The 72,089-nt window shown below is 37.1% G+C and overlaps 3 protein-coding genes across 16 annotated transcripts in view; 1 reads left to right on the top strand and 2 right to left on the bottom strand.

The window, feature by feature from the left end:
• Positions 1-11,361, bottom strand: part of bptf (bromodomain PHD finger transcription factor) — a 30,724-nt gene extending 19,363 nt beyond the window's left edge. For 7 of the 12 annotated variants that reach the window (XM_084122636.1, XM_084122629.1, XM_084122639.1 and 4 more), the window contains exons 1-12: positions 10,574-11,361; positions 7,950-8,775; positions 6,178-6,398; positions 4,118-4,327; positions 3,465-3,647; positions 2,819-3,004; positions 2,530-2,678; positions 1,989-2,320; positions 1,742-1,873; positions 630-759; positions 408-543; positions 21-308 (exon numbers count right to left, since the gene is read on the bottom strand). In XM_084122636.1, the coding sequence (XP_083978762.1) occupies positions 21-308; positions 408-543; positions 630-759; positions 1,742-1,873; positions 1,989-2,320; positions 2,530-2,678; positions 2,819-3,004; positions 3,465-3,647; positions 4,118-4,327; positions 6,178-6,398; positions 7,950-8,775; positions 10,574-11,057 (3,277 nt within the window). In that variant the 5' untranslated portion in view covers positions 11,058-11,361. The remainder of the gene's footprint in view (positions 1-20; positions 309-407; positions 544-629; positions 760-1,741; positions 1,874-1,988; positions 2,321-2,529; positions 2,679-2,818; positions 3,005-3,464; positions 3,648-4,117; positions 4,328-6,177; positions 6,399-7,949; positions 8,776-10,573) is intronic. The other 5 variants (XM_084122633.1, XM_084122631.1, XM_084122632.1 and 2 more) reach the window with 3 other exon arrangements.
• Positions 11,362-21,783: 10,422 nt separating this feature from the next.
• On the bottom strand, positions 21,784-63,117 carry grb2b (growth factor receptor-bound protein 2b). 2 transcript variants are annotated; one of them, XM_084116503.1, is made up of 7 exons: positions 62,943-63,088; positions 61,748-61,829; positions 61,516-61,662; positions 35,099-35,196; positions 29,277-29,399; positions 27,538-27,706; positions 21,784-23,535 (listed from the first exon to the last, which is right to left on the bottom strand). In XM_084116503.1, the coding sequence occupies exons 3-7, from the start codon at positions 61,591-61,593 to the stop codon at positions 23,350-23,352; spliced, it is 654 nt and encodes a 217-aa protein (XP_083972629.1). In that variant the 5' UTR covers positions 61,594-61,662; positions 61,748-61,829; positions 62,943-63,088; the 3' UTR covers positions 21,784-23,349. The 2 variants fall into 2 exon arrangements, with proteins under 2 accessions (XP_083972629.1, XP_083972628.1); XM_084116502.1 differs by having other exon boundaries at positions 61,516-61,829; positions 62,943-63,117.
• A 1,805-nt stretch (positions 63,118-64,922) lies between these two features.
• On the top strand, positions 64,923-71,415 carry mchr1b (melanin-concentrating hormone receptor 1b). 2 transcript variants are annotated; one of them, XM_084108375.1, is made up of 4 exons: positions 64,923-65,115; positions 65,797-65,857; positions 65,968-66,037; positions 68,271-71,415. In XM_084108375.1, the coding sequence occupies exons 3-4, from the start codon at positions 65,974-65,976 to the stop codon at positions 69,284-69,286; spliced, it is 1,080 nt and encodes a 359-aa protein (XP_083964501.1). In that variant the 5' UTR covers positions 64,923-65,115; positions 65,797-65,857; positions 65,968-65,973; the 3' UTR covers positions 69,287-71,415. The 2 variants fall into 2 exon arrangements, with proteins under 2 accessions (XP_083964501.1, XP_083964500.1); XM_084108374.1 differs by lacking the exon at positions 65,797-65,857.
• The last annotated feature ends 674 nt before the right edge of the window (positions 71,416-72,089 follow it).

Below are 72,089 nucleotides of genomic sequence, written 5' to 3'. Positions count from 1 at the left end.
GAGTAAAACTTTACAAATACCTTTTTCATCATTTACAGAGTCTGGAGTGCTGGTGTCCATTTCTTCCACCGATTCATTTTTCTCATCACACTTCTCTTTATCCGTTTCATTCTCTTTTTCTTCATCTTGTTCTTCATCTTTTAACACATGATCTTTCTCCAAAGATAGCTTTTCTTTAGAATAATCCAGGGATGTGTCCTGGACGTTATCCTTTTCAGGCACACTTTCAGAGGAAATTTCATCCGTTTTAACCAAAGTTCTTGGTGTTTCTGAAATAGATGCCTGATTGTCCATTCCAGTTTTAGCTGCTGAAAAAAAAAAGTGTTTTATCAGACAAATACAACTTTTTTTGTTTCCCAGATAGTTCAATTACATTTTGTAGTATTCTGTACTAGCAAACAGCATACCCTCAATTGCTTTCCGGTAATTGACGTTGGTGTTTCCAGGTAGCTTTGGGAAAAAGCGATGGACGTGCGTCTTACTCACCCAGCTCCAACCTCCATACCCAGTTACTCTGTACTCCTCACCTTTCTGCTTCCACACCTACAGAATATGTTTGAACAGTTACCGAATGCCTTCAGCTCAAATGTTGAAGCTGATGTAATTTCCTAAAATGTTCAAAGATCTACCTGGTGTTTGATGGGGAAAGTGTACTTCACCCATGTGGCCTGCTGCATAGTCTCTTCATCCTCTAGTTTTTTCTCTCTCTTTTTCACCTTCTCCTTCTCTTCCCGTTCAACAGAGGTCATGCGATGAAACCTGCGGAAAGATGAAGCACAAAAAAAAAAGGAAAAAGAGAGATCACCAAAACTGGGACATAAAGGTGACTCGTTGTACATTTTTGGAAAGCCTCCAGCACAGAATTTGCTGAAGTAAAAAAATGTATAAATATATTACTGCATTAAGGTATTATTATCCACACATGCAAAAAAGCATTTAATTTCCCTGGCAATAAACTGCACATGACAATTGTGCTAGTTTAAAGCCAACACACTGATATTGTGAAAACTTGGCCGGTTTTATTTCTTCTTCTTTTTTCTTTTTTTTTTAAATACAAAATCCCTAAGCCCTTTCTGACTGCAAATCCTTCCAAAGCTTTCAAGCTAAACACAGCCCAGACATGAATTGGGTTATTATGACTTTCCTTATTAATTTGACTTTTTTTTTTCCTAAGCAGAATATCAAACAAGCCCAAAATACTTCCTCATCCACAAAACTCAGCACAATCCTTTAGCTTATTCTGATTTATTAATCTTCTTTTATTTTATCTAAATGCATATCTCTGAACAATGTCGACAATGATTTCAAACTCAAATTTGATCACAAACACTTTAAACTGTTCATCTATGCATCTATCTGTCTGGCCTGTATGACTTTCAAACGACAACGTTTGAGCTTTTTTGATGTTTATATAATACTTTTACATGTATACTTTATTTATTTTATACTTTTAGAGGATTTGTAATGGCTGCTATTATAGGAAGACTTTCAAAACAGCTATAGCATTAGATGCCATAACTAAAGCAGCGTTCAAAATGAATAGCAATGAAATTGAAGGAGTTTCTAAAACTGTTAGTTGCTAGATATATTTTTTTTATATTTTCTACCCTACCCAGCTCTAACGGGCAACAGATCGTGTGAACTTCACTGTCTGCACTCGCATTGAAGGTCACCATATTGCATTCGTAGTATAATTCTGTATAAATTAGCATCAAAAGATTGTAGGTTCATTTAAACTGACCTTGTGTGACCCAGAGAATCCTTCCACATAGGGAGCATGACCACTGGTTTGATTGCACACTCTAGAATGGCCAAAGCTAAAGCAAACTCTCTCGCCTTGCTGCACATTTGGACAGCCTTTATCCAGTTTGACCTACAGCAATGGAAAAGGTCACAGGATGACATGGTTAAATGCTTCTTCTAGGAAACTTTAGCACATTTTTAAAAAAAACCCCAAGTCCTACTGGTAGTACTTGTAAGACTTTCACCTGTGTGACGCCCAGTTGGGATGTAAGAATGGAGCAGGGACATTGTTCTCCAGCTGGATGATGGTTAATCTCAGAGTGGACACAGTTAGGGCTTTGGAGCCGTACAGCGATCCGTTCCACTTGAACTCACCAGCAGGGGTCATGCAAAACTTGTGGGAAAGATGTCTGCGTTTGTCATGGTCCTCACGGTGTTGGTGCTTGTTCAGGGCAAGTGTGTTAGTGCTATACTGGTTGTGGTAGACGCGAAACTTGCCCTCATGGCCCAGTTTGAAAAAGCCACTGCTCTTGTTTGAATCTCTCTTAAAGGAGCCAAATGACGACAGTGGGGGAGTCTGAAATATCAATGACATGATTTAAAGATTTACAGATTTAGCAACTATGTGACTTTTTTGTTGAAGACCTATGGTACCTTTATACTAATACAAATTCATGCCTTAGCAAATACCACTAATGACCAAAAATCTATTTTGTCATCAAAACATCAACAACCTGCAAGATGCAAGATGTAATCTGTCACCATTAATAAAGACAACAGCCTTACCTCTTTAAGTGCCCTGCTACCATCCTGAGAGCTGCCATCTTTGTCCTGCATGACCTTGCGTTGGCTTAGCTTGCTATCAGGGTTCCGGAGTCGTGTAATCATGCGTGAAGATCCTGTCTTTGCACTATCTCCATTAGCTTTACCCTCACCTAAAAAAAAAAAATTATATAAATGTATATAAATGTATAACCCCAAACTTTTGAACAGTTGTGTATGGTTATTTATAACAAATTTTAAACATATATAAGAAATTTAAAAGTATATTCTGTGCATGAAGGTGCATAGAAACCTGTATCATCTTGGCTGTTGAGAGAAGATTGTGAAGATCGGTCCACCAGGTCAGGCTCTTCTGGACCTCGCAGGCATTCAGTGATGGAGAAATGACTGCTGCAGCTGTTCTCATCCACTGTCTGTGCAGGTTCAGTCTCTAGTACAGAATCCCCATCACCATGAGCAGCAGACTCTGAAATCTTATCTGAAGGAGAATCAGTGACAGAGGATACATGAGATACATTAGTAATGGCCATGTTGAGAGTAGAATACTCCCATAATACACATAAAATTATTGCAAAAATAAATGACTAGCATTTCACTCTAGCCACAGCCAAAATAATATTGTAGTAAATCATCAACACTGCAGTATAAATCAGTGCACCATTGTAAACTTTGTTAAATCCAATTCAAACAGGCTCTATACTCTCAGTAAACACGATATAACAAAGACGATGGCAAAGATCCAGTGCTGCTTTATAGACGGCACTGTTGAGCAAAGGTTGCTGGGCAAAGTAGATGGTCTCTTGTGCCAGGAGGGTCTTTGTTTTAGAACAAAAAAATGGAAGATCTGTTTCTAGCTTCAATCAATTGCAGCTAACTAGTCAGGACTGTCTTAGTGTAGCAGCATGTGACTTGAACATTAAGAAAAGAACTTGCTGTACCTGCCAACTCTTTCACCCCATCAGTCCCTTCCCCTGCCTCCTCACCACTGGAAGACGATGTCACTGCATTCCCTATGGGATTCTGGGAGTCAGTTTTAGTCGGAATGGTTGAGCTGGATGCCGCTAGCTCAGGAACGTTGGTGGTGCTGCCCAGCTCGCCAACTGGGACAGCTGAGACTGAAGCTGAAATTTGACAAAAGAGACCGTGTTTAGCAAGTATAAAATATCACTACACAAGGGTAATAATATCTTAATTATTAATAATAAAACAAAATTAACAGAAGAGTAAAACTAGAAAAAAAGGAAATTCATAATAGAAATTCCAATAACTTTTTTAAGGCCCAAAAAACATTTAAAAATTTCCTGATATTTCCAGGTTTTTAACAACAGTGGGACTCCTGTAAATTAGAAATGTCATTCTAACATTTTATCAATAAACTGAAGATGATGTATGTGTGATATGATAAATAGCCCTTCACAAACAAAAAAAGTACTAAAAAAAGTACAAGATGTAATTACTACTAAACAGACCCCAAATCACAAGTGTGCCTGAATTACTTCTATTAGAAAGATGCACTTGCAATTAAAACCGACATCAAAAACACACAAAATCATGTTAACACAGCTAATAGAGCCATAAAAAGATCTCTAACCGTCTGCAGAAGTTTGCTCATTCGTCGCATTCCCATTACTGGAGTCTTGTTGCGGACACGATCCGTTCGAGTTCGTCTGATCGGTCACAGCTGGTTCACCAGATCCTGATTTCGATTCCTGTCTGGCCCTCTCAGCCTCCTCCGCTGCCCGTCGCTTCACCTCCTCAAGCTCCGCTTCCTGCTTGGTCTTCAGGCGGTCCAAGATCACATCTGGAGGAAATGCATAGAAGAATATTATCAAGATCTCGCCCATTTAACAGCACTAAACACCACAACAGCTGTCCAATGTGTATCCCTAAACAAATCCGTTCCTAATTCCTATTAACATCAAATGAGATCATGAACATTTCATAAGCCTAAAGATGTCAACGAGTTAAGCTGGTTAATCACTGACATACAATGGCCTACAAGTTATTTGTAAGTTTTGAAAAATGTAACTACTTTCAACTTACCAGTCCCAACTAAGCATTCAAGTAACCACATGAAAACAAAGTTTGCATGCAGGAAGCAAAAGATGCATGAAACATCTGCAGCAAGTGAAATACTTTACAAGATAAATCTCACTTCAGTGCAGGTGGAGCTGCTTTTGCACTGCTATAAATAGCTGGGCGGAAAGACACCGTACAGTCATTTGAATTGCATCCCAATTCATCATTTTGAATTCCTTCACATTAACTATTATTGATTCAGACAGTCACTGACTGTAGTTCATTAAATTAACTCAATTCTTTCCACATTTTCTTTTTGACACTGCTAATGTACACTGCAGGCAATCACAATAAATTTGTGAAATGGAAGTCCTTATTTGCAATGGGACACGTGAAAAAGTATGTTTTACCATAACCGGGTGTATGAAAATCCACATGATTTATTCATTTAGATTTCATCATCCATTCATGTTGTTAATTTAATTTAGTACTCTGATTTAAATATGTCTGGTACTTGTTGTATGCCAGGAAAATATTATAATAATGATAAATAATAAAATAAAAATGTAAACATTTGCAAAGAAATGTGTAATGGTATTATCCAGTAATGAAATGCAGTTATATTTTTATCATATTTGTACATACCATTACAATAAAACAAGTATTGAAAGTAATTTAAAAAACAAGAAAAAAAAATACTTTAAAAGTGCATATATTCTGATTAAATCTAGTAGGTTTTACTAAATGGATACAAGTTTGTTCAACATAACTAAAACAAGTCAATTGAAATAAATTATATTTGTTGAAAAGGCTTAATTTATGGTGTAATAGTCACGCATAATTTAATTACTGGTAAATTCACTGAGCATTTATTAAAGTTAGGTCTTAGCATTGGATTCATAAGCTGCATTATATATAAATACTTAATAAAAATAAAATAAAAAAAACCCCACATACTTAAGGAAAATAACTACTGTCATTTCCATACAAGAAAGCTGAAGGCTTAACTTAAAGAAATTAAATAAGTCCCACTTCCACAGAGCAGACAAGAGACCAGCAGAGTCATGAACTATTTAGAAAAGGGGAAAAATGAGTGTGGGTTGCTAAAATGACCAGTTTCCGAAAAGAAATCATGTTGATTCAGACAACATGCATGTCCATAAATAAGTCAATCAGTTAGTCAGACATCCAGGAATGATCTGGCATCTGCTTAAAAACTTAGCTCATAACGTTCAGTGGTTGTGTATGCTGTATTAAAACGATAACTAATATGCATGATTCCCAAAGGAAATACATATAATAAACAAACAATATTAGCATCTTTTTTACATTAAAAAAAAAAAAGAAAATGGAAGAAACAAAATTGATTTCATCCTTGCAAATAATCGAAAAAATCTCTGACAAAAAAAACCTTTGATTTATTTTATTGTGAGTAAATCTTACAAAACTAAAATTATTATTTGGAGAATTTTTTTTGGCTGTCCAAAAAATAAAATACAACACACCATCTAATTAAATAAAAAACCTAGCAACAGTTTGTGGTGGTCTCACTTTGCACATCCCAACAAATGTGTATTTCCAAGACGGTAATAAAAATGGTGTGTATGAGCTTTGATTCATGTATTTTCTTACCATTGGCAACGGTGAGGTATGCCTTGTTATTCCCACGGGCCTTGTTAGTGAGCTCCTCGGTAATGTCCATGTGAGAGTGGATCTCCTCTCTCATCTCCTCCAGCACGGAGCAGAGGTCATTCTCCCAGAAACCTTTATCCATAACTTCCAATAACTCCCCCAGCTGGACTTTAGTGCTATAGTACCAAGTCTGCTTATTTTCATCCTCGCCATCTTCCTCTCTGAAAAGGACCAGGTTACATACATTAAACACAAGCACTTTATGAACTTTAACCATATTTTGGTTACACTTTATTTTAAGGTGTCCTTTTCACGGTGTAATTGTACTGAGTACAGGGCTAGGATTAGGGTTTGGTTTAGGGTGAGTTGGATTTAATTATGCATAATTTACAGTAATTACTACAGTAATTACATGTAAAAAATGTAACAACGACACTGTAAAATAAAGTGTTACCCCATGTTTTTTTCACTTTTTCAGAAAAGCTAGGTTGAAATGTTAGTAATGTACTGAAATTTTCATTGTCGACACTGTACTGTGATTTATCAATAAAATAGCTTAGAAACTGAACTAGAAATAGAAATAGATAGCATAGATTTTTCTACTTTTGAAGTAACTACAACCCACAGCTTCACAATTAATAGAGAGACGGTAGGAATAATTCACACACACAATCGCTCTCTTATTAATGCATTGAAATAAATCTTATTTTACTTGTGCTCATTTATCTGTATCTGATTTAGAACAAGCAGAAAGAAATGTTACGACCCATAGACAAAATAACTGCTGTAAGTTAGCTATTACATCAAAGCAAAATCACTGTGGATATGGAATTCCAAAGCTGCCAAAATAATATATTTGCCGCAGCTGTACACAAAGCGACCTGAGTTCGAGTCCCGCTTTCAAGGTTCAAGCTTTCTCAATCCAACATCAAAGTTTATTCACAAACTTTAGCCTATAGTTATAACAATAATGTTCACAAATATGTCAATGCATGAACGAAAGAATCATTCTTTAGAAAATATCATGTTCAGTGATAATTTTATGGTAACACTTTACAATAAGGTTTCCTTAGTTAACATTATATAAAAGTGACCAATACTTTGCATTTATTAAAGGATTAGTTCACTTCAAAAAGAAAATTCTGTCGTCATTTACTCGCCCTCAAGTTGCTTCAAACCTGTATGAGTTTCTTCTGCTGAACACAAAAGAAGATATTTTTTAAAGAATGTCGGTAGCCAGACAGTTGATGGACCCCAATGACTTCCTGAGTAGGAAAATAAATACCATGGAAGTCCATCAACTGTTTAATTAACAACTTTCTTCATAATATCTTCTTTTGTGTTCAGTAGAAGAAAGAAATTCATACAGGTTTGAAACAACTTGAGGGTGAGTAAATTATGACAGAATTTTTATTTTGAAGTGAACTATTCCTTTAATCTTAATGTTAATCTCAACATTTATTAATACATTTTGCATAATGCTGTATCTTAACATTAATGCACTGTGAACTAGTAACATGAACATGTTTATTAACTAACATTAACAAAATGTTAATAAATGCTGTAAAACTATATTGCCCATTGTTAGTTTATCATAGTTAATGCATTAACGATGGTTAACAAATGAGACCTTATTGCATAGCTTGTTTATTATTACACGGGTCAATAATTAAACTCTTTGTAAGTGAGCACTTAAGAACTGCTTTATAAATGGCTTCTTTTTTTTTTTTTTACACAGCAGTTTGTATCCATAATATATTGCAAATACTCACACAACGATCCTCCTGTTGAGAAACCAGTATTTTCTTTGATGTCGGTCGTAACCAATGGGCTCTTGCCGGATGTACGGCCGGCTCTTCTGGAACTCTGTCAGACAGTCTGTTACGCCGGGCACTTTGTGCGCCACACAAATCTCACACTGCCATTCGTCCTCGGGCACCTCTTCCAGTGGAGGCTTCACGCACTCAAGGTGATACACGGCTGAGCAGGTCTCGCAGCACAGGAGGTCGCCGAGCCTGTGGCAAACCCGGCAATGGTCGTCGTACTGAACGACCCCCTCGGACATGAGCTCTTCGCGGGCGAGGTTGGTGGTGAGGAATTGGTCCACCAGGAACTGTAAGACCTTGACTTTGCTCTCCAAAGGACTGAACGGGTAGTCTTCGCCCTCCAGGTCAGGGAGCACGTGGTGATACTCGGGGTCGCTTTCGCAGTATGAACGCACCACTTCTGGCCAGGTCATACCGTCAATGAAGTAGAGCGTGGAGTTGATGCTGTCTTTGAGGTCCGTGGGTCCGAAAGTGGTGTTGGAGGTGTCCTCCTCCCGTAAGATGGCCTTCAGCAGACAGATGTGCGTCTCCGCCATCAGCGTGCACTGCTCCTGTCCGACCAAAGCAGCGCAGAAGTCCTCGAAACGGAACGGAGAGAGACGCAAGACTGTACTGAAACTGCGAAGAACCTCATAAACAGCTGATGCGTTGAGTAGCTGCTCGTTGGGAATGAGAAGGTCCTCGGAGGAACTGGGCAGCTCCAGAGAAGGAATCTCCTTCTGCTCCAGAATAGGAGAAGGTGGTCGCCTTGGTCTTGGTCTTTTACGACCTACTGAAACAGAGAGAATCAGTATCAGTTTTGATTGCTGGATGTGAGTGCTCTAATTAGGAACAAATTGAAGACAACATGAATTTTTCAAGGAGGAAAACAAGTCCCAACGCAATTTTATGATCATGTAATGTAGAAACTTTGTCTCATTTTATATGTTAATAAGAGAGACGGTCATGTTAGAGTCCATTTGGAATAACTTGCATGAAATGATCAGTTTCCCCCAAAAATTCATGTTGATTCAGACGACAATTAATAAGTCAATCAGTTAGTCAGACATCAGGAATGATCAGGCATCTGCTTAAAAACTTAACTCAAAAAATGAGACAATAAGGAACATAACATTGTGCATGCTCTATTAAACCAACAGTTAATTTTTATGATTCCCAAAGGAAAAAGATGATAACATTGGCAATTTGCATGCACATAACAGTTTAAAATAAAAAGCAACAACACAGAAATCTGCATAAGGCATACTTAAATTCTATACAAATATATTTTAATCTTTGAAAAAAACTTAATATGCACAGCATTTTTCAAAAGTTTGGGGTTAGAAATTAATAATTGTATTCAGCAAGGTCACATTAAATTGATCAAAAGTGGCAGTAAAGATATTTATGATGACACAAAAAGATTTGTAACTTCATAAATCTCTTTCTTTTTAACGGTTTTATCCATTAAAGAATCCTGAAAAAAATGCATCACGTTTCCACAAAAATATTAATCAGCACAACTATTTTAAACATTGATAATTATCAGAAATGTTTCCTGAGCATCAAATAATCACATAAGAATGATTTCTGAAGGATCAAGTGACACTAAAGACTGGAGAAATGATGCTTTACCATCACAGGAATACATTACATTTTAAAACCTTCAAATAGACAACATGAGGTTCAATACCTCATCCATCACTCTAAAAGTACTTCAACCCTAATTATCTCTCATAAGGCGGGTAAATCATCCTAACTGCAGCAAAACCGTCATAAGCTACATCATAAATGGAATCATGACGTCATGTGCGAGAGTGACACAGTAGCGGGTCGAGTTTAAACGTCCTCCCCGCGTCAGGTGCGACGGCACTGGCGCTGGATTTCAAAACAATCGGCCGCATGCTGCCCTGTCATTAGCTGCACTTCAGCTTTGGCTACGTGCTCCAAAACACCAGTCAGACAACCATAGCCTCATGCAAATGAGGGTGGATAGTAAGTAAAACACCTAAATACAACACTCGACCGTACTTTTAGCAAAGTTTATGGAATATGCAGATGGTTTTATTAACAAATTATCTTATCAGCGCGAAATCAATTAGCAAGATAACGGGCTAACTAACTTTTGGTGTGCTCATATGCAAGATTAAAAAGTGATCCCGTTACAGCCTAAACCCATTGAAACATATAATCATATAACAAGAGAGAGTGATTTAAAAGTATTTAAAACACAATGCAGAGGGTGTCTGGATTTAATAAGCTAACACGCTAACCGTTAGCAAATACATAATTGACGAGTGAAGCTAACTTTTTGTCGATATTAAAAACTGCTTTACTTTTGTACAATGGGATTTTTAAGTTTAATATTTAATTCTAAGGCTTTTTGCATCTTGATAGCGTCCTGCAATTGCAATTTCATCGCAACAAATGACTACCGCGCTAATGCTACTTGCTAAACCCGCGGCCTTTGCCAAGCATAGAAAAGCACCAGGATCCATTTTGAGTGTTTTGGTCAACAAAAGAGCGGTGTTTTCGGTCTCATTGCTGCACACGGATCAGTCGCCGGTGAGATCGATGAAGATCGCTCGTACCTGCGTTGCTGCCGTGGCTGCTCTCCGTGCAGTAACTCGCATCATCTTCTTCCAATTCGTCCAGTTCCTCCAGGTAGTCGGACTCGTCGTTGATGGCCTCCTCCTCTTCTTCTTCTTCCTCCTCTTCATCCGTCAGAGGCTCCTCAATGATTTCTTCCTCTTCTGATCTCAAACTAACCGCATCCTCATCATCTTCATCGCTCTCGTGGTCGTCGTAAACCACCCCGCTCGCGGTGTTCCGCCGCCCCCTGCCTCTGGCCGTTCCCCTGCCTCTTCCTCTGCCCCTCGATACCGCGGATCGCGCTTTTCTCCGGCCTCGTGTTGAATGATGATGAATCCCTCGTTTAGGGGTAACATAATCGTCATCGGAGGTAACTTTCACCTTCGCCCGCAAGCCCCGGCGTGGTCTCAGACCGCGCACCGGTCCCGTTGAGGGCTCCTGCATCAGCTGCGCTTTGGGCGGCCTGCCTCGTCTCCCCCTCATTATGGATAAAAATCTATTCTCTTCAGTTTCGCGTTTAGCCTGCACTTTACACGCACCAAACCCGGAATTTCGGGCACCACCGCAAAGTTGATCCCGTGCAGGTGAGAATGCACTAGTCCCGCGGAGCCCCGGTCTCGGTTAACGCGAGAAAGCTCAAAACGAACGCCCGGCGCCCCGCTTCAGGTCGCTCGTAGCCGCCATGTTCTTTCCTCCCTCTCCGTCCCGCTGACAACAGACAGCAGGCCTGTGCTAGAGTCACGTGACCCGCGCTCCGACTCAACGCTTTCAGCACGCCACGATGTTTGTTGCGTTTCGCGACTGTCAACACGCTTCCTGAGCGCCTGTTACTATCATTAGGCTCTTAAGCACGTGAAAGAGTGCCTCTGTGTGTAGATTTGATGGTTTTAGTGTTGTTCTGAGGCAGGGGCTCTTGTCATCTGTTCTCCATTTTCTTCTACGTGTTAACTTCATTCGGTTCATTGAGATGGAGGGTTGACAGAAACAGATTGGGCTAAGAAGCTACTGAATAAAATAAGTTGGTGTTGATATTACAGAACATGTATTAGGCTATCATGTAGCCATTTTTCTCCATGTGTACACATTAGGAAAATAGCCTCGAACTTTTCTTCCTTTCGACCAAGTAAAAAGTTTTTTTTTATTTTTTTATTTCCTGATGTCATTACATTGTTTAGAGCATACAAATATATATTTTATTCATATGTGATGCTATGTCTACTGTGGTGGACACCAGAACTCTTTTTTTTTTTTTTAAAGAAGCCGTGAATTGGCAATTTTTTTTAATTAAATTTAATACTAAACGAGTGTGATTATGATTGTTAAAACTAAAGAGGACCTTAAGCAAAACTTTCCCTCTTTTTATTTTGGTGACCAAGTATTAAATGTGGTAAATAAAATAAAATACTTGGGTCACATTATTAGAAATTATCTAAATGATGATGATGTGCAGCGCCAGTGCTGTAAGTTATATGGATGGGGAAATATGTTGGCACATACATTTTATATGTGCACAGGTGATGTTAAAATATCACTTTTTAGAGCTTACTGTATACTTCATTTTATATGGTGTAGATATAGTAAAACTAAAATGAAAAAAGTTTCAGGTGGCATTTAATGATGCATTAAGAATTTAGCTTAAGCTCCCAAGGTGGAAATGCAAGCCAAATGTTTGTATCTAATGATGTTCCTACATACATTGCATGCTGTGTTAAGGAATTATATGTATAATAGTAATAATAATAATAATCAAATATGTAAATGTTGATTAGGTGATTCAAAAAATACAATCAGAATGGTCTTAATGATCCTACATTACGTGATACATGGTATTCCTCCTGGTTCTGGAAGCACTGGAATTCAAGTTTGTATGTTTTTAATATAATGATTGTTGTATGTAAATCTTTGTATGTTATTCTTTTCTTTCTTTTACTTTGTGATATGGACCTAAGGGTCTGAAATAATGAATGAATGAATGAATGGGATTTTTTAAAAAAAAATTTTATTCACCAATCAATTTTTAGGTTTCAGGATTTTTTGTATAAAGATGATTATACTTTCATAACTATGTTATTAAAGATTAAACGGAATGAATTTATATACCATTTTACTTTATGCAGTATGTGGGTAAAATGGCCATAAATGGGTAGTCCTATTCAATACAATGTATCTATATACTGTATACAATTTGCATATTAATGTGTTCTTGGGGCAACATGTAATGAAAAAAGAAGTGTATAATAATGGGAGTAAAAATTGGCAACATTTTCATAATAATGTCTAATATATCATAGGAATATTGATAAATAATTTTTTCCATATTCACTTGTCATAATGACAAAAATAGTATTATATTTCCATAAGAGTGCTTAATTTGATCACTAAGTTAATGTCAGTCATATTAAAATACCAAGCAGAAGTTGTATTATAGTTGTACTATAGTGGACAAAAGTGTATTCCTGGGTCCCAGGAGGAGATACAGTGGGGAGAACAAGTATTTGATACACTGCTGATTTTGCAGGTTTTCCTACTTACAAAGCATGTAGAAGTCTGTAATTTACTCTTCAACTGTGAGAGACGGAATCCAGAAAATCACATTGTATGATTTTTAAATAATTAATTTGCATTTTATTGCATGACATAAGTATTTGATCACCTACCAACCAGTAAGAATTTCGGCTCTCACAGACCTGTTAGTTTTTCTTTAAGAAGCCCTCCTGTTCTCCACTCATTACCTGTATTAACTGCACCTGTTTGAACTCTCTTACCTGTATAAAAGACACCTGTCCACACACTCAATCAAACAGACTCCAACCTCTCCACAATGGCAAGACCAGAGAGCTGTGTAAGGACATCAGGGATAAAACTGTAGACCTGCACAAGGCTGGGATGGGCTACAGGACAATAGGCAAGCAGCTTGGTAAGAAGGCAACAACTGTTGGCGCAATTATTAGAAAATGGAAGTTCAAGATGACGGTCAATCTCCCTCGGTTTGGGGCACCATGCAAGATCTCAACTCGTGGGGCATCAATGATCATGAGGAAGGTGAGGGATCAGCCCAGAACTACACAGCAGGACCTGGTCAATGACCTGAAGAGAGCTGGGACCACAGTCTCAAAGAAAACCATTAGTAACACACTATGCCGTCATGGATTAAAATCCTGCAGCGCACGCAAGGTCCCCCTGCTCAAGCCAGCGCATGTCCAGGCCCGTCTGAAGTTTGCCAGTGACCATCTGGGTGATCCAGAGGAGGAATGGGAGAAGGTCATGTGGTCTGATGAGACAAAAATAGAGCTTTTTGGTCTAAACTCCACTCGCCATGTTTGGAGGAAGAAGAAGGATGAGTACAACCCCAAGAACACCATCCCAACCGTGAAGCATGGAGGTGGAAACATCATTCTTTGGGGATGCTTTTCTGCAAAGGGGACAGGACGACTGCACCGTATTGAGGGGAGGATGGATTGGGCCATGTATCGTGAGATCTTGGCCAACAACCTCCTTCCCTCACTAAGAGCATTGAAGATGGGTCATGGCTGGGTCTTCCAGCATGACAACGACCTGAAACACACAGCCAGGATAACCAAGGAGTGGCTCTGTAAGAAGCATATCAAGGTCCTGGAGTGGCCTAGCCAGTCTCCAGACCTGAACCCAATAGAAAATCTTTGGAGAGAGCTGAAAGTCCGTATTGCCCAGCGACAGCCCCGAAACCTGAAGGATCTGGAGAAGGTCTGTATGGAGAAGTGGGCCAAAATCCCTGCTGCAGTGTGTGCAAACCTGGTCAAGAACTACAGGAAACGTATGATCTCTGTAATTGCAAACAAAGGTTTCTGTACCAAATATCTGCTTTTCTGATGTATCAAATACTTATGTCATGCAATAAAATGCAAATTAATTACTTAATAATCATACAATGTGATTTTCTGGATTTTTGTTTTAGATTCTGTCACTCACAGTTGAAGAGTAGCCTACCTATGATAAAAATTACAGACTTCTACATGCTTTGTAAGTGGGGAAACCTGCAAAATCGGCAGTGTATCAAATACTTGTTCTCCCCACTGTATGTTATGCAAATAAAATTAAAGGACCTTAAAGGACCTTTCACTTAACCTAAATGAATTAATAATTGCATAAATTATTCCTGAACTAACCAAAATATTTAAAGGGAGAATGTTACATTAAAAACATACATTAAATATTGATGTTACATCCACTATTGTTTTATATTGTTCTATAGTTGATACAGTATTTAATGCAATCACATCAGAAGTAACCAATTAAATTACAGACAAATTAAGAGGAATAGCCTAGCTTACTTTACTTTTTCAAGGGAATCTTACTCTAATTAAATTACAGTAATAAATTACTTAGTAATGAATTACACCCAACACTGAAAAAAGTTACTTATTTTTCTGGTAAAATAATAAAGTAGTGTATGCTATATGTTTTTTTTAAGTAACTAATGAATGTCTTGTCATATGGAAACAGAATGGCTTCCTTCTTGTTGGTTGCAACACTTACTTTGATTTAGCAGAACTGCAACATTGTGGGAATCAACACTTCCACTGTCTTTGAGTGATTTTGATGCTCTTGCCCCTTAGAGATATAATTTTGCCCATCATAAAAGCCTAGAAATGGCATGAAACCTCATATGCACTTATTTACTTTAAATCATTTTGGATGAAAATTTAGCTTTTTTTGTTTGTATATACATTATCTAACCATTTTGCATTGCTGAGCCTTTGATGGTCTGGTCCATCTCCATCTATATAAAAGTGATAGAATGTGGCAGATAGACTATGCCAGGACTAGGCCTTAGTTAAATTAGGACATTTACCCCCAGCTAAAGCACACTTTCTAAAGCACATTTTAAGCTACTTAAATGTACTAATTGAACTATAAAGCCAAATCCTGGCTTAATCTATAAGCTTTTATAAAAATGCCTTAGAAAAAATAAACATTACTGGTGTGCATCTTGAGACAAATCAAGTTGCTATCAGTTAAGACATCTCAAACGTGCATTCTAGTCTGGACTTCAGCCGTGTGTGTGAAACCAGGCACATAAATACCAAACCGATTAAATCCAACAAACAGACCCACTCAACATAATCCAAAACGCACAGGTCTGGAACAAGAAGCACTAAAGACATGAAGCTATTCGCAACAGTCTAAACAAGAAATCAGGGTATTTATATAGGTGCCAATCATACAATGCAGATTGAGATAAGATTAAGATCAATACTGGAGTGACAGTGACCTCTGATGGTTAGGTTGGGATTGTCAGGTGTGATAGTATTTGTGAGATCTAGCGCGTGAGCGTTTTACCCTTCTAGTGTGTAACACTTTGTACAATGCAAACAGTCAATCAATCAATCAATCAATCAATCCAGTTACAGCTGTAAGATATGCGATATTCGCTCTGTGTAGTTACAAACCAGGTGTGTATTCGCTGAAAACATTCTCATTCTCAGTTATGACCTAACACGCACACTGCGCTCGAGCTTCTTTGTGTGTCGCTCGTGAGACGTTCTTCTGAATAGTCGTAAATAAACTCGTTATTACAATAAAAACAATCATTAATTCGTTGTCAAATTCAAAATTGTAGCGGTAACAGATTACATCTCATGTAGTCGTGGCCGAGTGGTTAAGGCGATGGACTAGAAATCCATTGGGGTCTCCCCGCGCAGGTTCGAATCCTGCCGACTACGAGTTACATTTTTAATTTGCTTTTGCACAAACATCGTTTTACTATAGTAAATGTAAAGTTTTTATTTTTATTTTTAGAGTAGTAAAATCCCGAAGATTTCTCATTGCTTCGTGTATTTTAGAATGACTTTCGTAAATAAAGAGAAGTTGTCAGTAGGGGGAGCCTTTGTGTCAATTTACTGTATTAAAACTGGGACTCATTGAAAATCATTGTTCATATTCTCACCTTGCGTGTCAATATTAAAATATATTCTGTACTCTCAATATTAGTGCCAATTCACCCAATGAATAAATATGTTGTCATTATTTACTCACTCTCATGTTTTTCCAAACCTGTTTTTCCAGATCATAAAAAGATATTAGTGAGGATGACACTTTCATAGAATCTATTTTTCCATATAATGAAAAATAGCATTTTTATTATTATTTTTTTTAAACATGAGGGCAACTAAATGAAGAGTCAACTATCATAGTCAAGTAGGCTATAGTATCCTTTTAAGATAAAGCAGTTCTATGGAAGTTGAATTCAATAAATTGGCATTTAAACTGATTTAGTTAACCCCAAAGATATAATCAGTTTACCATTTCCAATGGGAAGAGCTGAATGTGGCAAAAAGGAAACAGCAAGTTGACGTAAGATAGGCCTAAATGTGTATGATAGGGAAAGTCAATGTTCCAGAGATCAGTGTTTGCATTTTGGAACACATTTGCATAGGGTGCAGCCGAAGAGTTTAAAGCCAACAGGGTTTTCTTTGTCTCGCCCCATGCCATCACACGATTTGGAAACTGCACTTAAACACTTTGCCTTTCCAAGATACTGTACTGATCACCTGCTGCGACCCGAACATATTTGTCCTCCGTCCAAACAGAGCGATACAATCAAGAGGAAAAAGAAAGCTGACTTCATCAAGGACTGGCTTCTGTCTCTTCCTTATGTAATATCTCCACAGGTTCAGGCTGAGGTTGGCAGAAACTTTATACTACACCGTTCATAAGTTAGTGGTCATTAAAAAAATGTTTTATCGATACATTAAACTGATCAAAAGTGATAGTATAGACATTTATAATGTTACACAAGATCTCTGTTTCAAATAATTGCTTTTTTTGATTTTTGAAGGTGATTTTTTTGATTTTTTACCTTTCTAATCTCAAAATGTATCACTTTTCCACACAAAAAAACTGATCATAAAAATGTATCTTAAGGACCAATATTAGAATGATTTCTGAAGGATCATGTGTGATATGATCGATAAGTTATGACAAAATATGTTACATTGCTTTAACTCATCAAAATAAGTTAAGCAATTTCCAACTTTTTTTAAATGACAAGAGTCAACTAATTTTTTTAAAGTAAGTTTAATGCAATTTAAGTTGAAATGACTTAAGACTTTTTTTGACAGTGCAGTGATCCTGAAAATTCAGCTTTGATATCACAGGAATAAATTACATTGTAAAAATGTATTCACATAGAAAAGTGCTTTAGTAATAAAATTTCACAATATTACAGTTTTTTACTGATTATGTTTTTGATGAGACTTGGTGAGCGTACGAGACTTCTTTAAAGAAATATTAAAATATCGAAAAAATAAAAACTTTTGAATGATGTGTTTGTCATTCTAAAGAACGATTTAAATTCCTTTTAGAAAACTAAATGAGTGGAAATGAAACATTTTGTCCATATATTAATAACTTTCTCTTCAGTCCAAATGTGTGGCTTATTTTAAAAGGCAAACTGTGAGCTTTAAATTAGTTTGGACTTTCTGTGCTTTTGTGGGTCACGTTGACCTGACTTTAACGTCAACTTTTGGTCTCCTCCACATATGTGATTGAAAATGCTTTTACTTATCACCATGTTTCTCAAATGCACAATAACAAACAGAAAATGGACTTTCAAGCTTGATTTTGTCGAGTATAGGGTCAGTTTGACCCTGAAAGATTCATCATGGAGGGGCTTGAAGTGTAGTGAAATTCAATTTGGCCACTTTGAGACCAAACAATTATAGCCAGCAAAGCAGGACATCCCAGAAGTTGAATCAAAACGGCAGCTCACTTTTCTCAGAAGAATTCAGCTCGAGAACACCACAAATGTATGTGCAATGTTGCTATACGAGCATACACACAGCACTACAATCATATTAAAGCTCATTGTAACAGTCGTTTGAAGACTGCTAGTGGCAAAGCTCACTAACCCTCTTACAAATCTGATAGCAGTGCAGATAACTTCCTAATCAACCAGCCGGACAGCCAGAAGGGCTGTGACAACACCATATATAGATAGTGTGAAACACAGCGTTGCCCTGTATTTCACCCTCAGCAGGAAGCGGGGGTTTCGGCGAAGTGTGTAAGTATGCTATTACCCAGCCACAGTGAAACGACCTTTCATTATGGCCAAGAGCTTGCAGTGAACAGGTCTTCGTAAGTTCAGAGCTTCTCACTATGACTTTGCGATCGATTCATTGTGGACCGGAAAATGGCAGTGTCTTAAAATTCTCACACTTCTTTCTGCTTTGATGCATCTATGCGTGCATCTGCTAATACACAACTCTCTTATCATAACTCAGGTTTTTTGCAAAATAAAGGCGGTCATCATAGATCATAAAGCCTCAGCTACTCAAAGTAACAAGGATCTATTTTGTGCCGGTCAGTTGAAGCACAACAACGGCCTCATTTAAAATGATTAAGCTATCTAGAGTAGACTGTTTATTGATTAAGTGTGATTTCAAAAGTTGTCCTCAAAAAAAAGTATTTATACATTTAAATCACACTTGGAAACCTTCAATTAATAAAATGTCACTCACATTATGAAATAAATGTTTTTCTCCAATGCATGTTGGCCACAATTATTGGCACCCCTGGAAATCCTTATGAGTAAAAGTAGTATATTCCCATTCATATTTACGTTGTTTTTTTTTAGCACACCAGTGTGACTAGGAACATGTCATTACTTCTATAAATATGTGGAAACACAAAGGCCAAATTCCCTTAATCATTCATCACAATGAGTAAAACCAAAGACTATAGTTCTGATGTGCAGCAAATGATTGTTGAGCTTCACAAAATAGAAAGTGGCTGTAAGAAAATAGCTAAAGCATTGAAAATCCCCATTTCCACCATCAGGGCAATAATTAAGAAGTTCCAATCAACTAAAGATGTTACGAATCTGCCAGGAAGAGGACGTGTGTCTATATCGTCTTAATGCACGGTGAGGAGGATAGTTTGAGTGGCCAAAGACTCTCCAAGGATCACAGATGGAGAATTGCAGATATTAGTTGAGTCTTGGGGGTCAGAAGAAAAAAATCAATAAATCAAACAACCCCTACATCACCACATGTTGTTTGGGAGGGTTTCAAGAAAAATCCTCCTTGCTCCTCCAAAAACAAACTCCAGCATATTCAGTTGACCGGCTTTTATGATCAGATGAAAAAAAAAGAAAAAAAAAAAGGTTTTTGCCAGAAAACCCACCTGATGGGTTTGGTGCTAACAGGATAAGTACCCCATGCCCAAGGTTAAATAAACTGCTGGATCTTTAATGCTGTGGGCCTATTTTTTTTGCTGGAGGTCCTGGACATTTTGTTCAAATGTCCAGGACCCCAACTCTCAACTAATCTCTGCAATTCTCAATCTTCCTTGGAGAGATCCTTGGAGAGTCTTTGGCCACTCAAACTATCCTCCTCACTGCGCATTATGAAGATATAGACACAAGTCCTCTTCCAGGCAGATTCATAACATCTTTAGTTTATTGGATTCAAATAACAGATTAAAAAATCAAAACCTGACTGCTTCTGCTAGAAATCTTGAAATGTGAGTTTCCCCCCACTTTCAAATGTTTTACTTCAATGAAAGGTTAGAATTTTGTGAATTGTTTGAATGAAAGATCAAAAGGATAAACAATGCAGATTTATTTTTCACAGCTGCCTTTCATCATATTTGCCAAGGGTGCCAATATTAGTGGAGGGCACTGCATATTATATTCTTATAAGAGGGACATTGCGGATTTAACACAAGTTAAGCTCAATCTACAGCACTTGTGGCATAATTTTGACTACCACAAAAATAATTTTTCTTATATAGCCTCTACATATGGTTGTCACAGTACCAAAGTTTCAGAAGGCCTAGTCGGTACCAATACCAGTAAAATATGCCAGTTCTATGTACCAGTTTCAGTACCAGTTAAATTAAGTAGCCTACATACTTAAAAAAAAAAAGAATTGTCCCATTTTGTCTCGTCCGTTGGTTATCACTGTCGATCATTGCGGATTCTGATTCAGTTGCACATTTAAATACATTTACATTAATTCATTTAGTAGACGCTTTTATCCAAAGTGACTTACAAATATGGAGAAAAATAGAAGCAATCAAACCAACAATAGGGCAACAATATGTAATACAATAAGTTCTGTGACAATTCCAATTACCCCCTTTTTTAATAGATATATAGAAGAGTAAGTTAGTATTAATGGGTCAAGTGTTGCCGAAAGAGATGCATCTTCAGCCGTTTCTTGAAAATGGCTATGGACTCAGCAGCTCGGGTTGAGTTGGGCAGGTCATTCCACCAGCAGGGAACAGTCAAGGTAAAGGTATGTGAAAAAGTGATTTTGGGCCTCTTTGGTATGGTACTACAAGGCGCCGTTCCCTTGCAAAGCACAAGCTTCTGGAGGACACATAGGTGTGAAGTAGTGAGTTTAGGTATAGGGGTGCAGAGCCATGGGTTGTTCTCTAGGCAAACATCAGTGCCTTGAATTTGTTGCGAGCAGCAATTGGCAACCAGTGCAAGTTTATGAGGAGAAGAGACTTGCACTCTCTTCATCTCATTAAATATCCCTCTAGCTGCAGCATTCTGGATCAGTTGCAGAGGTTTGACAGTACAAGCTGGAAGACCTGCCAGGAGAGCATTACAATAGTCCAGTCTGGATAGAACAAGAGCTTAGACAAGGAGTTGTACAGCATGCTTCGATAGGAATGTTGTACAAGCCAAATCTGCAGGGCAGATCTGCAGGGCAGTTCTAGCAATGTGGTCTGTGAAGTTTAACTGATCATCAATCACAACACCAAATTCCTGGCTGTCCTGGATGACGAACCTAACTGAATGGAGAAGTTATGATGAGGTGTTATGTTGGCCGAGACTATAAGCAGCTCTGTCTTTGCTAGGTTGAGTTGAAGGTGGTGGTCCTTCATCCAGCAAGAAATGTCTTGTCAGGCAGGCTGAGACGCGAACAGCTACCATCGGATCCTCTGGTTGGAATGAGAGGTAGAGTTGTGTGTCATCAGTGTAGCAGTGATAGGAACAACCATGTTTCTGAATGAAAGATCCTAGTGATGACATGTAGACGGAGAAGAGAAATGGTCCAGTCACTGAGCCCTGAGGCACCCCAGTAGCTCGATGTTGAACACCTAAAATGGCTAAAACACTTTACAGTTCAAATATCACACAAGTGTTAAGAATGTCAAACTATGACAAGAAACTGGAAAAGCTTCTTTCATTCAATATAAAGTATCTGACAACACTCTCTTTTTTTTATCATTTTCTTTTTATTTATTCAAAAGAAACAAGGAAAAAGGCCAAAAAAAAAGTTAAGAAAAAAAGGCAAGACATTTAAATAGGAGTGAATGTGTGCAGGTGTGTTCAAGAGGAGGAGAAGGAGGAGGGCGCACATGATTTCTCACTGCGGGTCTGACGAAACCCAATGCTCAGGCTAAAGCAGCAAGCCAGAGACACTGTCACACCAGAGAAAAAGGCACTAATCCAGAGAGAACAAAACACATCACGGAAAACCGGGTCGATAATACACAAGGAGGGGAACAAAATACATAAAAAGAGCTAAAACATACAACACGGAAAAGACAAAATATGAAGGAAAAACAAAAAACAAATGCATCACATTAGTCGATGTGACAACTCATATATTTGAAAACTCTCTGGTTTCTTACTTCTTACTGGCTTAACCGGCATCTGCCAGTTTTTCGACACCAAATGTTGTGATTTTAAATGTTTAGTTACAAATGCAGTACGTGAACAGCTTTTGACACCATGAATAGATGCGTCTCTGAAATCATGCACCTGCAGTTCAGTCCTCCAATCTGAAGTCCCTCATGATGATCTCTACAGAGTGATGTCAGCTACATTCACAACCCGAGAAAAATAAAAACTGGCTGCAATAAATACATTGGCTTAAAATGGTGGCTAGCCGTGTGGTTTTTCACATTAGATCAACTCCTGCAAGACCGGAAGCTCCCTTGCGATAAATCGCTATCGTCAAGGATCCACTCACCTATTGGTTCTAAAACAAAATAAGAATGATGTCAAATGGAATACATGATGCGTTAAATACTACGGTGTTACGTCTGGGATGCTCATAAAATTAGCACGTCCCAGAGCTACTCCGTTTCATTCGCCCTCCCCAAAAAATTAACATAATTTACAATTGGAAAAAAGAAAACAAAAATGTGTTGAAAGATAAAACTGACAGACACATACAAATATATAATATATATATTCTTAAAAAAATGGATTCTCTCTATAGGTGTTTTTTTCCACAGCCCAGATGTACATTTGTATATATTTTTTAGAATGTTTTTTTTTTTTCCTTTTTAAAAACAGCTTCAGGATTTACTATTATAAAGAGATTTAAACATGCAGCCAAAACAAAAAGAACAAAAAAAAAAAAAGAACAAAAAAAAAAGTCTATTTGTAGACTAGAAAAGAAGCCAGAAGCAGCAGGATGAATCTACAGATAGAATCATTGTTGTTTTAATTTATGCGTTGTTTACTATGCTAAGATTCAGCCTTTCCTTCGCCCTAACAGCTCAGTCTGGACTGCAAGCGTTCAAGAAGACATCACGATTCTCAGGAATAATAGTTTCGCCCGGGCACCACGAAAGAGGTGGAAACGTCCAGCCTCTCTGCTACGTTTTTTTTCTCTCCATGATTTCAGTCACAATTTTCCATTCTTCTGTGCCGCTTTAGATTTCACAGGACTTTAAGGGTGTTGACGGGGACATGTAGGGTAGTCTGATTGTATGTGAATGTGAGGGGCCGATAATTACAACTTATTCACTAATCACTTGGTTTTTTCCTTTACATATTCCGGTTCACAGGCGTGACGTAGTTGCGTGGAAACATGCCCGTCTGGCCGTGACAGGCGCCCTTCCACCAGTTGGGGTCAGAGTTGTCCAGGACCTGAATGAAGTCTCCGCGTCTGAAGCCGAGCTCTCCGTCCTCCTGAGGGTCGAAGTCGAACAGGGCCTGCACGTATGTTGGATGCTGCGGATGCACAATAGACACGTGTAAATAACATGATGGCACGTTTTGAATCTAACACAACTCTACTGTACAAAATGTTAGCGTCAATAAGATTTTGTAATGTTTTTGAAAGACTCACCAAGGCTGCATTTATTAATAAATAAAAAAATACAGTAAAACAATACTGTGAAATATTATTATAATTATTATAATAATTTAAAATACCTGTTTACTGTTAAATACTCTTACTGTTAAATACCTGTTTTACCCGTTTAACTGTTTACTGTTAAATGTTATTTATTCCTGTGATGGATTTTGAAAGAGAATTAAATTCAGCAGTTTTATTTCCAACATGCACTCATTATGGCTGTTTTATTTAATGTAAAATTCCATCTTTAGTGGGACACGACTTGACGGATTACGTGACCCCGTGAGTTCGTGTCTATTTTTTAGCACCAAGTTTAAACTACATATCAAGCATGTAACTTTGTTACAGTCTTCGTCATCAGGAACCTGGGTGTGCTCTTTGATACCAATCTTTCATTTGAAAGCCACGTTTCTTGTTTTAGTTTCTGTAAAACCACATTTTTCCATCTTAAAAATATATCTAAATTACGACATATGCTTTCAATGACAAATGCAGAAAAGTTAATTCATACGTTCATGACCTCAAGGCTAGATTACTGTAATTCTCTACTGGGTGGTTGCCCTGCACGCTTAATAAACAAACTCCATCAGCTCGAGTTCTTACCAGAACCAGAGGGTTGTTCCATAAAACAAGATTAGAATACAAGCCAGGCTTATTTTGGTAAGTCAGACTTATTGTCGGTGGATTCTGTTTCATAAAGCAAACTTAAAATAGTTCAAACTCAGTTACCCTGGCAACTTATGCTGGGAAACTAGCCTGGTCCAGGGCAGGCTAACTGTCAGGCTAAGCCTCAGCTGTTACACAGATCCTCTAACACTGACCAATAGGAACACAATGATATTACCTACATTATATCTACACAATCTAAAAAAAGTTAAAATTAAAAATAAATTATAAATAATTACAAAACCACAGTATAAATTGTAACTGGTAAGATGAATCTGAGCTTAGTAATTGACAGTATATTAGCCTACATTTGATTTACCCCATTACAATAGTCCCTTTACAGTTATTGCTACAGTTATTACAGTTAATGTCCAAATAACAAATATTTTAGCATATATATATTATGTACTTTATTGTGGCTTTCAATTCAAACACATTTAACACAATTATACAAATGGACAGTTCCTTTAAAGACATCATATTTTCCCCCAATAAATATTCATTTATTATTTATTTTTCCTTCTACTTTTTTTTTCTTTTGTGATAATACCCACCAACACATAGCCTAAAAAACACATGATTAGAACAATAACCAAAAAGTACATAGTTAGACACTTTTACATATGATTTAAGGGGGAAAAGACAAAAAAACAATAAATAAATATTAATAAAAATGTAACATTCACATATTTATATCAAACTCTTATAATGACACATAATTCCTAATAGTTATTCAAGTAATATTATTTGAATATCAAATATTCAATATTAAATAAGTCAATAAATAAAATAACAAATAACTAGAAATAAAAGGGAGGGAGGGTTATATAAAAATGTAGTTAATGTAGGCTAATATATATTTATTTTATGGAATATTCTTTGATTTTAGAGTTGCACATATCTTTTCAAAATGTATACATTTGCTCTTAATTTCATGTTATCCTCTCCATAGTGTACTTTAGAAATTACATCTACTCATTTAAAACTGGGGATTCTTGCTTTCTCCAAAAAAATATTGCATTAAAAGCTGTAATTCTCAGCATTCTAAATAAGTTTACATCATCTTTATTAAGTAGCATAGGTCATATACCCAAAACTATATTTTGTATCTTTATATATTTAGTTTCTTAAAATAAACTTCCCTGAATTAGGCTACTTCTGTTCTCTGAAGTACTTCTGTTCGCTAGAAGTTCACTGCAACTTATCCAACATCCTAAAGATAAATTATTATAATTAGAAGATATTTCTAGTGTTATAAAATATCGCGTATTAATTTTCCAAGCAAAATGTATATTTCAGTCAGAATTATTGCGCTCCTATTCGTTCAATATGAAGATTAGCAGCAAAATGGATACATTTGCATGACTTTCTAACATTTACAGATGGAGGATATAACTGTAAAATGTAAGTTTTGCACTGAGGGGGAAAAAACACATATCACAAACGCATAAAACAGCACAAAATATACGCTGTTTGATGGTGGATCGATTTGATCCACGATCGACCTCTAGGGCTGCTTCAAAAACGCGTGCACACGCAATTATCTAGACTTGATAAACCTGGATCAAATTAGTGAGATTGCGTGAACTTCAATTACCTTTTATGGAACCACTTTAGCCCCAACTTATTTGTTAGGCTCATTCAAGTCCGGTTTTGGAGTTTAATCCCCGCTTTTCTAAGCGTCTTTTATGGAACAACCCTCTGGAAGTGTGACCATATTAGCAGGTTCTGTCCACAGGTTCATTAGCACCACAGGTTCTGTCAACACTACATTAGCTCCCTATTAAACATTGTATACATTTTAAAAACTGGCTAATTACTTACAAAGCACTAAATGGTTTAGCTCGCCAGTACTTGAGCGAGCTCTTAACGCATTATAGTCCTTCAAGTCTATTGTGATCTTAAAATTCTGGCCAGTTGATAATACCTAGATTTCAAAATCAACTGTAGGCGGTAGATCCTTTTCCTATTTAGCACTTAAACTCTGGAACAGTCTTCCTAGCATTGTTCGGGAAGCAGACACACTCTGTGAGGTTAAATCTAGACTGAAAACACATCTCTTTAACCTGGCATACACATAGCACATGATCACATTTCTATAATTCAAATCCGTTAAAGGATTGTTAAATATTTTGAATGCTACCTACCAATCCACAATCTGACTTCTGACCTGTAATGCTGCCTGAATCATAATCACACCGTGTTCGTTCGTTGGCCAGAGGAAAACTGCCCCCCCAACTCAGCCTAGTTTCTTACAAGGTTTTTTTCTCCATTTCTGTCACCTGATGGAGTTTGGGTACCTTGCCACTGTTGCCTCTGGCTTGCCTAGTTGGGGATGCTTAATATTCAACAATATTACTGATTTGACTGTACTGACACTATTGGATGAGAACTTAACTGAGCTGGATGATGACATCACTGTTTCCTCCAGCGCTGCTTTATAGCGAATTGAACTGATTCATAATTGATTAACTTTACAATGAACTGATTTCAACTGAATAATGACTGTTTACTATTGTCTTTTTAGAGCTGCTTTACAGCAGAATTGAATTCTGTTTGCATCATTGAATCACTATTGTCCTGTTTATTACTGTAAAGCTGTGGTATCGGTGCATCCCTAAATGGCAGTCTTGCACACAATTTTTAAAACGCCCACAAGATGGTGCCATTTATCAGTGAACCCGATACAACAAAACCAATATTCGATTATGGAAAAATGCTTAAATATAGGGAAAAATGTTAGTAAAACCAATTATTGGTCGATCACTAGTTTCGCTGCAGAAACAAGGTTGTGTTGTTGCAAAGAGCGGCACGGGACACACATCACATCTGAACAGTTGCGATACACAGTGTGGACAGTCAACAATTGAGATCAGATTCCAAACGAATACACAAATAATCGTTTTTGGACTGACAGTGTAAACATAGCCTTTATCTCACCTCTTAAAAATATGGTGTTTTCCCACCTTCAAGATTTTTTATTATTAAATAATCGTCTTCAATTAGTGTGTACAGCATGCCTTTTCCCCTAATGTTATTGTAAACGATTATTTACTGCAGGTTATTCCAAATAATTTTTTTTTTGCTCTTCCCATGAAACAACTTCCCTGTTCCACAGATTTTACTTGAAAAAGTGTTGCATTGCAGAAGTAAAAACAGTCATTCACAAAGACTAAGGATTAAAAAAGGTAAAAAACTGGCATACAGACCTGAGGCACCTGCTCGATGTCTCGTAGAAAGATCTGTTGGTTTCTGGAAACGGAAGTGGTGCGGTGATAGTCCACCAGCTCGTTTAGAGAGTTAAACTTCACGACCCAAAGGAAGTATTTCCCAGCCCCATCACGCAGCACTTTGAAATGCTGTACATCATTACCAAACCTTAAACAAGAAAGAAAGACACAACACTTCACAATTGATACCGAAGAGATTAACATAATGCACTCCTTTGTGTGCCATGATCCAAAAATAAAGTTACATAAGTGAACGGAGGTCAGAATGCATATTAACACGTGTATGCAAACACAGGCGAGACGGGCACGATAGCCGGGGATCAAATGGGTAATTGCCATGATGTCTATCAAAGAGCTCGGCCTGACTGAGACAAGAACCGCCTTGACTCACGCGAGATGACATTCAGCTACATGTCTTTACATCAACACTACCGTTCAAAAGTTTGAGATCAGTACGTTTTTTTAATGCTTTTGAAAGAAGTCTCTTCTGCTCACCAAGGCTGCATTTATTTAATAAAAAATACAGTAAAAACAGTAATACTGTGAAATATTACAATTTAAAAATGGTTTTCTATTTTAATGTATTTTAAAGGGGACCTATTCAGCCCCTTTTTACTAACCTGGGAAAACCCAGACAACTTCCGGCAAATTTAGATTTGCTCTGCAAGTAGTCTGGCAAAGAGCTCATTCAAGCCCATTTCTAATCCGTCGAAATCGCGGCACCAATCAGAAACGATGATGATCGCTCTGATTGGTTCTAGGTCTATCCAATTGCGCCCAGAGGCATTTGAGCGACGTCCGTTCAACTTTTAAATGCATTATTATATTCAAATTGCAAACACATGAGGACAGTCTCCATGAAAGACCCACTGGCAGATGAACGTGCTACTACATTTCTCTCCGAAACGGTAGGAAATTAAATTAGATTTAATAGAGGATTTTAACTGTGACAGGATGCACGCAACAGATCCGTCCGATAAAGATGACGAAGTCGTATGTCCCAAAGCTTGCCTACTTTTTTTCTACACATTCAAAAGTAAATACCTTTTCTTCACAAAAAGAGTACATACTTTTATGGCGTAGTGTAACTTAGGCGAATTGGGACGCAGCATATGGCTTTACACGATGACAATCGCTCTGATTGGTTTTAGGTCGATCCAATTGCACCCAGAGGCATTTGAGCGACGTCCGTTGGTGACGCCCCTTTGGAAATGAGTTATTAATGAAGCTTTGATCCCCCTTTTTGGGTGTAAGCAAAAACACGCTGTTTTCATGCGTGTCTCTTTAAATGCAAATGAGCTACGGCTCCCCACCCCCCTTTCCAGAAGAGGGCTGCGCCTTTTCTGCTCGTGCCATTCTGGCAACAACAAAACAGGAAAAACAGTATGGTGCCATTTCTAAGAACACGTTTTTGCATTCTGCTGCACTGCTTTTCCATTGTTTTCTATGTAAACATTTGGGGCCATTCAAACGCAAGGTGTCGAGACATGGTTTTTTTAAAGTTAAACTTCTTTTAGCGTTTCCTGTGCGAGAAGCAATGGAAAAGTAGTGCAGTGGAATTATGGAAAACATGTTCTTTGTTCATTGATATACAACAACAGAACATTTAGGATGCCTGAGACAAACGCTAGGTACGCAAACTCGATCTCAGGCATCACTGCGCTCCCGGTCAGGACTCGGACTTGATTAAACCTGTAGTGCTGGGAATGTTGACGTACTTGACAGACAGTGAGAAGTCTCCAGGCGCACTCTCGCTCTCTCTAATGAGGAAGGCTCCGTCGTGCCTCTGTTTGTTTAGGATCTCCTCCGCTCTGGCCCGTGGAATTCTCCCGAAGAACCACCTGAGAACGTATGAACACACAAATATAAACGTTACTATTATATCTGAACAAAGACATGGTATTGGGAGAACTGAAAACAGAAGAGGTGGAAAGAGAGATGCTGAAGACAGAGAGCAGATGAATTTCATTGATTTACATGGAAGTGTGGATGAATAGAAAGAAGGATCATTTCCAAAAAGACAGGCAGCACAGAGAAAAATCAGCTCAGGAGAACAGCTACAGAGTTTAGAAGATTAACAAAAACAGTGATCAGCACAGATTTTGTGTGAACAAAAAACATGCAGATGTGGGTTTCTTCTAGACTAAAGGTGGTCTTTCTTGTACAAGCCAGTTTATAAACCATCTAATTCTATATGTCTTTACTGAATGAACTCAAATTCCAATAAGACTTGCTGTGTTTGTGCATGTGTGCGGCAAAGTCAGGTGAACTGGGTTAAGCAAACCTCACAACCAAATGCCTTTATTTACTGGAGAGACAAGAAACAGCTGACAAATCCAAAGTGCATTTACTGTGTGGTATTATAAATGGTATCCAATGTCATCACTGCGCTTACAGACCTTAGATGGAGTACATGCCATATTTCATTTGAAGTAATACTAATAATAAAAAAGATGTCAATGGTTGCATTTTAATTTAACAAGATTTACATGTAAGAATAGTTTTACAAATGATTTACAGTTATGCTTATGTTTCATTAATAAGGTTCAATGCTATAATTACTGATGATTCAAAAGGTGTCAATCAAAAAAGAACCCCCTCCCCCCATTTTTTTTCAGTGGATTAAAAATACATAAGATAAATATATAATTATATACAGGCCTCCATACATATATAAAATGAAAACGGTTATATTTAAATTAGACAAGATTTACATGTAACAAAGTTTTACAATTTATTTACAGTGTAGCTTGTTTCATTAATGAGGTCCAATGCATTAATTACTGATCATTAAAAACTGCATCACAGTGAACAGACTACTGAGTGCAACAGTCGGGTACTTGAAGTAAAAACCTCATTAATTTTTTCCATAGGGAAATTGATTTTGAATAATAACTTATCAACCTTTAAAGACAGACCTACTGTGAGTTACGAGGCTGTTGGTCGATCAAATCGATGGTATTTGCTTCTGATGAATAACGCAGCCTGCATTATTTCAGCTTATTTTTTTATTTTTTTAACAGTGGAATTCCTGGCGAAAAACTACATTACCCATGATGCTGTACAGAAAATTACACCAGTGTCGAAAACCACTAGTGAAACCACTAGTGAAACCACTAGTGAAGAATCTGGCATGTTTTTCAAAAGTGCTCTCAGATTTGACAAACAGATCATCTCCGAGTTCTAGCTAAAGTAAAATAATTTCTTTATTTTAAGGACTTTGAAAGGGTGATTCATGCTTTTATTTCAACAAGGCTTGACTATTGTAATTCCCTTTCTATGGGTATTAACCAAGCATCTCTTAACCATCTGCAAATGGTACAAAATGCAGCTGCTAGGCTCCTTACTAGTGTGCATAAACGAGAGCACATTACTCCAGTTCTGATATCTCTGCATTGGCTTTCGATTTTAAAGTCTTGTTGCTGGTTTTTAAATCCGTGAATGGATTAGCTCCTGCATATATATTTCCAATTTATAATCTGTTCACAATCCTGGAAGGTCTTTTAGGTCATCCAACCAGAGACTGTTAAATGTTCCTCGGGGCTAGACTGAAATCGAGAGGAGATTGAGCTTTTGCCGTTGTTCAAGCAAAACTTAAAACCTCTCTTTTTTCTTTGGCTTTTAATTGTAGTTGATTTGTACCGTGCCTGGTCTGTTCGGTGTTCTGTTCTGTAATGATGTTGTACATGGTGTTAAATGTTGAGTTTAAAAGTTATTTCCCTCACTAAAGCCGTTAAGTACACAGTCTTGTGCCTTTGTCTTTTTGTCTGATTTGCAAAAACTATTTTGCTTCAAATCAAAGTTTGTAATGTTGTGATTCACTTTGTTGCTGATTGGCTTGGATCATGGCTTATAACTCTTTAACAAACACTATTTTAAAAGGGGGGCGGGCACTAATGCAATCTACCAACCCTCACACCTTTATTTTTATTCAAATCATAGATGTAGTGAGTAAATATGAAATGAATATATACTTGGGAAAAAAATAAAAAATAAAAAAAATAATTAACATTTACACTCCCAGGGGGTTACGTAAGGCTATTCATAAAAACACTGGCTGTCTCCGCTGTACCTGCCGAATCTTTCCTGTCCGCTTTGATGTGGACAGCACAGACACAAACACAGAGCATGTGACCAGGAAGTGACATGAAAGCACTCTAGGGCAAATTCCACTCAACCACCGTCTGCACGCCGTGTCTCTCTCCGCTCAAACACGTACATTTACATTCCCTGTCCTGATAAGAAACATCCGCCTCCCCTTCCCATAAACCTGGCCAATCTTGTGTAGCTGTCCTGGGATATTAAAAAGAGTCGGCGGTGTGTTTTCTGGGATGTCAAACAAAGCGAGAAAAATACTGTTCGGAATAAAATAAAATAAAAACCCTTTCTGCGACTGATGACACCACTGATGCAAAATGATCAATATTCAATTATCTGTTAAAGAGAGGAAGCTATTCATAACAAAGGCCCTGTTCAGCGTCTCATTGTTTCATTACAAGGGTTTCAATTCTCTTTCTCGGGCAAATATTAGTCAATCATTCATTCATTCATTCATTCAATAAAGCGCGAGAGAAACACTGAGACGAATGAGGAAGAGAGTGGGAGGAACAAACCGGATCATGTACATGTACAAAGACTTTGAGTTCAATCAAGCTGATTGGTATCAAAAGGGCAACAAAGCGTTCCCACGAAAATCATCAGGAAGTTCACCGACAAAAAAGAAGAAACTCTGCAAAATGCACAAGGAGGGATTTGGAAAAGTAAACAGACCTGAGAATCTGTGACCTGAGACGATTATTGAAATAATTCCTGAAATGTTCAGATTAGAGCTCACACATTATTAGTCTCACTCTCAAGGCCGATGGACTATAGAGTTTCTTTAAACGTACAAGTCTAATGCCTTTGTGCGCAGTTGGACGCAGAAACACTTAATTCAAAGTGAAGTTATTTTTGTTGGATTGTTTAAAATATTAATTACGAGCTCTAGCAGGAATTCTGCAAAGCAACAGTTAAAACAGGCTAAAAATAGCCAAGGCCTTACACATACACAATTTATATTTATTATATATATATTATATATACATGTATATATACACAGTGTACATTTTATGTTAGATGCGATTAAATCGCAATTAATTAATTTGACAGCAATAATGTACAATGATTTTATTGCCAATATAAAATTAAGCAACATAAATATTGCAGTGATTAACAGGTTTTTATTTGTAGTTTCTTATACAACACCGTTTACAATTTGAGCTTTGCATTTCTTTTTTTTGGAAGAAATGAATACTTTTATTGTTGACTAAAATGTTACAAAAAATGTATATTTCAAATAAATGCTGTTCTTTTGAATTGATAATTTAAGAAATGTAAAAATATTAAAACCAAAACCAGTTATTTGCAATAATATTTCACAATATTACTGCTTTTACTGTATTTCCCCAAACTTTTAAACAGTTTTGTATATATATTTACAACAACTGCTGAATTAAAAATAGATTGAGTAAATATTGTGTAAAAATAAATAATTTACAAATATTTGAAAATATATGATGTGCAACATCCACTTGTCAAGTCTGTTGGTATATTCTGAAACTGAGACTTTCAGAATTTAAAACCAATCAGTTTAGAAGTTCGGTTCTAGGAATCAACTCTTTTGAACCATTTTAATGAATCGTTCAAAACAATGATTCACCAGCATGCGTGTTATGTAAGGGATAATGTAGAGCGAGGCAGTTGTTATAGCGAATACAATCTCGACAGGCTGATCAGGACTCCGACACGAAGCGGAGGTTGTATTCGCTATAACAACCACCTCTATCTACATTATCCTGCTTATTACATGGCTACCTACCAAATAAATCAATAATTTGACACAAAATATTGATTTAAAAACGATTGTATTGCTTCTGCTAAAGAAAATAGTCCGTTCCGTCTCTACAGTTAGAATCCTGCGTCCATAGCAACGCTCTGTTTTTCATGGCAACGGTGTGTTATACTTAGCAGCGGTAGAGTCCTGCACGGGTTCGGGTACCCGCGGGGGAAACACGGGTCTAAACATGGGTTTAAAACAATCACATCCAAACGTAAAAATATATGCATATTTTTAGGTACACATCTACAAAAATATGGCTGTATTTCAAGTTGATAAAATTATTTAAAATCCACATCAGTTTATTTGTGCCCACGCGCCACGCCCTCCCAGGAATCTATAACGTTACCTAGGCTACTTTCACTTTTAAAAATTCATCAAACCGCGCGCTCGCACAATCTGCTTGCAGTCGTCGAGATGGATGCTGAGGAGTTGAAGAAAAGAATAGCTAGTGGAGATTGTAAAGTTGTCGACAATACGTCATCAAAAATCAAGTCCAGTGTGTGGGAGAAATTTGGAGTTATCTGAAGAAAATATTGTGAAAGGCTTATTTGCTGCATGCATTTTCGTGTTGGACAGCCGCAAATGTGGAACTTCATCGCCGAGGAAGTACGCAGATAACTGTGGTAACAAACCAAGCAGTTCTGTCGAACAGTATTTTTCAAATGTAACACTGTTAAGTATGTGTCGTGTTTGAACCCAAAATTGTCAGATGTAGGCTAGACGAAATTGTGTGGCATACAGTGTAGCCGCGTCTGTTCGATTGGTAAAATGTTATAAGGCTACTCAGTTCTGTGGTAACGTTAGCCATGTTCTTCATGAACCGGCCTTTTGACAGCTTCGGCTGAAGTTGTCGTGTAATAACTTCTGTATGACCTGGCAATAAACATTTTTGTAAGTGTGTCTATAATGTGATAGTCTAAACTGATTTTATTTAGGTTGCGGGTCGGGTGTCGGTTCTATTTTAAGCGGGTCGGGTGCAGATTTTAATTAGTGCTGCTGTCGGAAAACGGGTCGGATGCGGTTTTAAGCACTGCGGGTACGGGCGGGTGCGGATTTTTCCAAATCGGACCTGTGCAGGACTCTGCTTAGCAGCGGTCTGTTATCAAGAAATAACGTGTAATAATTTAAGCTATTCTAATACATAAATATCAAGATGTACATTCTAAATGATGTAATAAATGAACAACATCTACTATTGCTGTTCTTCAGTCTTTCACTCTGAGCATGCTTTCTGATTGCAGTTTAAACTCATCACACATACTGGAGACCCTCGCTCCTCTGAGCAGAGCTGTGTACAGCTGTTATAAAATAATTACAGCAAATCTCCTCAATAATACAGGCAGATTCGTCAAACAGATGTCTGCAATGAACAAACACAGCAGAGGATTTTCTCTCAGATTAGTGAATTGAAGTCATGTCAGAGAAGTCAATGAAACTTGGGCCGAATACCAAGAAAATGACTCTTGTGCAAAGTCACAAAAGATTCAGCACAGTTCCTTAAACCTTAAATTCGAAAGAAAAATGATTCTGAATTAAGCTTTTCTTAAGATGGAAAAAGAGGAACTATTCGAGTCATTTCATTCGGTGACACTTTATCTTTAAAGCTGTGAATGATCTCAGAGTGGTTTGAAAGTGTAGGTGGCGGAAGTATCTTATACTCACGGATGCGCCTTCATCTCAATGTAGTTTTTAGGAATGAAACCGTCTTTGCCGTTTAGTTCTGCCTTGTACCAGTTCTGATCACACTCTTCATTTAATACCTGCGAATAAAAGAGAAGACAATTAATACTGATTAAACATGATTCAAGATCATTCAGCGGTAATTGTACTTTACTACATTACACCATCGTTTGCATACAGCATTATGCTGCCAGGCATATAACATGGTTCCTGTCCATGTGAGTTACAGTGGTCAAAACCACTATCAAAGAAGCCAAACATCAAACCAGCATTAGATAGTTAAACATCTGTGGGAAAGTGTAACGCAAGAGTAGTCATGCTAACTCCCAGTTCAAACCACCTGCGTTTCTGGTCATTTATCTTATTTTAGCATCAGTATGAAAATGAAAACAAATGTGTGTGACTGGTGATGTGTTTTCTTTTAATCTGATTGGATGCTAAATGTATCTATCGACTGAGGCTTTATCAGTTTAGGTTTCAGAGATCCACCACTCTGATTCAATCTATTACATTTGCAATTCCAAATGTCGATATTTGATTAATTATTTTTGTTAATGTCTATAAATGATGCTGTTGAAAACTATTAATTCTATCCAATGAAAGCAGTAAGACTCCCAAAAGGGAAAACCATAAAAAAGGTTTAAACTTTTGCCGTTATCAAACACCATCCCTATAAGTTAGCAGCAAATAAAAACTTTATCTTAATCTTAAAACCTAAAAAATTTACAAATTAAATATTATACATCTAATTTGGAAAGATATATCCTGTGGAACTCATTGTAACATCACGTTTCTATTTCTGATGTGCTGCACAGCTACTCCAGCTATTTAATTTTTCCTTAATTGCCAGATATTAATTTATTATTTACAAATATGTCAACTGGTTGTTACATCTGTGAATGTGACTTTTATTCATTTAAATAAGATCTGGCCATTATCAAAGTCAGCTGTTTTTTGTTCAATTGCTATAATTCATCTATCTTTTTTGGCATATTTATAGAAATTAAAATGATGTGTTATTATACGATATGATATATCGGACGAAATTTGGAATTTTTAAATTATAGGCACTGGCAGGTTTTTCTGTTTAGGTGATAAGTGTCGGGAGCAGCTTTCATTTTTGACAGTGATGGGACTTTTATTTTGACAGCAGTAAGAACGCCAGCAGCTGAGCACAGATGCTAGCATAGACATTAAAAAAATGTGTTATATAAATGATGCTGTTGGAAACTATTAATCCTAAATAAAGTCCAGTAAGAGCAATAAGAGGTCCAGATGGGCAAACAAACACTCAAAAAAAAAAAGAAAAAAAAAAATTTTCAGCAATTTTTGCTGTAATCAAACACTATCCTGTAGATAAAAACCAAGATCTTAAAACCAAATGTCTAAAAATATGACAATTAAATATTAGGCCCCATTTACACTGCATGGTTCAAGTGACCCAATTCCGTTTTTTTCCTCTCATGTGGCACAGATCGGATATGACCGGTGAACGTGTAAGCAGGAAAAAACAGCATGGATTCCGATTTTCTCAGATCGGATTCAGGCCTCATTCATATGTGGTAATAAATCGGATATGAATCGAATACGTGCATTTGCGTGTGCCATGTAAGCAGACAAATCGGATATTCCCCAGTAAATGCGAGTCGTACGTCATTAAAAAAGTGACGGGTCAGAACGTCTACATTTTGTAGTTTCGGCAGTGTATAGTGTAAATGCAAAAATCGGATACAGGTCACTTTTAAAAGATGATGTAAGCGGGTTGTCAAAAAAATCGGATATAGTCAGCAAATCGGATTTGGGCATCAAGACCTGCAGTGTAAATGCAGCCTTAGATATGTCTAATATGGACAGATAGATACTGATAAACACCAAAAAAAAAAAAAAATGTCCTGAGATTGTTACAGCAGAGCAGCTTTTGAATTTATTCCAAAGGGAAAGCATGGTGCCTGTATTCAGATTCTCTGCACTGGCCAATGTCCTTTTTAAAAGCATTCAGATGTGAGAGGGAAGGTGGAGGACCAAATATCTGCCAGAGAACAGACTCAAAACTGTGGTTTGGAGGAAACAGAGCAAGCAACATCCTTCCGCTGCAAAGATTGATGGGTAGACAACCAAAGGAAGAGGAGAGAAAGAGAAAGCCTGTCATCAAGGGATGGACCATTGACCAAAAATGGGTTGGGAACAATTAAAGAATGTGAGAACATCCACTAAACGTCCAACCTGATGCACATTTCCACTTGAAATGGCTACAAATGAAAACAGAAAACCATGACGGTGGATTTCATTTGTGGTTTTAACACCTGGTTAGCACGTTCGTGGTTCACTTTTACTTTGAATTTCGCTTGTGAACAATGCACATGAGAACTACTCCCATCCACAATCCAACTATAACTAACTACAGTCACATTGTAGGCTTTAGATGGTAATTACAGACGTACTCAAACCTGCGAGTAGTTTACGTTTAGAAATAAGCCAGTTTTCATGATGCATGGTAAGTTACACATACAATGTACATTTTTGACTGAACATTGACAGATAATTTTAAACCACCTTTAAAGATGTACATCAAAAGGCAATGACAACATTTCCAGCTAATGCAATCTCTGACCACACCTCAATTTACGCAATAGTCTTAACATTAAAAAACAAACAGACAGACAACTTCTAAACATACTCCTTCCCATTTTTGGAAACAATGATTGTCTTTTTTTGACTCACACATACAATTTGCTTTGTTCATAACTGGAATTAAGTGGGTGCCCAGTCAGAAGTGTAGGAGGACATGTTGGGCGGATTTCAGTGCAGCAACAGAGCAATGAAACCCACAAAGAGAAATACAGAGAGAATTGATTGTGCAGTCCTCTCCCTGATGCATACTTCAAGCATAATAGGGTGCTAACAGCTCTCTGCTAAACCCAAAAGACAACAATGAGATTGACACCATCCACTCAGCGGCTTCAATCTGGAGTGAAAGCTACAGATGGCCATCATTTATTTAGAGAGGAAGAGATCTCGCTAACTGCCTGCATCAAGTTTGGGTCTGATCATTTACCCAACCACACATACCGCTTCATCGACACGAAAGCCCATGCAGAGTGAATCTCACGAAGCCTGTTAAAAGAATGTCAAAGTCATACTGCAGCCTATGATCATTTTTTAAATTACATTAAACTTTAATTACATTATGTACGTTTTCTGGATCGTATTAATGATAAATTAAACATTTAAAAACCCCTCCTGCAATTCTCAATAGCCTACTCAAATAAGTAAATGCATGCATGAATAAAAAAATAATTGCATAAATAAATAAATGCATAAATGAATGCATAAACAAATGCACGAATAAAGAAATAAATGGATAAATTAATGCATGATTAAACAAATGCATGAATAAATGCATGAAAAAAGTGAGAATAGAGATTAAAAAAAGACATAGCAAAAAGATTGAAAATCCAATCAAGCCAAAATTGTGAACAGAAATTATTAACATCCAATAACACAATCTTTGGCTGTGTTTGACATCTCCCCCTATACCCTCATTCACTATTCGCTACATTCACTGATATAGTCCACTTGAAAGAGTAAATGAAAACGAGTTAGTGAATTCAGACGCTGAGTTCGCCAGAAGGGCTGCTGCTGTTGCATAGTTTGAGCTTACCGTTAAATAACCATTTGAAACTCAGTAAACTAGCTCCAGTAGTAATGAAAAGATGTATCTGTCGTGGAAACTAGCATGTATTACCTTAATTAAACAATCTAATAATCAATTAAAAATGAATTAATACCTGTATGATATTACGCTGTAGCCACATTGGACCAGCGGTTTGGAAAATGGACGGACTAAAATCAGACTTTATTCTTAGAGGCACTTGAAGAGGAAGTGCACAAGATTAAGAAAGGCTGGGTAAAGGTTGAGGGCCTAATGGATGTTTAGCATTAATTAACAAAATAGAAAGAACAGAGTGTGTTCACACAGGTAAAATACCTTGAGCTTAAGTTTCTGGACCAGTTGCAACTGAAACGAGATGGGAGATTTTCAGTGAACAAGATCATCAAGCCAACAAGCTTCAGGGAAGTGGCCCCATTCTCTTGTGTGAGAGGGAATGATCGAAGAGAGGAAATGAAAGTAACCCAAAAAGTGCATCAGGGGAACTGTATAAGAAGTGTTCTTGCATAACTGCCTTTAAGCTTCAAGCAGCTTCAACATTTGTTTGACATTTTCTGATCAAAGGTTGACTAACCTCAGATTGTGTGTATATCCGTCACAAGACCTCAACAAAACCTGTTACCAGAACAGTCTGGACAGAACAGCAACACAAAAACTGATCTTTACAAAAAAACCAAACAAATGGCAAAATTAAAAAAAGCACGACCCTGAAGACTTAACTCCATGAAATGTCAGAAAGCATATTCATATAACATTCAGTATAAAATTATTCTGTCACAGTCGTTGTTATGATTATTAAATACAATGGTTTATAATACTGCAAAATTCTGCACACAATTTTACATAATAAAGTGCTATTTTAAATGTGAAATGTGGACAGATGTTTATCTTGCACATTAACATTTCTGCTGAACCGGAAGCAAAAACAACATGGCCGTATAAATATATCATAGCAGTGCAAAAGTAAACCATTTATCCCCAAAACAACTTCCCAATTACACTACCAAAACACAAGCGTTTAGCGAAATGCATGTGCTTTTCAAATAGCTATATTTCAAATATATCTCTAAACACACACACACACACACCACCACTACGTCTATATTGCATCAGATCAAAATGACGTAGTGCCGATTATAATCAGTGGAGCTGGATCTTGATGATTTCAGTTGATGAACATCCATTTCTATTTCTGATGTGCTCCACAGCTAATCCAGCCAATTCTTTTGTCCTTGATTGCAAGAAATTTATTTATTTACAAATAAGTAAACTGATTGACATCTGTGAACGTGAATTTTAATCTTCATACATTTAAATAAGATCTGATCATCATCAAAGTCGGCTTATTGTGGGTTTTTTTTGGTCTATTGCTATAAATCCTCTTTTTTTTTTTTTTGCATATTTATAAAAATTAACATTATGTACAAAACCTACTCTATTCTAGAATATCCCATACAAAGAAAATGGATTTTTATGGAAAAATAAAAATAAAAGGTAATATTTCTCAATTCTCAATGAATTTGTCAATTCACAGTAAATCTAAAACAAGTGGCTACAAGAGGTTGAAAGATATTTTTCCAAGGCTGATATTTTGGCCGATATTTGGAATTTTTTAATTATCAGCATTGCCTGATCATAAAACAAGTGTTGTAATTTTACAGCGATTTTATTTCAACAGCAATGGGACTTTTATTTTGACAGCACTAAGAACGCCAGCAGCAGATGCTAGCATAATCTTTAAACACTTGATTTAAACTTTGCTGCACTATATCTGTTTTACAGCTATATCATATTCATGTCATATGTCACTGTATACTATATGCAAAATTAATGTTTCATGGTCTTTGGGAAAAATATGCACAGTTTGCACACTTACTAGTTTGAACACTTACCAGATTAACCGTTTACTTTTCTTATTCCCGTTAAACTTTCTTCATTTTTGAAAAAATACTTTTTTTTTTTTTCATATAGATTCATTTTACAATGAATAGTTTCTAATTTAGCTAATATGTAAAATAAATCAATTTTATTGCAGCAATTGTTATGCAGATTTAAATTAAATAGCCGCTAGCGTAATACTAATAGCTATTTCAAGGCATGCAAGTTGGGCTTCTACCAACATAAATCTCCAAAACTGTAGGTCTAAATTATATTCAAATCGCATTATAAATTATATTCAGTTTGTAATAAAATAATCTGACAACAATGGTATTACAAATTGTCCTTTCTTGGCACACTATTTTCAGGCTAGCCCAGCTAATGAGCATGCAAGCTTAAACAAATTCGACTGTCTCTTTTAACTCCTCCCCTTATGAGGTTGCTGATGTCAGATCTATATTAGAGATAAATTGGGCAAGCTCAATCCCTCACAACACTCATTTTTCAACAGTAGACCTCCATTTTTTTCATCCAATACACACAGTTGAACCTGAAACATCTAATCAGAGAGAAAGAAAACTATTTGCTTTGTTGGCAGATTCACCAGGGCACACAACTGCGTTCTTGTGCTAAGCTGAACGCTGTGGCCTACACTTTCTCTCTCATTTACAAACACAATCTCTATTGTCAACATCCACCAGCACTCACCCCCACTTTTAATCAGACTATGGCGCAACAGTAATGGCGCTTTGGTTTTGTGTGGCAGAGATAATCTCATCCACAGCTGTCATGGCCTTCTGCTACAACCAACAGCCGCTGCTTCCCAGTCTGAGATGAGAAGAAACATCGGGATACCCATGACGCACTGCAACCACCTCTAGTTTAGTCAATATAGCAGGTGGTAACCAGACTAACAGTTCAGAATATGAACGCTGATGGAGATGACGCATCTGCGGAGACTCTGGAGTCTCCCGTCAGATGAGGGTCAATGCTAAAGGTTTCATAGCGTGATGGAGAGACAAGAGGGGGCGGCAATGCAATCCAGAGAGGATTGTGATGGATGAAGACAGTAGATTATCTGAACGTGTGGATTAATCTGGTGTGCAGCCCATCATCTGCTGTTGATGGTGACAAAAAATACAAACAGACAAACGTCACCTCAATACTATGTAAACTTCTAAGATTATAAATGACAGATTGTAAGAAAATCACTAAAATGGAGAGGAAAAAAAATAATTTAAGCGATATATATATTTATTTATTTATTTATTACATGGCTTGGTTGAATTCTAATGTAGAATGCGGTCTCTGTTATTTCTTGATAACAGACCGCTGCTAAGGATAACACACCGTTGCCATGAAAAACAGAGCGTTGCTATGGACGCAGGATTCTAACCGTAGAGACGGAACGGACTATTTTCTTTAGCGGAAGCAATACAATCGTTTTTAAATCAATAAACTCCTTTTTAAATCAACATTTTGTGTCAAATGATTTATTTATTTGGTAGGTAGCCATGTAATAAGCGGGATAATGTATAGCGAGGCGGCTGTTATAGCGAATACAACCCCTTCAGGCTGATTCAAGAGTCCTCTGCTTCGCGTCGGGGTCCTGATCAGCCTGTCGGGGTTGTATTCGCTATAACAACCGCCTCGCTCTACATTATCCCTTACTTATATAATAAAAAAATGATTTAGAAATGTAATGCTGAAGTTTACTACTAAGGGATAACCCTAAGAATAGGCAATACTAAGTTGCGTCTGCCTAAGCAAATGAAAACATCAATGCAGAAAAGAGAGAAATCACGCAGACTGTTATCTTATATAATATAGGCCAGTCGTTCATATCATAACCCTTGTGCTGTTATCAACACGGGCATCCACAACTTCACAAAGGGTCAGGGCACGATACACCACCATAGACGTTGATGTGCACTACAACAAGTCTTCCTTTCATCCCAGCGTCCACTTTCACAAAGACACCAGTGTGTGTGCTAGTGTCAGTCTCTGCTTATGACTGACTGGACGACAGTTCTACAGTCAACAGACGCTGCCAGTCTGTCTGTCTCACACATACATATACACACACACACACACACACACACACACACACACACACACACACACACAAAAGAAGACTCTGCATATTTTAACGTCACAGCCAGTGAGAGTTTTGAGAGAGGGAAAGGACAAGAGAAATACAATAGAACAGAAAAAAAGAATAAAACATTTTTAATTTAATTAAATACAATAAAATATTTAAAAAAATTGGGATGCTGAAACCTTCTGGATGCACTTTGCATGTAAACATCATAACCCTTCCAAACCAAAACAAGCCACGTCCACCAGAGAATCTGATCTGGGACGCTGGTGGTTCAGCTCTGAATGTTCTTCCTGAAGAAAGAGGAATGGAGAGAAACATCTGTCACTAATACCATTGCATTGGTAAGGGAACACTCTGACGACAAATTAAACGAGGTCTAGCACTTTTGATGGGAGCATTTTATTGAGACGTTTCAAAATGCCACATGCAACTGCAGGTAGCAAGACAAATTAAAACCTATTTAAAGCCATATGGTAATTAGAAAGTTTGATGTCCTTATGGGAGCAGAGAGTCCTTATTGTGCTTATTACTCCCAAGAGTCCTTTTCATCCAGAGCGTTCAGCTCTCGATCAGACGTGATGTCACTGCGCTTAATTATCCCTACAGATGAGGAGGGCTAGGTCACGCAACCACAAATTACAGTCCTTTCCAGGGTTTGATTACAGTTAAGTGGCATTGTTACACTTGGATTTGCATGCGATGCCATTTCTGCTGACCCTGGGGAAAACATTCATGCAGAAATGCTCAAATGGAAACACTGAATGGAGAAGAGGCGAACGGTCTCGACTTTTAAAACAGCATTTGACGTTTTCATTCACAACAGGGCTCAGCAATCAGAGACAGGGAGCCGCAGAAGTCAATCAACAGAAATCGTTTTCATCCTGATTCACAGCTCTCCCGCTGGGACTTCTGATTGCTCATTAAATATAGCTCGCTTGCGCTTGTGCTCTGAGAATCCATTTCATCATATTTCAGGGATTAATGAAGTCGGTTAGAATTGTGTTCCTGAAAATAAACCAAACGAAAAGAGCTCCACAAGTTTATGGTAATGGCTCATGTCCTTTCCTTAATGAAAGGGACTTTTCTAGAGATGCACAATATATCTGTCATCTCATGCTCACTTTAAATTAATCTTAAAAAAACATGATTTATAAAAATCATTAGACCTTTCTAATGATTTATAGTCATAGGCTGCCTGCATGTTAACCCTGCAGTTTTTCGTAAAAATACGTTTTCTGTAAAATATAAATATTTTCTTATTATTATATTGTTATATGTATTCTTAAATACTCTATTTTTAATTTTGAATAATGTTATCACAATAATAATAATAATATTTCTTATTTTGTTTAATATTTTTATTTAGCAATAATAATTATTATTAGTCATTAATATATAAGCATAAAATGTTGGGTCAAATTTTGCATTCTCTCTCTCTCTCTCTCTTAAAAATAAATAAAAAATATCACATTTTATAAATCACAATTTTAATCAGAAAAATCGCAATTAGATTTTAATTGTTTATCAATTCAATTCTGCTTTTAATATATCAATGCATCTTTAGATTTTTTCCTTGTTTTCTTGGCAGACAAATAATGAGACAAATCATAATGAGAAAGGGCCAGTGATCTGAACTAAACTTTAATCTGCTCCACTCAAATCAAAAGATTAAATCAAACCTGTTTAGCTCTATTGATTGACTAAGTCTTTCTGCTTGCCCATCCGTGAATCATAAATCATGGATTGTGTCGTTATGTAACCCAGTGTCCTCGATGTCACATGAGCAGAAGTCTGTGATCACAGTTAGTGACAGACAGTTTATGGACACGTCTCTAATCCAGAGGCAGAGAGAGTGAGACAGGCATTAGCAAGGACGCTCTTAACAAGCCAAAGTGGTCAAGAAGTGACGGGCCGTGTTAATCCCTGCTTTAGGAGGCTGTTTTAATGAGCTCAGCCCACACTGGATTGTGATCTTAGCCACCTTGTTCAATACCTGCTACTGTAATCATCCGAAATTGGATTCTTCAAGGGTTGCTAGTCCCTCTGTGGTTCTGACATTTAAATACTTTGTTCAATGAGTTTGTTTGCCCATTGCATCATCTCTTCCATACAAATAACAGGAATCTGTATTTGGAGAATCTAAGGAGGGTCTAAAAAGCAGAAACCAACTATCACATAAAAAATAAATTGACAAGTCAAGTTTAAAATCATTTAAAAGTCTCGTTTTTTTTTTTTGCAGTTATTTTTTTCATTATGCGACAGGAAACGGGACATAAAACAACGAATGGCGTGAAGAAAATTACCAAAACAAAAAGAAAAGAAAGGATGGAAAGGTAATTTCTTAGGTGCAAATTTTTACACTTCCTTTCAATCTAACCTAAGGGTGAGACTGGCTGCAGTTTCCGATGAGTTGCCTATTGAGCCGTCTTTGAGTCACCTTAACCGCTTACAATGGACGTCTAGCCACAATGACTCAGTCCATAAAGATCCTGGCTGCTGATAACACTGCTGTGATGCTGGACTAGGCCCTGACAAGGGCAGACTCACTACAAATCACTCTTCTCCATATGACTGATTATGGTTTTATTTGAAGCATGGCGAGGTAACTGTGCACAACATACACTGCATCATTTCACCACACGCTCATGTGGAATATGCATGAGTGAGGCTTTTGCTGATGCACTGTTCACAGAGTCATGCTGCACACAGGAGCTTGTTATGCTTCACAGAGAAAATATGAAAGAGAGATTGAGGCTGTTGTTCTCTGGAGGGCAAATATTTACTACTTACACATTAGAGACAAATATATGTCCACTGTGAAACTGCATAACTGGTAAACACACAATAACACTGAATGTAAAGTGTGTAATATAAGCATTCAGACTGGTGTTTAAGCGATATGGCTTTTTCAATGGCTGATGGAGAAAGTGTGATGGCTGAAATATGGATCATAAAATTTAAAATGACAGCAAATACACGAAGAGAAATCAACCTCAAACTGACAAATATTTGCCAATGATATGCTTTTATCAATGCAGTTTTGGCATTAAATATTGCACTGTACGACTGATACATTTATACGATTCTTTCCTTAATACTCTTTTAAATTCTTTTATTATATATTTATTTAAAAATTCAATTTAAAATATTGGATTTGAATGAATATGAAATGATTAATAATAAACTAAATCATTTAACACCACAAGTTGTTTTTTATTTTGTTTTTGTTCACTTCAAAATTAACTTATGCTCTTAAATTATTTTAAACGTATGTCATCTTGTTTATACATTTTTACTAAATACATTTCTTTGTCAATTTTAATCAATTTGACTATTTTCTTTATTTTTATTAATCCATATAAGTCTATTTAAAAATGCCATTATAATTTGAAATGCATAACTGAATATCAATTATGAATCCTTAATACAAAACTTTGCTGTATCACTATTCTACTAGGTACGATCAAAAATAAATATATTATTCATTTAGTTTGAAATTCTACACACATTTGACCTAATTTAAGAATTTAAGTGCTGCAAAAGGAATCTGATTATATGTGCCACACAATTAATAATCTAGAAAGATTGATTACCAACAGAGAGCGATGAACAACTCAAACACTAAAGCCAAAAAATATCTGAAGGATATCAAAAAAAAAAAAAAAAATTCCTAGCAAGTACGCGTAGAGTCTGAAGCAGGACGGGACAGGTTTTTAACAGTGACTAGACAGTGAAGCTGGAGCAGAATCAGACTGCTCAGTGTTTGCCGCACGCACTCCACTGCAGCTCTGCGGATACAGGAAACTGCTGGGGGTGGAAGCTGTACCCAACAGGAAGTGAGAACAAAGTAGCGTTAAAGCCGAGTGCAAGCTCACATGCTGATGTCACCAGGGAGCCGTTGCACGCGCTCAGTCCCCCTACAGGCTGATGCGGTTTCCCAGAACGCCTGGGTCAGGAAGATGACGAGCAGGACAAAGGATGTGTCACTGACCGTCCAAAGGAGAACATCGTACATATTTTACAGATTCCACATAAAACTGCTAACATTTAAAGACGTCTCACATGTGTGTGTAAAGCACTGGCTTTCTGTGCCTTACAAAAATTCAGATTTAGCTCTAAAACTCATGGTGGATATATAACATCAGTCTAAAGAGAAATCAAATATGTCTTGTCTTTCATTGAGGGTTGCCACACTTTTTGGGCCTAAAAACCCAATTGTTAACATAATTAACCCCTCCGATTGGATCCCAGAAGTCTCATAGCTTCAGCCAAGCAGCGTGTCATGTCACTCCGTGATCTACGCATTGTCTTATGTTGTGTTTGGCCTCGCTCGAGACCGCCTGCTCTAAATAAAGAAATATGACCTACTATGGTTTACTGATGTTTTGCAAAGTCACAAACAAAAAAGTGGTGCTAAAGCATCATGTGTATACTTGTTTACATGTGTGTCAGTGGTGCTTTTTCATACAAATACTTGGTATAGTTTGGTCTCTAACTAAAATATGCTTGTTGTATTCAGCTAGTTGAGATCTTTTTAAACAAGACAAGTCTATCTGTTATGTACGATGACTTTACAGATCACGTTTTTATGTAAAGCAGTTATTTTTTCACGCTATGAAACTGCACTTCTAATATGTCAGACAATTTAAAAGCACTTGTTAAGTGATGGTCATATTCCCTTTATTCACTAAAGCCAAGCTTCTAAGCTTTAAAATGACACATTTTCTGTTGGTTAAGCAAGTGGTTGTAAGTAACATGATAACGTAGGCTACGTTTACTCGAAACTGATGTGCTCAAAAAAAAAAAAGTGCTTTTTTCCTTTGAGTTTTCCGCGCACAGACGACACCATTGTCAAAGCGATCCCCATTCACGCGGATCCGCGAAAACGACTAAAACTCTGTATTCTGCTGCCAGGCCATTAGATACTATAGACTGAACACGTAATACGCATGTGCATGACGTCATTGTCTTCAAAGATTCACGTTTTTGTTGTTTACACAGAGACCATTTTCAAAAACGTGCACTTTGAAACCCGTTTTCGAAAGTTTGCGTTTTTCTGGCACCCAGAATGCTGTTGTTGAGTAGCCTACACGAACGGCCAAAACGCACAACAAGTTTTACGTTTTTAGTTGAAAACGGTGTCGTGTAAACGGAAAAGGTTATGACCACAATAAATTTTGAATTATAAAAATTAAATAAAAAAAACAACAACTTTAATTTGGCATGAAAAGCATGTTGTAATAGAAAGCCCTTTGATGGATGTGCAAGGGAATCTTATTAAAGTTTCAAAAGCGCTAGATTTAATTATGTGCATGTTTAGACAGCTCAGCTGATGTGCGTCTAAACTAGACGAGTTCCTCCTTTCTACTGGCAGTGTGATTCAAAACCACAAGACGTTGCTGAAAATTTCCAAAAATGGAAAAAGCTTTATGAAAACACTGACGTCAGATTATAACAGCCACTTAATGATACTTAATCCACCAAAGATCAAACGATCTAAAATTCGAATTATACAATCGATAGTCAGTATCAGCTTCTTAAAGGAAGGTTAGTCAAGCGCTATAACAGACTATGCAAAAAATGGGAAGTTCAAAGGGTTCAACAAATTCTGATTGTTCCAGTGTAAACCAAACTAATAAGCGTTTTGCACTGATAAGATATACAAACTACATTCAAATCATCAGCGTGGCGGTTTTATATCATTTAGCAAGTGCCACAACAACTGCTACCAAATGTGTGATTATTATATTACAGAAATGGGCATTAACAAAGTGCCTCAGTGATCATCTAAACTTGAGCTGTCATAAGACATTCACATAATGTCATCATTGCATGTCTTCTTCAGAGAACCCAGTGTGGTCATGGTGATCTAAATAAAAAGCCTCCGAAGTGCGGTCTGTAACCAGACCAGTCGAGAAGACTGCAGAACGGAAGTAACAAAACAGACAAAACAGAGGAGGAAGAGTTAATCTTTTCAAAAACCAAGTTTAACATGCTTAATATCGACTATGACAGGAACTGGTGAAGAGTTTTTCTTAAACCGACAGTCAGCTTTTAGGTTTATTTTCAGCTTTGGGCTTATAAAAAAAATCGATTTGGGAAGCTAAAAGTTATTCTTGGAAAAATCCAGTGGTTCCATGCAGAAAACAGGGCTTTGCACATTACAGCTTTGATGCGATTAATGCCTGAAGGAAAAAAAATAAAAATGTTTGAACTCCTCTACAAAAGACGCCAACAGCAAAGTTACATGAAGCAGCTGATAATAGATACAAAGCAAGATGACGCAAAAAATCAAGAGGGTCAACTTTGTCCAAATATGCTTGATTTTTTTTTTAAAAACAATATGTAAATTAGAATACAGCATGTCTTTGCTATAACAAGCATTTTCAAAATACAATGGCTGACAGAGCCAAGGAATAATACGTTTTTAATTGCTAATATTATTTGGTCAAAAGCAACTCTACCAAACATGTTAAAATTATTTGCATCCATGTTGCTATTTTACAGCTACGACATTAGCAAAGCAACATTTGTTATGGCTTTGCTATCAAGAGTTTGTAAAAACCTTCTGTATTCCATATACACATAATATTCCATACAGAATAATTTAGGGCAAAATAAGAACATAATGACGCAACTTAGAAGTCTGGCATCTAAATACGATATCCAATTCACTCAAATATTAACTGAAAATATTCCTCAGTTAATTAAATATAAAAAAGCAGTGCACATTATTCCAAGCAAAAAAACAAAAAAAGTTTCTTAAGTAGAAGGCACTTGTTGCATATTGCATATTTTCATGCTAAAGCGTTAATTGTGCTTAACCCTTGTGTGGTGTTCATATTTTTGTTACTCAGCCAGTGTTCGTGGGTCTGTTGGACCCGCTGCATTTTTGGGTTTTTAATTCAACACAATCAAAAATGTTATGTTAAAATACTCAACAGATGTTTACTTCATCCCAATTACAAGCAATATAAACAGCATTTATGGTTAATATTTTATCTTTACCTTTGTTAGATCACATTTAAGAATTGCAACCTCGTGTGGGAATGGCAGGGGTAGAAACAAAACTCACTTTTGCACTCTTTCACACTTACACACAATCTCTCTCTCACACGCACGCATACACACACTCATGCACACACATACACACACCCACAAAACACACACATACAACACACACAGATACACACAAAACAACCCCCCCCCACACACACACACTCACTTGGATATGTGGTGTACGGTCACTCTCCATAGGCGTAATGGTTTTTCTAATGTACAAACTGTATAATCTATCCCCCTACACTAACCCTACCCCTAAACCTACCAATCACAGACAACTTTTGGCATTTTTTGAATTTCAAAAAACACCATTTAGTATGTTTTAGTATGAGGACACAGATGTCGTCATAAACCATGTTTACGTTGTAATACCCATGTCATTATACACATTTGTGTCCTCATAAACCATATACAAGAACATACACACACTAACAGCAGGCCCTGACAGGAGGAGGACAGAGTAAAGGTACACAGGACCTACAATTTCCACACTTTTATTAGCCCCGGGTCCAGTGGACCCGAACATCCTGTGTGTAATATAAATGTGTAGGGGGGGGGGGGGGGGGTGTACAGTGTGTTTTCATTGAAAATGTGTTCTGATATATATTCCTCACAGAAAATGAGCCAAGGCCAATGAGTCTCAGTTTGAAAAAATAATTAATTGTATCATTTTTCTTTTGATAAAAAATGAAAACGGGTCCAACAGACCCGAACACCATACAAGGGTTAACATTCAAGGTCCCAAACACTTCAATCTTTTTTTCTGTCAGTTCTCTTCCAAGCCCTACATTTATAATTTAGAGGTTTAGACGAAAACAACCTAAATTATCTAAAACAAATCTGAATCTCTGTGATGGCTGCTAAAACAGACAAGACTAATTCTGTCCCTTGTCATTAAAAATGTAACATATTCGTGCCTGTAATGAACGGTCTGACAACTCTTTTCAATTACAGGACAGACGACCACATTAACTGTCTTATGCATGAACGCATTAACATTTCATGAGCTCGCCCCTTTCCTGTCCTTAACCTCAACGTTACTTTAAACATTAAGGACTTTTTTTTTTTTTTTGAGACATGGGTTTGAGTTTTTACGTAAGCCACATTTTCTCAGTCCAAAGCCACTCAACTACTTAATATCCTTATCTTCCGCTTCTGCTCTTCGCAATAGGTGATGAATAGTTAAAAGCAAGTTTGGCTTTCAGGGAAAAAGATTCAGAACTTCCATTAAGCCGAAGGAGGCGACTTTCCATTCCCCTTTATTACATTTTAAGACGTAGTCTTAGGGGAAGTGAGGACAATCCGACTGCCTTCCAGAAAAAAAGTAATCGTACATGACAGTTTCCACTAGTGCAAGTTTCTTTCTAAGAGGTTGATCAGTAATAAGCAAACTTCAGTATGTGTAGCTGAAGTGGAGAACCTGTCAGTCACGAGTCACTTCAGGGGGATTTCTTAGAAGTGTGCACCTTTAGAGTGAAGCTGGGCTTACGTTTGCAAAGCGTTTAGTTCCATGCTCACATTCTAACAAGACCAGATCAATGACGTATCCCAGCTCGCATATGGAAACCCTAAAAAAAGAATCCTTACAGGCAAAATTAGCCAAATGCTGAGAACTTACAGAGCCAAACAAATAGTATTAAATGTGAAAATATTCACGTATTTATAATGTTGGTTTATTTTATATCACCAACAAAATGTTGAATGATACATCATGAATATTTAATATAATGTCTCTTCCTTAGTTATAGCCCTCAACCTATAGTTCTATCTTATAAAAGCTACATCTTACTACACAAACACATGCCAAAAGAAGTGGATTTATTTTCTATTTTACTTGCAACATCACAAACAATACCAGCAGGCACACTGTCATCAAAGAGCTGGAAAAGTTGCACTATCGTTTCATTTTTTGGCCGCATTTACAGCTGGATGGACACAAGTGTACAACTACCCACTGCAAGAAAAAAAAAAAAGGTTTTAGTTGAATTAGGTTTTTTAATTGCACTTATTTGACATGGCCAAAATGCATTATCTATTTACAAGAAAAGCTTAGTGGCATGAAATCCTTCCAACAAATTTAAGTGGCTTGCGAGCTACCCGTCCTGACTCAACTAAAATGCATTTCAACAAGACGCATCCAGCTCTGCTCACATACTGTAAGAGACGTTTAAATTAGAGTAGGTCACAAGGCCACAGCCTCACCATCAGTTTGATGAGCCCCTCTATTGATTACAGATAAAATCAAGGTAAAACCACTGAGCTGTTGCTGTCGTTGAGCAAGCAATCAGCCTAAGAGTTTACACAAGCCTATCCCTATAAATTATCTGCCATTGGCTTCAAACCCTCAGCATACGTTAGAAATCAATGTCTTTTATCAACAACTACAATAAAGATTGGAAATATAAAATTGGCAGTAAAGAAGTTGTAGTAAATGTGATAAAAAATTATATAAAACTGTTTATTATACTGTATTTGTATAAAACTTTGTATAAATATTCATCCATTTAATTATTTTTTCTCCGTTTTCTCTAGTCAAGTAGCAGCGATTTAATATTTTCGCCTATCTACTGCATAAGCAGCCAGGTTTTATTGAAAGCCCATTTTGTCTAAATCAGTCAAATCATGTCAGGTGACTCGTCTAGTGCGGGACATGCTTGATATTAAAGTGTTATTGAGCTGCACATTAATGTTTTTCAGATATTCCCTTTTATGCAGTGTGTAATATAGAATTCGCTCACAGAATTCAAATCCATACTCAAAACTCACCTGTTCAAAATATCTTACTTATTGTGAAACACACATTGTCCTGTTTACCATGTTTTATTTTTTGCTTGTTTTTTTTGTTTTTTTTACATATTCTTGTGTTTTTATTTTGTACAGCGACCTTGAGTGTCCAGAAAGGCGCTTTTAAATAAAATGCATTATTATTATAATATAGCTGTCAGTGAATGCAAACGTTCTAAAAGCTGTAATGTCAAAAGTACACGATAAATAATGTTATCGTCTCCCAAAAAAAAAAGAATCGACTGAACCGCCTTTACGAGTCGATTTTGCTTTGAATCCCACTGCTTTACGATTCTACGTCACTAGAAGATACCTTTGCATAATGTTGTATGTTGTCCGCCCGCGAACAACTTGACCAGCCCACAAACACGTCCGACTGCTTCTCAAATCTCGAAGTTCAACGCGGGATTCGCAAAACGCTTGCTCTTGAAAGACGGGTCAGTACCCAGTTTATTTGGATCAGCTTGCTCCTCAGAATCACAACCTGTAAGTATGAATAATTATTGATGTATATATATATTCTAAGAAGTTCAAAATTCTATTCCGGAACTTCAAAATATGTAGTTTTGTGTTTTATATTGTGTAGGTCTCCGGTTAACCGGCTAACTCATGTTATTACCGTCTTACTGAAATAGTTCTGCTAAGCAGCTGTGGGCCACCATTACCTAAAATGGTGTCTATAAATGCAGATTGTCTGTCGTTCTTACTACTTCAAGTAATGATGAAGGATGGAACAAGATTTGTTTTGCAAACTTTAATGTGTTACATCAGTCATTCACGTTAGTGCTCGGCTAACATGAACCGTTATTGATACAGTTAGTTCCTGCATTTGCATCGCAATAAATGAGAAATACACACATATGGGTTTGTTGATGGACATACACTTATTAATGCTGATAGTGAGGAATTAACATCTGTACCTCAAACTGAGCAGCGTTCTGCTCAAGTCATCCTTGTGAAGGAGGTTCAGGTTGAATAAGTTCTTCAAATGTTTCATCATCGGACTCGCGCTCGGACTGATATTGAACGATATCATCATTACAGTCTTTACAGTGTACAATCGCTGAGGACTGAGGAAGCCTCGTGAGCTGAAGTATATAGTTATGGTAATGGATGTTTAGCTTCTGACATTCACTTTAAGCGGCAGACCAATCACAAAAGACTGGGTCGTCTGGCCAATCAGAGCTCACGGAAAGGAGGGATTTAGAGAGACTGATTCAACCATTGAGTCGTTTGAGAATCATTGAACAATTTGGTGATGTGCAATGTATGTGCAATGTATATTATGAGAAAAAGTTTTTTTTTTACTTTTGATGCATGTAAACCTGTTGTAGGAGACGCCAAAACAAAATCAGGAGCCTTTACAATAGCATAATTGGGCCACTTTAAAATATGCTTGTCTAACAAAAAACAACGGAAGTCGTTCCATAAGCTGTAACAAACACCTTTGAAGTGCTTTTTACTTCATTACAAAGTGCTAAAATCAAACTCAAATAAACGATCAAAATGTGTTTCACTTCATATTTGTGACACCCACCAAACCTGCTGAACCTGCCTGCAACACGGCCTGCTCTGTACAGGAATGATGTGTTCAGGATGCTGCTGGGTTGAGGAGGCAACAGCCCCCACCTCCAGATCTAGGGCACAGCAGAAAACTCCAGAACAGGTGGAAGAAACCACAAGCCTGCTGCCATTTCCCTCTGAGATGATGATGATGATGATGATGAGCTTTAGGCCACCAAGAGCAGCCTGAAGCAACTCAGTGACTAAAAATCACATTGCTAATAGAAGTTCCTGTATTAACCAACTGCAACACTATCATGTGAACTCCACTATCTGCCTGCGATCTGTTGCATGGAGTAAAGCACTAAACAATTCTCAGAATCTGATCTGTGTATTATAACATTTAGTATCCTTGTTGTCAATAACACTTTACTTAAAGCCTTTTATAGTGCATTATACATAAGGTATTCTTATGTTATAAAGCATTATATCGGTTCATGAATAATTGTAACCAAAGTTTAAATTCATTGTAATATTTGCAGATTCCTTGTTACATCTGAAAATTGATTGCTTGATGTGTTGTAATGCATTATATTTTATAAAGGTGTGTTCAATGATTAGATTATTACTATGTTTTATAACTGTGTTACAATTTTTCATGAGACCATACAATGCATTGCAACGCATAATTAATGCATTAAAATAAATTATATATAAAGCCTTTAAGAAAAGTGTTACCGAATTGTCTATAAACTTAATCCTGATTTTTTGGATTCGGAACAAAAGTCCATTTCTACCCTTTGGTTGAATTTAATTATTCATAAAATAATTATGAAATATTATATTTATGACATATAAATTAACATTAATGAGAAGACCATCAGACGACAATGGAAGAAACATATGTCGTAGTTTAATTTCATCAGTTGCGCAAGACATTTGTTGTTGCGTATGTGTTGCCTGAGGTAACGATTTAGTACCACAGGCTGGTATTGCACAGAAGCCACATTTTTTGTATCAATCCAACCTTAGTCTTAACTCCCATTGGTAGATGCTGCGCATTATTTACATAAAGTTGAATTCTACTCAAAATTGTTACATCGCCAGTGGTCTCTGCTGCCAGAAATCGCAGACTCTCATCAAAAACCAACAGCTTCTGGTTTTGTCAGTGCAAACTGCAGTCAGTGTGAACGGAGACTGACTTGGTAGCAAAGGAGACAAGAACAGATGAACTGAGAGGGCAGCCATGCAGTCTAATAGCTGACATGCTAAATTCAGCTTGACTGGGCCGAGGGCAATGGAGCAGGGGCCTGTTAAATCATGTCCGTCTTTACCGACTCATCTCAAGGAAAAGATCAGAGCGTGTGTCACAGTCTGGAGAGAGAGAGAGAGAGAGAGAGAGAGAGAGAGAGAGAGAGAGAGAGAGAGAGAGAGAGAGAGAGAGAGAGAGAGAGAGAGAGAGAGAAAAATGGAGCAAGAAAAAAAAAAGAAGAGAACTCGGAAAAACAAATATAGGCTTTTGATATCAATGCAAATTGCATCAGTTTATTACAGCATTAGCAAACTGTATTTATTACCATTTTCCAGGATAATTGCACCTCATTTCCACAGCTAGAGGCAAATGTACCAGACTGATAAACCAAACTACGTAAAGAGCAAATAACCGACTTTAGCATGCGGCAGCTTTATGAAATCGTCAGGGGTGTGAAACACAGAGGACGCTGAATGACAGCTGCTGAAACTATTCGAAATTCACGAGGGAGAAACTGAAACTATGTGGAGGAATGAAATGAAACCTACAAAAACTTTGCCGCCAGGTCAACAGACAGCAGCATCCGCAACCACTCATTAGTAAACCCACGAGTGACACCTGACCTGACCCGTTTAAAATCCTCTGATCTTGTGTATAAAGAGTGACAGTTTTACCAGTCATAACAGCAGATATAGATTATGACAAACATGCAGAATACATTTTTAATCATAGCTTTATTTCTGCTTTTTGACTCAATAGGAAAAAAATACAGTCATTAGAGACAGCATAGCATGCATTATGAATATAATGATAAAAATATTATTATAATTTATTTAAGCAAATGATACATTAAATAAGTTCCTTCACCACTGAGCGGATGTCATTTATCAGATGTAACAACAGTCAAACCGAAATGTATTCAGACACCTTCAAGATTTATCACACTATCACAGTTTATTCGCTGTAGTTTAGAAAACGGTAATAATAACATGATAAGAACTCAGAGTTATCAAATCAGTTGATATTTCACTGGTTTTGGCCATCCTCACAAATGAGTTAGGCTGAATAGCTGTCAGCTGTTAAATTTAAGTACACAATGAGATAATACCAATTTAGGTCAACCAATTACCAAGCAATGCTTCATTTTGTTGAGTCTGTGGTGTAAAAAGGTTGCATTAGCAATTAAAGAAAAAACACTTAAACAAAACATGGTCAAAGTGTCTGAATAATTTGTGGTCCCAAATGTTTATAAATTTTACTGGTAGTCCACTGTATGAAGAGTTTTTGGGTATAATGTGTCACAGTTTACTTTATTTTGCTATCCAAACTTAAATAAATGAACTATAGTGTTCTGCACCCACTAGTAAAAAAATATCAAAAATTATATCTGGTGTCTGAATAATTTTTGGGTTGACCAAGTAGAAAAGTGTGAATAAAATCAATCAAACTGATTATCAGTTAAACCTTACCTTTGATAGATTTACTGTCAAGAAAACGAGTCTTTGATCTCTTTAGAGAAAGCGTTTCAATGGATGCATGACATGCATGGTTGCCAGGGCGTTGCTAGGGTATTCTGATCAGTTTTTTTAATGTGGTGGGTTGCTAGTCTATGCAAGCTCAAAAATAACCCAACCCCAGGTGTATAAGCTACTCTAGTCTCCACTCTCCAGATTTGGCTCAGGTCCCTCCTTCAATGTTTATTTTGTCAATCAAAAATTATAAATCTAAATGCTTACAAACTTAACATTACATTTACATTTAGCAGACGATTTTATCCAAACTGACTTGCATTGCATGCAAGGTATACATTTTATCAGTTCATGCACTCCCTGGGAATCGAAGCCAAGACATTGGGTAACAACACCTCTTATTAACAAGCCGCACAATTCAAAGTATCATTCATGTCTGCAACATTATCTGCAAGACAAGTTACATGCTGAACTTTAATACTTAACTTAGCGTTACAACCTTTATCTCTACTTTGTTGTATTCTGAATCACCCGTGAGGACTGAAATAAAACCTTTTCATTCCTTTTGGAAAAAGATGCTCATGGTTATTCCTAGAATAAAGAGTCTGGAGCATAATGACTCATTTCAGAGCTGTGCTGCCATTACAGGAAGACGCGCTCATGGCATGTTTCAACAGCATTGCAAACATGTTCATGTTAGCGGGACGACGAACCCTCGAGCTAATGTTCTCACGGACTCCGTCTCCATCGCTTCTAAGATGAGACAGACCCTTAAACAGAGCAGTCCTTCCCAATCAGCCATCAATGTGGAAAATTAAGAGTGAATGAAAGGTCAATTCAAAGACGCTTAGCCTTTCAGCGACAGCCATCAGCCGGTCAATGTTTATTCCGCGGTATGTTACAAGAAAAACAGCCATTGATGTCCACTTAAGAAAATCATTCTGCAGGCCGACCAGCTATCAAAAGCAAAACGAGAAGTGGAAAGTGAAAATGAGAAGATACTAGATTTTGTCTTTTTTATTTTCATCTCACAGATGAATTTAAAAAAGAAAATTTAAAAAAGAAATACCAGGTTGTTCCTCTTACTGTGGTAGCAGGCAAAAACCCCGCAAAATCCCTTTATTTACAAAAAAACCACCTTCCATACTTGAAATACTTGAATGTGTCAATGTGTGAGATAACTGTCACAACGTCTAAGAGGACCGTACCGATATCTTTGGTGTCTTAAAGCTCAAAACACTGTTAAAAGCATGATAGCACTCTCATAATGGGTCTGAATACATGCACTTACTCCTCTTGACTAATGGACCAAACTTCATACACAAGAGGAAAGTGTGTTTAAATCCACTGCAGTGCATTATATCTATTCACAGTGTCTTCTACCTATATACGTGTCCATCACAAGCTGAATCACCTGCCTAAGACAGCATAAATGTCCATTTTATTCCCTGTGCTGAAAAAAGAAAAAAAATAGTAAAACTCAGCCATGATATCAGCCAAAATGATTCAGTTTGGTTATTTTGAGATTACCAGCCAGTTTCAAGATCTACTGACATCCTTGTTAATGAGTAGTGCATGTTTTTCTGGTAATAATACAGAACACGTGTTTCTGTTTTTTCTGGTGGCTTAATATTGTATATAAATAAATGTGGTTACATTTTAGTACTGTATTTCTCATTTATTGTCATTAAACTGTATTTTATTTATCAGCCACCCTGCTCTCATGCTTTTCTCATTAGAAAAGAAACCAAGACAAAATTACTTGAGCATGTTCACCACTGCAACCTCAGTCTGTGATGATTCAGGGTACAGTAATAAAGGGTCTAGAGATAACCTGCGGGTTTTCTACATCACCATAGTTTTCAGATATGTCGACGTCATACTAGACATCACATCTACATTAGAGGCTGACGAGCTCAAAGATAAGGAAGTCTTTAAGACGTTCTTTAAGTGAACTGCACATGTCCATCAACAGGTACTTAAGTTGGAGCCAATTTGCTAAAACACACAGAAATCATCACTAAGGCTATACAGAGCAATTGCTCTAAAACCCACTCAGAAGACCTTAGCAGCTGAAAAGCATCACCTTGACAACCACCAAGAACCCCGTTGAATTGTGGGGGTGACTTTTTCATATGCAAACACCACTCACATTTTCATCTCAAAAATGTAAATCAAGTATAAAATATATAAAAAATGCTGACAGACAATAAAGACGACCTCTCTCTCTCTCTCTGGACATTTTAGCACCCTTGCTGACTTATGGTGTATTTTTTGCACACTCCGAAGAATCACTTCCTCATCAAATCACAGATGCAAAATGAAAAAGAAACAAGAAAGCACTCAAAAATGCACACAGTGTGTTCATAATGGCCAGCAACTCCACAGAACCATATAGAACACACAACGCTGAACATCTACATGAGAACATGTGTGATTTCCCCTTTTTCCTTCCATCAGACTGCAAAAAAGACAGAGGAATCGTGGGAAGTGGGTAGACTTGGAGCCAGTCAGTGCTCTACTCTAGACTCACGACGTTTGCAATGGTAAAGACACTTACTTGATGTTTGTGCACAATATTACACCAAACTGCAATGGTTGTTGGGGTAGTGTGAACTAGCCTATAAACAAATCAGTAAAACTTGTCAGATAGATCCAGAACATTCTAACACACAGGGCTGAAAACATATCTTGCAGTTTGTTGATGAGATTGTGCAAACTCGTTTTTTTTTTTTTTACAGACAACGCAGCGTCATTGTGACTGATGATAAGCAGAAATGAAGACAGTTTATGTTAACGTGCGCTGAAATACTCTTCCTGACGCATTTCAAAACACAACATGTGAAACTAAATGGACAGTTCAGCCAAAAATGGAAAATTATCTCATAATTTACTCAACCTCATATCATTCCAAACCTGCCTGACTTTTTTTTGTTCATGGAATGAATGCCAATGGGGTCCAATGTTGTTTTGGACCCCATTGACATCCACTGAATGGATAAAACCACTCTTCTAAATTTTTTTTGTATTCCACAGAATAAATACGTACATGTCATACAGGTTTGGAATGACATGAGGACGAGTACAGAGAATTTTTAGGGGAATGCCTGCTTGCTTAGATAGTTCTCATATTTGCGTATAAGGCGTAAAAGGGACTAAATAAAGACAGATCTCTGCATGTAATCATTTTAAACACGCACGCGAACATACATGATTCCTCGTTGAATCATCTTATTACTACCCTGTTGTTCTGCATGCATTATCCAACAACATAATCTATAGTCGAGAAAAAAAAGCCCACAGAAGAACAGACCAATGTCATAATCCTTCCTGATGTCATCCGTTTTCTTCCTCGCCACTCCAGCACGTGGTTCATTTAGTGACTCTTTGCCGTCCCATCGCAAAGACAAAGACCTGATGATAGTCTCAGGTAATCAGATCAACGGAATGATGCGGTTGACGTGCTTATGAGAGGTTTATGCGTGCATGATGCACGAAAGATGCCCCCAAATTTAACCTGAAGGATTAGAATGATTGCGTTTAAATCTTCGAGCACTTGAGTACAAGCCCTTTCCTCCGCACATCTGATATGATGCAATCCAGCTCAAAGAGGGCCGGCTTGAACTCTCCTTAGGGAGTGAACGAAAGACCGCGGCTTTACATAAGCTGGACAGCGACATACATCTGTGAGGTCTGGCCGGATTAACAGATGCTGCTGCGCTTGAGATTAACATTCAGATGCAGGAGGAAAGAGAAATTATGTGCTTGCGTAAACAGTCATTCGGAGAAGCTGCCGTTTTGATGGATGACACTACGCTGATATCACGAAAGAGATATTAGAAGGGAGGAAATAATGACCATGAAATGCACAGGAACTGAAATCAACAAATGTCTATTTTTGGTCTTTGTTCATTCGTCCTACAAACGCTCTAAAATATCTACTCAGTTTCAACTAATTTATGAAAAATTCCTTACATTTTTCCCTTCCAAGTCTCTCAAGATAAAAGCATCTGCTAAATAAGTACATATAAACAAACATGTGCACGTATAGATGGTGATCATTTGTTGAAATATACATAAGATATACAAGATAAGAGGTGAAATGGTCGACCAACCATCAATTGGAACCAGCCGGGAGGGTTTTTGATTTGTTTTACTTTGGCCGATCTGTGTTCTGGAAGTACACCCATGCACACAAACTGCATTGGAATTATTTCCAAAAATGTCATCCGTTTGGAAATATTACAAAGTCTGTGAACAGGACGTTAAGATCGCAAGCTGTAATGACAGCAAAGTAACAGTAAAAGTTAGCCATGAAGGAATTGGCCCATTTGCTTGTAAAAAAAAAAGAAAAGAAAAAAAAATCTTAATCGGTGCATCTCTACTTAAGATTTTTTATAGCACTTCCTTTTTTACAATACCATAAACATCTATTCTACTTCATTTAAAAGGCAAATAACACTACCTTGCATGTGAATAGAAGACCAAACAATAAAACTAATCAATAACTAACAAACCAATTAATGCAGATCCAATATAACCTGTGTAAGTGTTGTTTCAGTAGTTAATTAATAAGTAAGGAAGTAATATACTTATAGACATCCTGATCGAGATAAAACTACACGCTCATGTGGATTTATATTAATAAACAACAATACACATTAAATAATCATGCCTTACCTTCAATATTTCCCCACGTTTAAAACTCAGCTCATCATCTGCAGTTGCTTTGAAATCATACTTGGCAATGGCCTCCATGATTCAGCCTGACGGACACCTATGTGGTTATAAAGCAGTGGAAAATGCCTCCTGATGCAGTTTATATCCCTGTTGTGGACCAGAGGACCAGACAATGAGATCTCAATAGCGATGATGAGCACAGATCCAAGAAGACACAAGGATGTCCACCTGCCTCTCTCTCTCTCTCTCTCTCAGCCTCAGCCCCGCGTCTCTCCTCCCGTCGCGATCCTCACATAAAGATCACGGCGAGAAACCTGTAAACAAAATACACTCTTTCAGAAAAGCCGATAGGAGAGTGTTGATCTAGTGTTCTAGATTGTTCAATGGGCCGCGCCCCACGATACAACTGGCATTAAAAAGCAAATGCTCCCCATAAAGAGGAAGGAAACCCGTCTGCTTGACGTCTCAAGCGGCCAATTACGCACCGCGACCATAGCGGACCGTCCAATCAGATTAGCGCGTCGGAGAGGACTCGGCCAATCAAAGCCCTAGAAGCGACGTCAACACCCAATTGGCTTCGCTCCGTCTAGTGTTCGACCAATAAACGTTCGGAATTTCTCAGCGTTGGAGAACGCAAGGCTCGATAACGTCATAGTGCTATTGAACGTGCACAGAATAATATTCGTTTAAACCTGTGAGCAAATATCAAGGATTGCGCAGACATAAGTCGAAACGTAAACACAGCTATGCAAACCAGCTGTAATGTATTAACGATATTAGATTTCTAGCGGAGAAAATTGCGTAAATGACACCGGAAATGGAACCGCTGTGGATTGTATCTAAAGCATACATGTTTTTGTACATTTGAATCATATTGACATCTTGCAGAGTATTGAAAATCAACAGGCCAGCATTTGACACTTACGTATTGTTGTCTGACTGTATAAATATTGAAACGTTTAGCATGATATAATGGAATAACACAATGTTTACAACATTCAAATAAAATAGATATTAATTGTAAAACTGCTATGCTTAATATTGTTTACAATTATGTATAGAGTAACACAATGTAAAACTCACTTTCACTGTCTATTATGTTCAAGTTTCTAAAGTATTACTATTGAACTATGTATCGTTTAAATGATAATAGAAGAAACATCAATAATTTCAGAACAGCTCCGAAGGTTCTAGTTTATAAATCCCGTAAAGCAACTTTAAAACAATACACGAGATTGAGTTTCTTTTCTCGACTTTTTGTCAAAATGTATAGAAGCATAAAAGCGAAGGTTTCATAACCATAAATAATAGCGAATATTGATAATGTATAGTAAAGCACACAGGCCTTATGGCCTTTGGTCATGTTAACGTAAAAAAAAAAAACTGACGCTGGCAGTCAGAGAAAAACTGAAGTTTCATATACTCACTCTTTTAAACAACTGTAAGGGCCAATACTCGCTCTCTCGTTGTAATGAACCTAGAATCCACTCCAATTAGTCTTTAATCGTTGGTGAGGTTGAGCTCTTGTACCTCGCCCGACTTGAAATGGTGAAAAATTGCTGTATTTTTCTGTTTATTTCCGTTTCCTCCTCTATACAGCATGTGCAGCTTCCGCCTGCCCCTAGTGGACGAGTTGTGTCATTACACACTTTTACAATGATGCTCAATTGGCTGCGGCATTGCGCCATCTTCTGGTAAAATATCAAGAGCGTTTTAATATGACAGAGAATAAACATATTCTAGAGTACCTGACGTTGGTTGTGGATGCTCAGAAGTTTAGAACATTGCTTTTTACCACATGGCCTGAAACTGCATCATCTTCACTTATTCAGATTAACTTTCAGGATCAAATATTATACTTATTATTATTAGAAAAAATATCACTAAGTATGATTTAAGCTGATTTCTATAGATATTGATTCAGATAGATAGTTTCTATAGAACTTGTTTGCAATTACTGATATGGGTTACCAAATCAATTTTTTTTTTTTTACATAAGTGATCTATCTTAACCACTAATCATGGTTAATTCAGGAACAATATTGTTCTCATATTTAGTCTTTACACTTTGCCCTCTCTGTATATTTTTTGTCCTTTTTTATTTCCTGTATTTCATTTTTTTTTCTTCTCTTCTTATTTTTAATAATGTTAAACTGTATTTTTTATCAAAAAGCCCTACTAGGGACAAGTGTCGTGAATTAGCTTTAGCTAAAAACACTATGATACATACATCGGATGACTGTTAAAGCTTATCTATGTTATTTGTGTCTGTCCCTGTCTAAATAAACTTAATAATAATCTTAGATGATAACCATATGTTCAAAGTGTGCGCAGACACGTGTGTGTGTGTGTGTGTGCATTTTACATGAGAGTTTGCCATGTGATAGGCTTACTGTAAACAGAGGAATTACCATGGTAGAGACTGTCTCATACTGTAACTCACCCTTCATCTGTAAAGGTCTACTACAGTATTCAGTCAACTGGCACAGTGAGAACATTTACTGCATTGCCAGCAAACTCTGTTCTAGCAGAAGCTCATGGCTGCTTCATCACACCTTATATAATACACTAGATACTATTACAAACATATGGATGTTACGTAAGTTAGGTAATGTAAGTGTATTTTCTAATGTGGCATCTGTAGCCGGTGTTACTGTAATTATTTCAGCAGCAAGTGTGATTTGAAACATAGCTATCTTGCATTGTTGGCTATTACAGTAAACGAATCGAATGTTAAAAGTAGGCTACTAAACTGAAAGAAGATCATACCGTTGTGTTTCGGTGATTAAACCAAATGTTCTTATTACATATTACAATAATCTTGAGTTTGAAACAATGATTATAATGAAAATATGTACAAGAATGAAAGCATGAGATCAGGTTTTGAAAGAATGACTGTGTTACAAGACTTTTGTACTAAGAGTTTTGAAAATGTACACCTTACTTGTGCAAATAGTACCAAAGCGAATAACAAAACTGTAATATGACATTCTGATGGGAATATACTTTTAAGTACCCAGATATCAAAAATATGCTTTTCGTTATTGAAAATGTTATTTCTGAATGTTCTCTGAACGGTTAAAACCGATAAGAACGTTAAAGTTATGACAACGTTCCCTGTTAGCTGGGCAATTTTAATACTTTTTCAAGATATTCAAATATGCTATCACATATTTCTATTTCTTTTTGCATAGATTATCTGCTTCAAAATGTGCGCTTCACGCGTAGGCTGATCAATGGGATTATTTGCTGTAACCTTGTGTGCCGTTTCCCGTTTCTGTACAAAAAGTGCCCAAAAATGGATGATGTTCCTCACGTCAGCAGCTTCAGGCAGCAAATCAGACGCTACATCGAGCTTAACACACAACCCCTTTTCAGCAAGGCTCATTTTCTCAGATGTCCTGTGTATCAGGAATGAATGAGAGCGTTGACATCACAGGAGGCACATCTTCATCGGACAATGAAGCAGTGAAGTGTGTAACTGGAGACATATTGGCGATGCAGAAGCAGAAATGGGTCGTGTAGAGCGCGTTTGAGGAGCTGTCAACTAGTGGCAGAGAAATTAAAGGCTAACCACTGGAGATACTCAACTAGATTAAGGTAGGTTTATGCAAACGAGATCGAATTTGATGCGTTATTGTTTTACACTAAGAAAAAGTACTACAAAGTGTTTGTGGACAGGCATGTCAATAACACATTTCATAATATTCATCCATGTTGTTTTTGAAGTACCTTGGAGTATGTAAATACCATGGTAGCCTATTTTGATAAGGGTTGCCCATAAATGATGATACAGTAGTTAAAAAGAAATGATGTTCATGCACAAAGAACCATTTAAATAAATGGGTAAAGGAAAAACCCAATTAAATCAGTGTGAGAAAAATAGAAAGCTTGAAATTGTAAAGATGTGTTGTATCTAAAATGACTTAATTTGCTTTTAAGTTGCCAAAATTAATTATTAAAATATTATCCTGAGATATTTTCGTTTGTTGTTTGTTGACATCGTCTATTCCATGTAATACAATTGTTCTTATTTCTTACTGTTCAAAATTAAGGGTGTTAACAGAGTACAGAAATCTGATTTCATGAATCTCAGGATAAAAAAGTGATTATATAAAATTTAGTAAATAAATGTGAAATAATTTATTTTGGTAATTTGGTTTATTTTGGTTTTGCTCTGTTTGAAGTTCACGGTGTGCAGATTTGACTGTTTACAAAAAAACTCAGCAGGTGTTGAATATAAGTTTAAGTGTGTAAGACTATCTTGAATTCCCTCTACAGTCTCTACAATTGTACATATATTCTATAGTGGCAAAGACCACTAATAATTCATTTCTTAACAGTAAGTTAAGCATTTATTCTCATGTCACTTAAAATATGAATTGAAACAATCATATCTCTTGTGACAGCCTGTTGATAATAACATCTGTGCATTTGTATTTTATGATCAAGTTTGTGATGGATTTCAACGTGACCCCCAATTCCAGTGATGAGTTTAATTCATCTCAACATTTAAATGCAGGTAAATACGCTATCCAAATGTTGTCCAGCAACCTAAATGTGTGTCATGTGGCAAATTAACAGGCTTTATTCAAGTCAAACATAATATTTATTTGACTTCATTAGGCGGTTAGACCACCAAAAGTAGTTTGTCTCTTACTTTTTTTAAGTGTAATGTTTTGTTAGATACATTTTTGGTTCTCTGCTTGTGTGTAGCTCATGACTCACCCCAGATAGCAAACAATCATTGAAACAATGTTAAGTCAATGTTGACGGCTCAACATTAATTGCATTGAATTAACGTTACAAAGTGATGTTGCTTCAGTATCGCTTTTGCACCCTCAGTACTGTTGAAACAAAGTTGAGATTTCAACAACATAAACAAAACAAAATCAATGATAATATCATTGAATCAACCTTATGAAGTGATGTTAGTACAATATCACGTTTGCACCCACATTTAATGACGAAAAAGAAAGCATAATGTTATATAAGAACAAGTCGATTCAGTTGTCATACAGTCACATTCAAGAATGTTAATATACCAAACACAATTTGATTCACTTTTCTAAAATCTATGAATGCCTCAATATCAAAAGAAAGCACTATGGCAGGGGTGGCCAATTTTTCCAGCCGAGTTCATCTCGGCTTTAACTATGTAGCATTTAAGTATGAAGTATGATCTTGAAAAATAAAAGAGCTTAGGTTTTTTCAAGGAAAATGTCTTTAAAGGGATAGTTCACCCTGAAATGAAAATTCTGTCATCATTTACCCACCCTCAAGTGGTTCCAAACCTGTAAGAGTTTCTTTCTTCTGTTGAACACAAAAGAAGATATTTCAAAGAATATTGGCAACCAGACAGTTGAAGGTAGCCATTGACTTCCATAGAAGGGGAAAAAAAAATGATGTCAATGGGTGCCGTCAACTGTCTGGTTACCAACATTCTTTAAAATATCTTCTTTTGTGTTCAACAGAAAAAAGAAACATGGAAAAACATAAGGGAGAGTTAATTACAGAATTTTCATTTTGGTGTGAACTATCCCTTTAAAGCGGCAGATTCACATTATGTAGATCTTAATCTCTTTAAATATCACAAAATAGCCATGTCATTCACTTTCTAAATAAACACAAGATGTTTCACTTCAAGAAATCTGTTAAATGATGTTAGAACTTTATTCAGGAATTTCCTAATTAACATTGCTAAAGCAAAATGCATTTTTTAAGAATATAGAAAAATCGATGCCTTATTCAAACACCCACTAGTGGTCTGCAGACTCAGAGATACAAACCTGCATGATCTTGTGCTCATCAATACAAAATCACTGTTTGTTCAATGTCACTGTCTCCACCCATGTGTGCTGTCGGCTTTTATTAAAATTTCAATGCTGATCCAAAACACTTTGTCTGTTAAACATTGAAATGGCAAAATTATGGTTTGGATCAAAACTCAACATTGTATCAATGTCGCCATGCTATCTGGGACAGGCTTTATTGCACGGATAATGTTCAGTCATTATCACAATACAAACCCTGAAAATATGCTTATTGTGTGATTATGACTGGCTGACTGTACAATATTCTGCTTATTATATGGCTACTTGCAACATTTATTTAATACACAGGCATGAAATATTGTAGAATTTAGAATGCTATTGCACTTGACATGTGAAAATAGCATAGTTAAGTTAAAAAAAAAAAAATCATTCTGATATGTTGATTTGCTGCTCAATAAACATTTCTGATTATTATCAATGTTGAAAACAGTTGTGCTGCTGTTCTACGTGTTTGTCCTTGGACTTTTGTGTTACTTCCTGTCTTGAGTGCCATGTTGTAGTTTTCCCCCTTGATTGATTGTCTTTCCCAGGTGTGTCTTGTTAACTTGTTATCTTGTTATCTCAGTTGTTGTACATGCAATGGTTGCTTCCGGTCCTGGTTTCCTTGCTTAGTTTGTTGTTTTGTTCTTTTTATTAAAAACTACTGCATTTAGATCCACGTCTATCCCTCCTTTGCTCCAGCATGTTACAGATCAAATTTTTGGGGGATTCTCTGATGAATAAAAAAGATCAGAAGAAATTGAAATATTTTGTAACATTATAAATGTCTTTACTGTCAATTTAATGCATTGCTGAATAAAAGGTTATGTGTACAACTTTTGAAACTAAAATTGAAAATAGCTAAAAATAAAAGCATGTATTTTAAATGTACTTTGATGCTGCAAACCAAAAGCACTAAAATCTCTCTTTTGTTTCTTGCAGACACTGACGAACAGTATCACAATGTTCTCATGCCTAGCATTTATGGTGTCATCTGCTTTGTCGGCATTATAGGCAACTGCATTGTCATCTACACCATTGTGAAAAAGACAAAGTTCAGGGCGCAACAGACAGTGCCTGACATCTTCATCTTCAGTCTATCCATCGCAGATCTTCTGTTTCTCCTAGGCATGCCGTTCCTCATCCACCAGCTGGTGGGAAACGGTTCCTGGTGTTTCGGTGCCACCATGTGTACCGTCATCACAGCGCTGGACTCCAACAGCCAGATCGTGAGCACCTACATTTTAACAGTCATGACGTTGGACCGATACTTGGCGACAGTTCATCCCATCCGCTTCAACCACATTCGCACTCCATGCGTGGCCGTGGCGGTCGTTGGCCTGGTGTGGATCCTCTCGCTGCTGTCCATCACACCGGTGTGGATGTACGCCGGCCTCATGCCTCTGCGAAACGGTTCAGTGGGATGCGCTCTCCTCCTTCCTAATCCGGCTACCGACACCTACTGGTTTACTCTCTACCAGTTTGTGCTGGCGTTCGCTTTGCCATTGGTGATCATTTGCGTGGTTTTTTTCAAGATTCTCCAGAACATGGCAGCCACAGTAGCCCCACTTCCCCAGCACAGCCTTCGCTTGCGCACCAGAAAGGTCACTCGGATGGCCGTCGCCATATGCCTGGCATTCTTTATTTGCTGGGCGCCTCATTACATCTTGCAGCTGGCACACCTGAGCGTGCAACGGCCCAGTTACGCCTTCCTCTACGCCTATAACGTCGCCATTAGCATGGGCTACGCCAACAGTTGCATTAACCCGCTTCTCTACATCATTCTCAGTGAGACCTTCAAAAGACAATTCATCGTAGCCATCCGGCCAGTGCACAAAGACTTCCGGGCTGATCCGGGAACGGCCGACGGAAGCGTCAGTCTTCGTTTGGCCCCTGACGGAGTGCAGCAGTCCCAGTCCTCTCGGGAGCTGTTGCCAGTCACCGTGGCTGTACCCTGAAACTATTATCTCACTAGAAATCCTTGGAAACTGCAGTCATGCTGAACACATTATTGTGTCCATAATGAGCATACAGCTGAAAAGAAGTCTATGAAGCTTGTTGCAGAATTGCTCAGTAACGGAGTCCGTGGGTCTAAAAGGATCTGTGATTGCACATTTCCCTTGTCATATTTCTGTGCAGTGAAAGAGATATGATACGCAACCCAATTATAGCAAGTGATTTCACAGTGATTTACTACCTTGCAGTTGCATTTACAACCTTTTCATTCTGTAAAATAGGGTTTTGGTAAGTTTACGGTTGGTACGATACACAGTGGAGATCAAAATTAGAGAACAACCTACAATTTCCTAAATTTCAAGGTCACTGCTTAGTCCTATTTGAAGTTATCCTAACAGGAGTAGAAGGGCAGTTTAGAGACTCTCAATGGAGAATCGGTTCAACACTGCAGCTGGAATTGCTCGCCAATACAGTGCTGAAAAGGGTAAGGATTTGTTTCGGCATCAGTGTCTCGCCATTTAATAGAATTCCCCACTGCAGTGTCCAAAATGCTTGGCTATCCTTTGCTGAGGAGGATGTTGTGTGGACAGAGGAGAATTGGTCCAAAGTTTAATTCATTTGTGTAATTTGGGAAACATTATGTTCGGCATCAAACTTGGGAAAGACTGAACCCAAAGTGCGCAAAGAAGTCATTGAAAGTTGGATGAGGAAGTGTCATGGTTTGGGGTATGTTTTCTGCAGCAGCTGTTGGGCCTTTTGTACACCTACATGGCAGGATGAATGCAAATGCATTGCACATGTGGTTCCTTCCCTGCGACCATCTCCCAATCAGGCCGCAATTTTTATGCAAAACAGTGCTCCCTGTTACACTGCAAAACAGGTAAAGCAGTTAATTGAAGCTAAGGACATTGATTTAATGAAATGGCCAGCCCAGAGTGACCAGACCTAATAGAAAATCTCTGGAAAATCCTTGGTGACAAAGTTAAGGCTAAGAAACCCATCACAGTTACCGAACTTTGGAAGAGACTAAGTAGAGTGGACCAAGATCACACCAGAGCAGTGTGAGAAACTAGTGAAAAAAATCTTATTATTGTAGCTTTAAAATGCAATTTTTTACTGTTATGACAAAGCTGTTTTAGTTTTATTTATTTTAGATCATTAAGTTAAACTAAATGAAAATGACAAATGTCACACAAAAAAATTCAAGTGCTGATTTTTAAAAATGGTTTTAGTCTTAGTTAACTATACTAATCCTGATGACAGTTTCTGTATGTTACCTATATTTCCTCATAAGTGTCACAGTTTCCCTTTGTAATCTGCCGTCATGGACACTAATGTAAATTTGTTATGAAGTTCAAGTGTGTCCTTAATTATCTTCATTTACCTGTGTATTTAAGTTCCCTCGTTTATATTGTCGGGTCTCGTTAGTGTTATGGTTGTGTTTGTTTGCCTATGTTTGCACTGTAAGCTTACATGTTTCCTCACTTCTGTGAAAACTTGCAGACTTTGAATGGGATTTTGTTTGCACTTTTATGGACTTCAAATCAGAAACAGCAATTCACTGCCATTATAAAGCTTGGAAGAGCCAGGACATTTTTAATATAACTCCAATTGTATTCGTCTGAAAGAATGTCATATACACCTAGGTAGGATGACTTGAGGGTGAGTAAATCATGGGCTAATTTAAATTTTTGGGTGAACTATCCCTTTAAGTGTTACCTGTTTGTTGTTAAGTGTTAAAATTGCATTTTATGTTTAAAAAAAAAATCTGCCAACAATTTCCTGATCTTTGCTTTTAACCAAAATAAATGTTTTAAAACCCAGAAAATGTTGTTTTCTTTTTCCTAGTGACTACTCTTATGAAACTTTAAAGTGTAATATTTTAATTATGTAATAATTAAAGCAGTATTCCCTGTAAAAATACAATTTATTGCTGTAGACAACAGTTTAATATTGTAAAAGTATGTGGTATATACTGTATTTGGTAATTACAGTGGAGTACTGTAAATGCTGTTTACTGTACTAGTGCTGTAAAAATACAGAATGTGGCTGGCAACTCAGCTGCCAGTATTTTCCTGTAAATTTACAGTGAAAAGTTTTACAGTGTGGATTTACCTGTGGATACTATTAAAGCCTGTCTTGGATCTTTATCTTCTTCGTCGTGTGTGTTACTACAGCCAATTGTGACTAAGTCCATAACTGTGTCACATTATCTATCTCACAAGAGACTTGCTTGTGTTACATTATTTATAAAATTATTTTGCGTTGTAAAGTCATTGAAAATGTTCTTATGAGCTATTCTTAATTATGTTTTAATTAGATCAATGCTTTTTGTTGGAAACACAACTCTTGTTTTTGATGTTAGTGTAAATGTGTATACTCGTTTTTGATATGTGTTTTATGTTGACTTCTTTAATCATTTTGGTGATGTATTACATTTTTAAATAGTCTGTACATATAAATAGCACTACAAAATATCCTTGATTGTCACTCATTACAGGTATGAAGATATAGTATGGCAAATTGTGTGTGTCTGTATAACAACTCTATTGGATATTTACAATGCCAGCCATTGTTCCTCTGAAAAGAGAGGTGATTTGGATGTAAAATAGTTTCCCCCATTTTATAAACATCTTCTGTTACTGAAATCAGCATATAAAGGAATTCGAAGTGCTCCATTTCCTCTTTTGATTGCAGTGGAAAACAGGACAAGTTTGATATTCAGAAACTGCCTTGCAATTTCATAGCATCCCTTCAGTGCAACACACGTCAGCAGATTTGTCTATGAATTTATAATTTTTATTT

This window comes from Abramis brama, assembly GCF_963993115.1.
Source record: "Abramis brama genome assembly, chromosome: 1".
Taxonomy (NCBI): domain Eukaryota; kingdom Metazoa; phylum Chordata; class Actinopteri; order Cypriniformes; family Leuciscidae; genus Abramis; species Abramis brama.
This window is presented reverse-complemented; position numbering and strand designations above follow the sequence as displayed.

Excerpts from the sequence above, each read along its gene's own strand:
- grb2b (XM_084116502.1), bottom strand. The coding sequence starts at position 61,593 with ATGGAGGCCATTGCCAAGTATGATTTCAAAGCAACTGCAGATGATGAG. Across the intron at positions 35,197-61,515 it reads AACGTGGGGAAATATTGAAG|GTATTAAATGAAGAGTGTGA; the intron begins GTAAGGCATGAT and ends TTTTATTCGCAG. Across the intron at positions 27,707-29,276 it reads GACTTCTCACTGTCTGTCAA|GTTTGGTAATGATGTACAGC; the intron begins GTACGTCAACAT and ends TTCTTGTTTAAG.
- mchr1b (XM_084108374.1), top strand. The coding sequence starts at position 65,974 with ATGGATTTCAACGTGACCCCCAATTCCAGTGATGAGTTTAATTCATCT. Across the intron at positions 66,038-68,270 it reads ATCTCAACATTTAAATGCAG|ACACTGACGAACAGTATCAC; the intron begins GTAAATACGCTA and ends TGTTTCTTGCAG.